Here is a 60,948-nt window from a genome sequence, read left to right on the forward strand (position 1 = left end):
AGGTCTTCTCTTTCATCCCTATGGTTCCAGCTCTGAGAATCTGTAGGGAGTTCCCTCATTCTCTGACAGGCAGGCTTCTTTTGTTTCCTTTTCACTAGACTATTTCTCATATGTATGTGTTCATGTGTGGCCCATGTGTCCCTCATAACTAAAGGGATGTGTTTTGATTCCTAGATTACTAAAATCATTTATTAGAAATGGCATTGAATGGGGATAAGGTGACAGTTTAGGGGTTGAAGTGTATGCTGCACAAGCATGAAGACCTGAGTTTAGATCCCCAACACGGAAAAAGCCATCCACAGCCGCTCATACATTTCTTTAGTTTATATGTATGAATGTTTTACATGCATATATGTATGTGTGCCATGTGTGTATCTGGTGCCCAGAAGGGTCAGAAGAGAATGTTGGATCCCCTGGAACTGGAGTTACAGAAGGTTGTAATCTGCCATGTAGGTTCTGGGAACTAAAATTCTTCTGAAAGAATGAATGCTCTTAACTGCTTAGCCATCTCTCCAGCCCCTCTGACACATTCATAATCCCAGGAGTGGATGAGCAGACACAGGATTTCTGGGGCTCACAGGCCAACCAGTTTATCCAAAATATGGTGAGCTCAGAGTTCAATGAGAGACCTTGCCTGAAGGGAATAGAGCAGAGCACAGCAGAGCCGGACAACCAAGCCCTCCTTTGACTTCACATGCATGCATGGAGTGCGCACATCCACAATCATGAGCAAACACATGTGTGTACACGTAACACACATACATACCCACATACATAAAGGCAGGATCATAGAAGCTGATCAAATTGTTTTGTTCTGTTGTTATTTTAAGACAAGATCTCACTGGGTAGGTCTGAATGGATGAAACTCACTATGTACATCAGGTTGGCCTCAAACTCACAGAGATCTGTCTCCAAAGTTATAGGATTAAAGGCATACGCCATCAAACCTGGTGATTATTTTTAAATCCTCAGCAAAATGATCACGTAAGACTGAATTTCATAGGTAGGAATTTCACCATTGTTTTGCTATCCTAAATAAGCAATAAATATCTTGATGATCTCATGAATAGAATTAGTGGGTTGCCAGGTTTTTTTATTTACTTTTCTTTTGTAGTGCTTAGACTCAAACCTAGGGCTCTGTGAAAGCGAGGCAAGGGCTCTACCACTGAACTTCCTCCTTAGCCCTTGATTTTTAGAGATAGGGTCTATATACTCTAAGGCTGGCCTGAAACTCAGTTACCATCTCCCCCACCCCACCCCCACTCCCGCCTCAGCTTCCTGGATGCTGGGACTGCGGGTGAGTATTAGCTCTTTATCCTGGTGCAGTAATAAAATTCCTCACAAAAACAAGGTGAGGGAGGAAAAGTTTATTTTGGCTTGCACTTTGAGGAAAGAGTCCATCACGAAGAGGGAGGCTTGGTAGCAGGAGAGCCAACAGTTGGTTACTCAGAGTCACAGTCCCCGGAAGCAGGAAGCAGAGAGATGAAAGCTGGTGCTCCGCCCACTTTCTCCTTTTTCATTCGGTTCAGGGCCTCAGCCCTTGGAGTGCTGCCACCCACATTATAACGTAGAAACGCCTCTTAGACATGCACGGAGGTTTGTTTCCACGGTGACTCTAAATTCCATTAAGGGACAATCAAGGTTAACCTTACACAGGTGTGCAGCACCACCCCAACTTAAAAAAGGAAGGGTTTTTACCCTTCTAGACAGATGGAGTTTGTCATGCTGGAGAAGCATGGGGCAAGCAAATGTGCCGGCTGGAGCAGAAAGGACAGAGCTCACATCCTGAACTGCAAGCAGGAAACAGAGCAAACTGGGGACCGCAGAAAGCTCTAAAATCTCAAAGTCCTTCCCCCAGTGACATACTTCCTCTTGTAAGGCCACACCTCCTGAAGCCACTCAAGCAGCACCTCCACATGGGGTCCAAGTGTTCAAATACTCATACGAGCCTATAGGGACCTATTTGAACCACACCTGGCCACTGCCATTTTATTTTAGACCCCTTTATTTTCCATTAGTCCTGAGTGAAGCACACTTTTAGTGATGCTGGTATCAACATTAGCAGGTTTCCTTTCCAGGCAGGCTAGAGGAATCTGGTTCACACTTCCCAGAGTCGAGGGAGGTGTGGCTAAAATTGCTTCAATAGCCGGGTCTGAGACCTTTCACAGTGTTTTACTGGAAACCACAGAAAATTCTCCCAAACGGCAAGGCTCTACAGGGCAACTTCCTTCTGCCTAGGCTCCTGGGATCTGACTGGTTGGTGCAGGAAACAATGACTTGTGAACAGGAAAAGGCAGCCGCCCCTCGTCTGTCTTCTCATGGCTTGGCTGGCTTGGCTGGCATGGCTGGGAGTGTAGTGAGGATCTTTGACTCAAGCAATGCAGTCTTAGTGCCCCCCCCCCCTTTCTAGGAGGACTTGCTGATTGGATTGCCACCAACATCCAAGTAAGGCCTGTGTGGGAAAGAAAGCCCTGAGTGGTGGGGAGACTCCAGAAGATGTAAACCAACACACGGGAGCCCTCCATTAAACTGGTGACCAGCAAATGAATACAGCATTCCCATCCTGCCCTGGAAGACCGAACAGATGGGCAGGAACATGAGGCGTAGGTACCAATGAGGGTATCTTAAGTAGATGGAAGGGTCAGGATTTCAGTAAAGGAACAGAGTAACAGCAAAGCATAGTAATTCACAAAGCATTCGACTGTGAATGAAAGAAAAATATCCCAACAATGTCTTTTTAAAAAGAAGAGATTTTTCACATCGTCTTGACAGGAAGTTCGAGACACCTCCAGAGACACACCTCCTTCTCTTTCTTTTCCATCCATAATGTGTTGGCTTTTCTCTCTATGTTATAAAAGGGCCACTGGGCTTCCAGTAATTGTGCACATATTCATAGAAGGAAAAATGGGGAGGCCAAGGAGCAAGCCAGCCAGGTCTGGCCATTTTCTGTAGAATGCCTAAGCTTCCCCAGAGTATGCTTTTGGTTTCTTCCTTTGACAAGACTTGTGTCCTGAGGTCATCTCTGGATCAATTCCATAGCAAAGTCTTGGGAGTTTGTGGTTATTTTATCCAGGCACTTTAACCATCCTCTGTGCCTCTCCTTGTCATTAGAGGTCCCCAAGGGTAACTGGAGAGACTGGGGTTCTGTTGAGAAGGGACAGACATGGGGTAGTATTAGTTAACAAAAATTGTGTGTCAGAAAGACTCCAATAGCATCGACCACATTGTTGGCAAACTGAGAATGCAGAATCCTGTGTTCAAAACTTCAGAGTCTCAGACTCTCAGTGGTTAACTAAGTGTTGGACCCCTCTGAGTTCGTGGACCTGTGTGACTTGGAAGCATGGAGAGAATGAGGGGGCCCAGAGAGAGGACCCCAGTGCTTCATAGAGAAAATAGCTAGAGGAAAGCTGACAAATGGGGACATAGAAGATAGTGAGTAACTGCTAGACGCTGCTGCACTTTCTGTCTCTCTGCCTTGAGCAGGTCAGGTTTGGAGCTTGGGGGCGATGTTCACACAGGCAGATGTGAAAGGGGCTGCAGATGGGTGCTGCATTCACCCAGGGCCCCACCCTTACCTCCTGGGGTGGGGGGGAGTGGGACATAGTCCTTCAGAGGGAGGAGCCAGTTGGCTGCAGCCCCACTCTGCCAGACACTCACTGGACCCAGCCTCAAGGTGCCTTATGCAGTTCACCTGCAGTGCAAGCTAACAACACATGTCCCAGGGGGTCATCTGAGGAGAGCTCGCTCTGAGGAGAGACCTCATTGTTCTCTTCTGCGTGGCTACCACCCACTCCAGCCTAGTGCCTTCACAGCCACCACCACTGTCCCCAGGCCCACAATGCTATTTTGGAGGGTGTCAGTTTTCTGAGATTGAGTGTGAATGGTGGATGGCAGGGTGCAGGAAGAGGAGGGAAGGGAGAGGTCTTCAGAGCAGGATTTGTTTATGCAAACCCATCCTGGCCCTTCCACCTTAGCCGTCCCCCCAGCAGCTGTGCCCTACAGTGATGAGCACAGGGCTCTGGTGACGTCACTCCTTCTGCTGCCAGGAGACATAAATTCCATTTCCCAGAAGATGCGGCAGACTGTAGCTTCTGGGCAAACATAATGCTAGCAGTAAACATTGGCAGAGAGACTTTCAAATGGAAGAGCTGTGTAGACCTGGAACCGGCAGGCTGAAAATCCCCTGATGGGGAAGGGTCTCATGTTTAAGATGAGAAGATAGAATTCACAGCGGCCAGAACAGTAATTTGAAGCCCCGCCCAAACATATCAGCTCCTAAGCCTAACCGTTAAACAAAAAACACGTTTAACTGAGGGAGGAAACTATAGAATCCAGGCAGGAACCCCCTCCAGGAAAAACAAACAAACAAACAAACAAAAAAACAACCACCAAGTCACCATTCATTCATGACAGAAAAGATGTCACTGAGGGGGAGCAGTGAAAGAAAGAGGGAGGGAGAAGAGGAAGGACCGAGGAGGGAGGGAGGGAGGGAGAGAGAGAGAGAGAGAGAGAGAGAGAGAGAGAGAGAGAGAGAGAGAGAGAGAGAGAGAGGGAGAGTCATTGCCCTGGGGGTATGTAGGAGGTCACAATTTTAGTCACCCTGAAGAAACTCACTGGACAGTCCACACACTGAAATTTAGACAACCAGGGTTCACCTGGAAAACACAGACCAGCAGGAGGCAGGGGCAAACTTCAGCTGTCTTCTAGATATAACTGTGGACTTGTGGGGAAAGGCCACCGGGGTGTTTTTAAACAATTGAAATCAAATCAAGTTCCGGTGATGTCCCTCTGAAGAGCCAGTCACTTCCAACCCACCGGAGGAGGGAGGCAGAGGCTGCCTTCATCTTACACACGGTCAGGGCACTTAACATTTCACAGAATGTCTTTACCAAACGAGAGGCCACGTCTGGGGACAGACTCCAGCCGTGCCAGGCCTATAACACTGAAAGCCTCAGGTTGAGGGCAATCCCACCTAGGGAGCACCTAACATAGCAGCATTTATACAGCTTCCGGTGCCATTTATACAGCTTCCGGTGCCATTTATACAGCTTCCCGTGCCATTCGCTCTGTCTCAAATGCCGGTGCAGTGAGTTTGAAACCTCCTGGGATTCCCTGACACTAAATCCTCTTCTAAATTCTGTCTTTTCTTTTATCAGCTGAGAATGTATCGCCGTTGGCAGAGTACTTGCCTAGCATTCATGGGCAGGAACATGAGGCGTAGGCACCAATGAGGGTATCTTAAGTAGAGGGCTTGATTTCCAATGTTTCATAAATGTGGGGCATGGTACTCACTTATAATCCTAGCACTTAGAAGGTAGAAGCAAGAGGGCCAGAAATTTAGGGCTATCCTTAACTACCTGGAGAATTGGACAGCTTAGGCTTACAAGAATTCTTGTTTGAAAAAGAAAATGATTAAAAAAAAAAAAGTACATGAGACTTTCTCAAAAATAAAAGACCAAGGAAAGAATGAGAAGTCACCAGAAACTGGAGGTGTGGGGGTACTGCATCAACAGGGAGATGTGGATCAGAGGATTGAGTTAGACAAGAGGGAAAAAATCTGGAAAGCTACTGTTCAGCAGGAATATCATTAATTATGCGTCGTTAAAAGATACATAAATGTCCTCATTCAGCCAGTCGCGATGGTAAAGGCGCGATCGATGCCTGAGAAGCTGAGACGGGAGGCCACCAGGTACTCGGTCACAGCCTGGGCTGTACAGTGAGTTCCAGGCCTGGTTGATTCATAGCAAGATCCTACCTCAGATAAGTAAATCCAAGTGAAATATAAATAGGAATTGAAAGAGAGAGAGAGAGAGGGAGATCGCCCCTGCCAGACTGAGGGAGTTTGCCCTGTATTGGGGAGTTGGTCTTTCCCCAGCCTCAAGCTGGGTCAGAGCTGCTGGGGGTGAGAAGGACTTGGTCCAAGGCCTTTGCTTCCACAGGGTGTTTGATCCATCCAGAAACCTAAGCCTTTGGTACAGAGCGTTCCTGGGAGAGACAAGGCAAGAGCAGATGGGGAACCAGGCAGTGGTTGTTGCACCTGGGGGATGCAACTGTTTCTCCTCCATCTTTATGTCATGGAGGCCAACATTTACTATACTCAAAACTGCTTACTGACTAAACGAGCAAATCCATTCAAGATAAACAAACAAACAAACAAAAAACCTTGATCTGATCTTGACTCTGAAACTCAAACAAACCCCCAAAGCGCTCTCAACTCTCAACAAGGGGATGACCCTGTGGCATTGTTGAAAGTCAGAGAACTGAAACCCAAAAGAAGCTGATCAACTAAAATGTTCTAGAGGGGCTGGAGAGGTGGCTCAGCAGTTAAGGGCTTTTGTTGATCTGGCAGGAGACCAAGATTCAATTCCCAGTACCCAAATGGCAGCTCACGGCCATCTGTAACTCCCACTCCTTCCACTCCAGGAAATCCAATGCCCTCTTCGAGTCCCTGAGGGCACACACGCACACATCACTCATAAGCATGCACGCACACACACACACACACACACACATACACACACACACTCACACACGCATACATACACACACACACACACGGTGCACTTACATTCAGGCAACATACACATTTGTAAATATAAAAATAAACAGATCATTTTTTAAAGTGTGCTAGAGATGTAAACGTTTAAGAGGAGTGAGGCTGAGGTTGGATGTGCTTTCCTTGCTGTTTGTCTGACCGTAGACATGCCATGCTAGTTTGCTGTTTCCACCCTGGTCTAATAAACATTGAAGAGATAGCAGCTGAAGGCTGGCAAGAAAACCCGGAATCATGTTGCTGACAATCTCCTTTCTCCTAGGAGCAGCAGTGTCCCTAAAAGAGCATCTGCAGTTACCATGGCAACCTAGACCCTTCCCATTTCACATCCTCCTGTCCAGAACAATAACCCATCTTTGCCCTCTGTGTTTGTGTCTATGAGTGTGCCTTGTGGGAGTGAAAGTGATCTAATATTAGGACACTGTGCACTCAGTGCTCATTAAGAGACCAGGAAGTGCCCACAGGGACGGTTTTATTTACCTTCTCTAATAGGGCACAGGAAATGGGCCATCTTTGATACTTTAGACCAGGGTGAAGTACACTGCTGCCTCTAGACTCCTGTGTGGTTTTGCACAGCTTATGAGCTCAGAATGGTTTTCATATTTTTAAGTGTTTGAAAACTCAGAATAGGGTTTGTGACAGTGAAGACAGTGTGTGACCAAGTGTCTCTGCGCATAGCAGTGTTCTCTCAGCCTACATAGTCCCCCTTTCTTTATGAGTTGTTCAAGGCTTCTTTTATAATTAGGACAGAGCTGTGAGTGAGGCTATCTGGCTCACCAAGCCCTACATATCTATTTGGGTCTCAGTATTCAACCCAAGAAACTTTCGCTGGGAGTGAACTCACGGAAGGCTCTGCCCAGCCTAAGGTCACTGAAGACCAAGTCTTGCGTCCAAGAGGTCATGGCCAGGATCTGAATGCTAACACAGTATGCTTCTGGGAAATCCAGGTCTTTGCAAAGAGCCCTGCGTGCTGGATTATACAAAGGAATTATTAAAGGAGGTGATGTGACCTTGCCAAGGTCTAGACCGTTCTGCTTCCTCAAGTTCTCAGTTCTGTAGCAGAGCCCTCTGGTCTGTTGGCACAACTCTAGTGGGTATCAGTCTCTATAGCTACCTGTATATGGGTGGTTCTCACATGCAGGTGCTTCCCTGTGCCAACCTGTTCTAACTGGCATTTTGCAAATAAGTGCAAGTATACCCAACCTTGACACGCTGAAGGTCCTTGGGCCGCAACTTCAATAGTCCATTGGTCACCTGCCCTCTGTGCATAGCTGTGTCCCTGTTCCTCTAGTGGATTGCTTTATGGCTTCCCTGCCACCCTTTTATTACGCTTACTGCCTGCAATCAGCTCTCTCCCTCCTATTCTCAGCCTGCCTCTCACAGACTTATGTCGCCTTCCCTGGTGTCCTCACTGAGCCTTTCCTGCTGTCACCTTTAGGAATGCTTCTCATGGGAAAGGCAGGTCAAATTCAAGCACATTCAATACCAATAAACTATTAAAGTAATGTTCAGACCTGGCCAAGTATAGCTCAAGGTCTCACAGGCCCCGGGACACTGGGCCCTGCTTCTGTCCAGGCTTGGTGAACGTGCAGTTCTTATACAGCGGCACTTGTGAGCTGCTCTACAACAATGGGGAGTCTGAGTGGGCTTCGGAAATTACTAACTGGGAGTTGGGTTGGCTGTTGACTAGGTTGGCTGTTGATAGGATAAAGGCTGTACCCAGGCCTCACACAAGGTCGTGGTGGGTGACACATTCATCGCTTTTCCCGTTGCACCGACAAAATGCCTGAAACAGCAATGTGAAGAGGGAAGGGTTTATTCTGGCTCCTGGTTCAATGGTACCATCTATCACGTGAGGAAGGCAGGATGGCAGGAGTGCACAGCGGCTCATCACACCACTGTGTGCTCAGTCCAGGATCCCAAGCAATCAAAAAAATGTCCCCACAGACGTGTCATAGGCCAGTCTGTGAAGTCAATCCAGCAATCGAGGCTTTTCTCTTCCCAGGTGCCTCTAGTTTGTGTCAAGTTGACAAAAACTAACCAGCCTATTGGGGAAGGCCTGAAAGGGTTGTAAAATATCCACACAGGTTACAGACTCAGATTGAAGGCTGTGGTTGTCGTTCTGGATTGTGTGACCCACTCTTCTGTTCTCACATTCTCCTTGGCCTACCTGGGGTGCAGGCTTCTTTGGTTAACTGACCCAATGGGCCAGACTCCCTGGGTTCTCAGCAGTACCTCTCTGAGGACCCAGGGCGAGGTGGAAGGGTAACTGTGAAGGGTTTGCAAAGTGGCAGGTGACTTGATATGAGAACCTCCTATTAAAGTCCATCATTTCTATGCCCTCTGAACTTCCTGGTGTAAACTTAAGTTCTCAGAAAAAAAAAAAAACAATGTTATAGTCAACAGCCAAACCATCCCAGGCTACTTTTAGCCTAGAACGCCATTCACGACTCACCCCTGGGCCTCACCTAATGTCCTTGTGAGTGTCAAAACCCTTAAAACATATTCTTAGCAGAATCTTCCTGCTTCCATCAACCCAAAAGCTAAAAACATTGTGAATGGCATCTGAGATCTATAGCAAAGTCATCCTCGCCTTGCTTTAACCACCTACCCAAGTATTTGATAAATGCTTTGATTTACAACTTTCTTTGTTCTGCTAATAAAAATCTCACAAAACCCCTTCCATGGTGGAACTTGTCTTTGGAAACATCCTGAATTCATGTTCCTGGACTTTGACACAGGAATAAACTTATTCCTTAATTCCTTTGAGGTGAAAGCGCTCTCTCTCTCTCTCTCTCTCTCTCTCTCTCTCTCTCTCTCTCTCTGTGTGCATGTGTGTGTGTGTGTGTGTGTGTGTGTGTGTGTGCGCGCGCGCGCGCACTGTGGAAAGGTGTGTATGAAGAAAATGTATGTGTTTTGAATAAAATGTCCGTATAGTGTTGAAATTACGCCTGTGTGGAGCTCTATGTTATAAGCTACTTTCAAGGCGGAGTTCAGACACTGATGGGAAGCAGCTGTTTATCAGCATTAATGAATAAGATGCTGCGGCTGAGACATTTGAGAAGTGGTCCAGGGCTGCCTCCTTCCATGGTGACGTAGATGCATGGTGCTAGACTGCCTTGAGGGGAACGAAATGGATCTTCTTTACTTGTTAGTTAGCTAGCTAGTTAGTTCATTAGTTGGTTTGTTAGTTTGCTAACTACTTAGTTTTTGATAGCATCTAACTCTGTAGCTCAGGCTAACCCCAAACTCCATCCCTCCACCTCAGCCTTTTGAATGCTAGAAACCCAGGCATCTCCCACCAGACCCAGAGTGCTAGGCTCACTTAAAAGACAGAAAAACTCGCCTGCAGACTCCTCTCCTGGCTGCATTAGGTTAAAGGGCCTGGTACCCTTTCTTGGCTTGGACACCGGTTGAGCAGATGAAGATGGCTTGGATGGAGGCCATGACTGGAGACTGCAGATTTATCGTCACTGATGCCAGCAAATCTCTTCTTATCACTTTGCTGTTATATCTTGCTATACCCTGTTTCTTAGACCAATGACTTTCATGTGTAAGTGTGTATCACACTCACCTAGATGATGTATTGAGGCCCAGATTGCTAGACTTAGCTGCAGAATTTCAGACTTTTGAGGTTGGAAGAGAGGCCTGGGATTCTTCACTGTCAACCCATCCTCAGGAGAAGTGGATGCCAAGAGTGCTTGAATTTAAATTAGGGAACCAACCCTTGGGGACATGACTGTCCAAGACAACCGACATTTCTTCAGGCTAATACCTCCCCACAGCTAGCTCCTCCATCTTGCCTGCTTCACTAGGAACAGAGAAACTTGACTTCAATCTCCCTTTGCCCTGTGCTGTGATTTACTTTGCTGCTGTGGATGGTCTAATGCTCCCACTAACAATCTCTCCCTCGGCCATTGGATTTCACCCCCTTCATCTGCCCAAGGACCTCACTCCTAGACATGACCCTGTCTATGGGTCATTATCACAGCAAACAGAATCAGTACACAACCAGACAACCAAACTATGATCTTCAGTCTCAGCTTTCTCTGCATCAAAACTCTGTGGTGGGGGTGGGGTGTCTCTTCTCATCCTCCACACATCCTTTCTTGCCATTCTCTCGTGGGTCCAGTCCAGTTAGACCTCTGTTCTCACTTCTGCACTGATGTTCTCGTTGAAGTTATTATTGTTATTGTATTGTTTCTGTAGCAAGATGTCTGAGACTGGGTAATGGTCAGTTCTGACACTGGGGCAGGAAACAGATGACTTTCTAGGGGGCTAAAAATAACCTAAGATAATTTGGTTGTGGTCCACAGCATTTAAACTCCCCCTGGCTGTGAGGTTCAGTCATCTCCTCTCATAAAAATGTTAACTCCCATCTACCTACACTTTCTCTTTAGGTAGCTTTATCTAGTGTCTCAATTAGAAATGTCACCACTCTATGCTGACTCCCATTTTATATCTTCAGCCCAGACTTTTCTACTGAATTCCCAATGCTCGTATCTTCTATTAACCTTCAAGGTGGGCTTGACACAATTAACATTTCCAGGCTAACTTCCTAACTCCTCCCCAGCAATATGGTAGGCACAGTGACACAGACAGACAGACAGACAGACAGACAGACAGACACACACACACACACACACACACACACACACACACACACACACACACACACAGAGTTTCTTCCCTCCTACTTTGAGCTGAGCAGTGGCAATGCCATTCCTCAGTTCCTTGAGGTCGTCTTTGTCTCTTCTCTCTCACTTCCCACACCCAAACACAAGCACAAATGTCTGGACTCACTTTCAGAATGTTTCTAGGACCTCACCCTTTCTTGGAACCATTTATATTTTCTCCTGCTTCTTTCCCTACCTATGGCCTCATTTCAAACAAACTCAGTTCAAGTCTGCGTTTAAATGTCATTCCTGCCCTAGAACCCCACACCACGGAATCCCACCCACAGAGAAAAAGTCTGAAGGCTTCTGAAGGGACTGCAAGGAATTGACACTGCTCCTCCCTGACTTTGCCATGAGAACCTCCTGGCTAATTCCTGTGCACATCAAGTATATCTTATCTTTCACTGCTTCTGACACTGCTGGTAATAGACACCATCTCAAATAGAAAACCAGAGACTGCATTAGCTTTTCAATCAAACACTTTAAATTAATTGATGGAAATGGGAGTTCCTACATAAATCAAGAAATTGATGATAAAATCATACCTAGGGCATGAGTTAGATCAGGTATAGTCAATTCTATAGAGTCCCACCAGCTATGTCCAGACCCATAAATATACCATGTATCTAGTCACTCCTATAGTTGCTGTCATACTGATGGCTGGCCAGCCAGCTTTCCTTGAGTTGTTTTTTTTTTCTTTTTGGTGGAGGGACTCTGGATATTGAACTGGGGTCCATAAGCTCTGAGCCATCACCTCAGCCCAGCAATTCTGCTGCACTACAAGAATGTCTCCTTGATTGATCTAGTTTGCCAACACTTTTCCCCCAACAAAGCTGGTCACTTGTGTTTGTACTGGAAAACATCCCAGCCGGCACAAGTCCTCTCTCTCCTGTGCTCCCACAAGAGGATATACCTAATTAAAGCATTCCAGTCAGGCAGGAAGAGTCATTCTGATGGTTGTGTCTAGTCACAGTACAGCCACCTGTACCTCAACAAGGAAATGGATTACTCTAACAGGACAAATCATTCTTCCACTGACATTGATGTGACTTTCTCCTTTTATAAAAGCCAAAATCTTTTCTTATCTCCTAGGCAATGTTCTTTGTTAAAAATAGAAAAACACAGCACCCTGTGAAAATGGCAGACATCTCCATTAGGAACTGACTTGCTAGGAGCCCAGCCAACCGGGCACTGAGTAGAGTCCTACAGTGCTGGAAACCTGATGGGGCATCTTCACGTGGACCCCTGTGCCTTCTCTTCAAGCGAGATGGTGAGGTTGGTGAAGGGGCCCAAGCAGACCCTCCACTGCAACCTACTTGGAAGACACTGGACTAAATGGCCAAACGGCTAAGGAGTCTCTTATGTTGAGTGAAGGAGACACTCCTTTGGGGCCAGTGGTCCTTGGCAGATTTCTTTGGCCTCCTCCTCTCTCTATCCTTCTACATGGCCATTTTCCCTTCATGATGCTTCATGATGCTTTGGTAACTAATAGAGGCTTCTCTCTACCCCAGCTTGTAAATTTGAAAGAGAAGCCCAGGGTTGGGGATTTAGCTCAGTGGTAGAGCGCTTGCCTAAGAAGCGCAAGGCCCTGGGTTCGGTCCCCAGCTCCAAAAAAAAGAACCCCCCCCCCCAAAAAAAAGAAAGAAAGAAAGAGAAGCCCGATCTAAGGTTAAAATGTTAAGTACAAAACAATCTTTTATCAGATTTCAGGACCCAGAGTATATGAGGACTTTTGCGTTGCCATTCCTCAGACTTTGGCCTAATACATAAAGGAATGCAAAGCATGTAATTGTTTGTAAAGTTGAAACCAGGAAAAAAAAAAAGGTCAAGGTAGCTTTTGATGTTCTGGCTATGGGAGTTGGGGGCAGGGGCATGCACTAGGCCACGATGCTATTCAACACAATACCTTGTCTGATTTTCTTCCTCTCCCCTGAAGCCCTTTGAATAAATGTTGATTCCTTCCTCCAGACTCTCCACTCTTGAATATGAGCTTTTGGGCAGTGACAGTCTACATGTATGGTCAGAACCAGGTGGGCTGAGAAGACTCTCACTATCTTAACATATTTGATCACAACGCTGTCACTTATACAGGAGGTTTAGTTAGTTTAAAGCAAGCCACGGGTTCCAAATGTGGCAGGGAAAATATCAGTGGAATTAGCTATTAGTTTTCTATACTGACAAGTAGAAGAAAGCTCTTCGTGGCGGGGCACTGAGAGGTAGGTGAGGGCGTTTAGGAACTGTGAGGGGTAGGTGGGGGCGTTTAGGAACTGTGAGGGGTAGGTGGGGGCGTTTAGGAACTGTGAGGGGTAGGTGGGGGCGTTTAGGAACTGTGAGAGGTAGGTGAGGGCGTTTAGGAACTGTGAGGGGTAGGTGGGGGCGTTTAGGAACTGTGAGGGGTAGGTAGAGGCTTTAGAACTGAGCAGTATGAAGAGGACAATAAGAACCTGAATTTAAAACAACAGCTTCACCCCATCTGGAACTGGACCAGTGGAGGAACCTCTCCCCATCCTCGTTGGAATTTGACTGGCTTGATCTTGTACAGGTGCCATGCAGGTAACTGCAGCTGCAATGTGTCAATACCTCAGCCCCACCATGCCCAGAAAATATCATTTTACAACTATTCTCGCCATCTACCTTATTCTTTCTGCCCCATCTTCCACAACGTTCCCTGTGCCTTAGATGGAGGCAGGGGTGGTGTAGGTGAGACTTTCACAATTGAGCGCTCACAGTTACTTATGCTCAGTGTTTTGACCACTTCTGAATCTGTACATTAACGACTACTCATTTCAAAATGAAAGCTTCCCTGACTAAAGTTGAGAACAGCTCAAATCTGTGGAGATAAATATTTGTTTGGAAGACAGCGTGACATCGTGAACAACAGTAGTGGGTTGTTCCCCTGGAATCCAGGATCTACCAAGTCATGTGTTTTGTGTTTTGTTTTGTTTTGTTTTACCACGTTTTTCAGTACCAGGCATGCCTTCTGGGGGTTGGGGGTGGGCCTAATATACAATCAGAAAGCTGTTGGTTATCCCATAATGATCATGCTTCTATTGCACTAGTAGACACACACAATCTTGCCATAGCCTGGAATTCTTCATGTGTAAAAGCTCCCACTTGGTACCACTAGTGCTGATCCAATGCGATGTCCAATTTTAGTTATCATCTTCACTGGATTAATAAATGCCTGGCACATAAATAAGGAGCACCTTTGGGCATGACTATGAATGCTTTTCTAGAGAGAATTAATTAAAGGAGCAGATCTAACTTGGAGGTGGGAAGCACCATCCCATGAGTGGGAAGAGGGCTATGCTCGCCTGAATGAAAATTAGGAAGAGGAGATAGCCAGCTAAGTACCAGAATTCTCCTCTTTTGGCTTATTGATCCACTCAGATGCAAGAAGGCACTATCCTTTTACTAGGGGCTAACGTAAACCTTTCCTCCTCTAAGTTACTTGACATCAGGGAGGGGAATGAGGACAGACTTCTGTGTGGTCCAATGTACTGGCTAGTTCTATGTCATCTTGACATAAGTTGGAGTCATTAAAGATGAGGAAGCCTCAAATGAGAAAATGTTTCCTTAAGATTCAGCCATGGAGCATTTTCTAGTGATTGATGGGAGAGGGCCCAGCCTTTTGTGGGTGGGGCTATCCTTGGACTGATGCTTCTGGGCTCTATAAAAAAAAATTGGCTTAGCAAGCCATGGGGGAGTAAGCCAGCAAGCAGCAACCCCCAGCCCCATGGCCTCTGTATTAGTTTCTGCCTCCAGATCCAGTCCCGTTGGAGTTCCTGTCCTGGCGTCCTCCAATGACGGACTACAATGTGGGAGTATAAACCAAATAAACTCTTTCCTCCCCAGCTTGCTTTTGATTGTGGTGTTTCATCTCATCAATAGAAATTCTAAGTCCATTCTCTGTGACCCCGTTACCCAGAGGCCTGGGGTCCATGTTGTTCTGTTTGTCTTTCTAATTCACTGAAAGCTCATGGACTAACTGTCTGGGGTCAGCTTTCTGATGTACCATCTGCTTCTCAACACTGACTGCATATCAGTGTTGCCATGATTGCCTTGGACATGTCCTGCCAGGACATCACAACGGCCATGGGTTCTCTAAGTGGAATTCAGTTGCTGATTTGATTGTTATAACTAATTTTAGTCCACTGGGACAAGTGTTTTCAAATTGTACATCAGAATCTTCCCCTGGAGGCCTTATCAAAACTCAGCTTGCTGGGTCCTGGAGTAAGAGTTCTGGAATTTGGGTTTCTTTAAACAACACAGAAATATTATAAGAATATGTTTCCATTTTAATCCCAGGTGTGGGACATGGGCTGCTTCAGATTTTCCACAGTTGGTGATTATGATTTGTCTTGTGCTCTAGCAGGGGCATAATTTTGCCAGCTGTGGATGGATTCTAGGTACACTTCAGAGGGCGTTTAAGAGTGGGGAGCCTGAGAAGTGGGGTGGGTTGTTATTTGTTGGTTGTTATTTGTTGGTTGTTATTTGTTGGTTGTTATTTGTTGGTTGTTATTTGTTGGTTGTTATTTGTTGGTTGTTATTTGCTGGTTGGTATTTGCTGGTTGGTATTTGTTGGTTGGTATTTGTTGGTTGTTATTTGTTGGTTGTTATTTGTTGGTTGTTATTTGCTGGTTGTTATTTGCTGGTTGGTATTTGTTGGTTGGTATTTGTTGGTTGTTATTTGTTGGTTGTTATTTGCTGGTTGGTATTTGTTGGTTGGTATTTGTTGGTTGTTATTTGTTGGTTGTTATTTGTTGGTTGTTATTTGTTGGTTGTTATTTGCTGGTTGGTATTTGTTGGTTGTTATTTGTTGGTTGTTATTTGCTGGTTGGTATTTGTTGGTTGGTATTTGTTGGTTGTTATTTGTTGGTTGTTATTTGCTGGTTGGTATTTGTTGGTTGGTATTTGTTGGTTGGTTGGTTGCAGTTTGTTAAGTAGTCATGGGCAAAGAAGAAACAACAAGAGGAAAAAAATTAGATATTCTGACAGCAAAGATCAAACTTGCCCCAGGGAACTCTATATTCTTAATCAGCAGGAAGTTGTCTAAGGATAACATCGCTCCCTTTCCTACTCCTGACTTTATCCAGGGATCCCTGGCTTTTCCTTGATATCCTTGTTCTCTTTTATCTAGTGTTGGGGGTTGAAAGGATGGAAGAAAAGAGGCAGGCGAAGGGTGGAGGAACCCACCAAGTGGCCAAAGACCAGTAACAGGGTCCTGGCTCTAGAATTTCTGGGACCCCAAAATTAAGATTTCTAAATTCTCAGGCAATGCCCATGCCACATAGATCTTGGCAACACTTTCATAACCAGCATGTCACATGAACCAGGCTATGAACAAACCCATTGCACAAGAGAGGACCACATAAACAGGTTTGCCACATTGGGATTCACAAAAACGTTCTTTACTAGAGATCAGTGATATGGGCGTTGTGTGCCCAGTCCTGGATCCCTGAACTTTCAGACATGAACTCTGACCTCCTTGCCAGAGTGACTGCATGGGGAGGCCCAGGGGCTATACGTAGAAAGAGGACTTTCTGGAGTCCAGTCTCATAGGCTTCCTGGCCAAGGTATTAGTCATGTGATTAAGATTGTTTTGGGAGGGGCTGGGGATTTAGCTCAGTGGTAGAGCGCTTACCTAGGAAGCGCAAGGCCCTGGGTTCGGTCCCCAGCTCCGAAAAAAAAGAACCAAAAAAAAAAAAAAAAAGATTGTTTTGGGTCCTCTAGACCAACTTCAGCACTGAATATCATCAGATAACTCCGGTCAAAGCCACCCTTGGGCAGGAGAATCACGCAGCTGAGCCCTGCCCTAACTCCTGACAAAATCACGTTGCATAATACAGGGGTTGCTATTCAAGCCAGTGAATTGGGGGTGCTTTGTTCTGTTGTGATAGGCAACCAGGACCATGTGCCAATAACTATTACCCTTACACATGTGGAATTCATGCAGTAGACTACACAGCCATTTGACTGATGTCAGAAGATCAGAGTCAAACACACATGATGACAGTACGAGCTTGTGAAGGTCTGTGACATTTTGTACTATTCCAACTAACTTTGAGTCCTGCAGCCGGTTGGGTTAAATGTCCCATAGATACACCTCTGCAGTAAAATATGAAACCGTCGCAAACAAGGCCTCCTTGTGAATTGTGCAGAGGCTTATGAGTTAGCAGTAAGTTCAAAGTCGGGACTTGTCAAGAGGACGTAGGAAGAGGTGGTTCATTGTGAGGAAGGCTAGACAACGTGGAGCCCCCTACACAAGGAAGGCTCTGTCTGCTCCCCGACCACAACAGGCCTGTTTCTCAAGGTGGAGTTTTGAGTTTGGGGGCAATTCTCATTCTGAAGAAGGGGGTTTTTATTTCCTCCTCTCTCCAACTCACTTAAGCCTCCCTCAGCCCAAGGGAAATTTTTAGAACTGTATAATAAGGACACTTTCGGAATCACAGCCTCTTTTTCTGAATGTGTTTCTTATGTAAATGCTATGTCAGAGAAACCTCCCTCGGCTTTACACTTCAATCCTGCTTTGAAAACCTGCAGAATTGAAACAGAAAAAGACACCTTGAAAATGCATTGGGTTTCATCTGCTTTCCATTCTTACCTAAGGCTCCTACCCGCCCCCGCCTTAATTCTTCAAGTTAAGGTTAATTTTAAAGCATCTCCTGTTGAATTGGAAGAGTAAAGGAAAAAGGATGGCTCCTGTGTACTTGTTCCACCCAAATACATTGAGGTGCGGCCCTTCATAACAATCTACCAACCCTTGGAAAGCTGAGGTGACATGGGGTACCCCACAGCAGGGCTCAGTCCAAGACTCGCCATCAGATGATTGGGTCTCCCCTCCAGGACATGGACCTGTGGAGGAAGGGAAGCAGCCTTGATTCACAGTTGGCCTTCAAGGTTTCCTTCTTAACCTCCCTTGGGGAGATGGCCCAATCAGACAAGTGGAGTGCGAGCATGAGGAGGATTTACGATCGATCTCCGGTACCCACCCCGGAAACAGATAATGGAAACACGCCTTCTAATTTCAGTGCTGCGGTGGTGAAGAATGGCGGAGGGAAGACAGGAGTTGGGAGAGGCACACACTGGTCAGCTGCCTAGTCAAATCAGTAAGTTCGAGGTTCAAGGAGAGACCCTGTCTCCAAAAATAAGATACCTCTGGCTTCCACGTGCACCAGGGCTGAAGCACACGGGTGAACTCATACACATTCATATCCCCTTCTGAGCAGGCACACAAAAAGTCTTTAGGGACTGTAGGTAGAGGGGCTGTGTGACACAGAAGCTAACAATGCAAAGCTGGTGTGAGGCAGTGTCAATGTGACCCACATTCGGTGGCAGGCTGAGCCTTTACCTATGGTCCATGTAGGCTGTGCTTATCGCTTTCTTTCCCTCAAAGCAGTGTTCTTTGCCTGGAGTTAGCTGCGGCCCCGGGGACAACCATCTGAATTAATTATGAGAGATTGCATTATTTTTTCCATCCTCAGATTCCTAACCAGAAGCAGAGCGGAAAGTACAATAATAATTCACTGTGGCTGCAGGAAGGAAACAGTGAAATCAGTCCATTCAAGGGAAAGCCGGGAGAAAACTGAGGGGAGCTGGTTGCTCCTCAGACCGACAGGGGGCGCCCCTGAGTCAGACCGCCACTCCTGGGTGCCATACTGCATTACTAATCTCTCATCACTCTGGCTGGGATGTTTCTGGCCTTGATATTTGCCATCCCACCCAGCCCAGCCCTGCCCTTCAGATGACGTTACCCGTTGCTGTGGTGCCCCATGCAGAAGAGCCCTAGTGAGGAAACAGGGAAACAGAGTAGAGGACGCTGGGTAGGATACCCTCCTTGGTTCTCCTTCACACACACACACACACACACACACACACACACACACACACACACTCACACCTCATTCCCACCTCTTTCCAGGCCCTTTCTCTTCCTCCCACTGTCCCTCCTCTATAAGAAAGGACCCAAGACCGCAGTGCTACAGACAAGTTCAGGGCTCTTTGACAATATCATCTCGCAGGGAGAAGGAGCAGGAAGGATATTTGGATATCTGAGCTCCTAGCCTCCTTTGAGTGCTGCCAGGAACCCCTGTACCACCCTGTCTGGCCCCTGCATCCCTAGACAGGCTCAATGCTCACTATCCTTACCCAAAGCTACATTCTAAAGAGTGAAAGTAGACAACAGGCAACTCTGGCCACCTGTCTCCTCCCTGCTGGGCTGTGGCCAGACAGTAGAGCAGGGCTCTGTCGTGCCTTGGGTGTGGTGGACTGCAGGGGCCACCCAGGGTGTGGCTGAGGGCCCCTGCACTGAGGCAGCAGATCCTTGAAGCCAGGCTAGTACCCAAGATGACCTTCTCCCAAGGGTTCACTCCTACATTCTGAAGCTGCTGACATTTCCTGCTCTGTGGCTCCCTAGAGGTCACGCTGCTCCAGGAGAGAAGAGAATAGTGATCCAAATTGTTGCCGAGAAAGTGTTTACTTAAAATCCTATTGAGGTCTAATTTTAGGTCTATGTCTGTCAGCCTTATCAAGAAACAAATTTTAGAGAGGCTCTCTGTGCTCCGATGGCCTTTAAGAAAAGATTTTAGAGTAGGCGGGCTATGGGCTAGGTACACTGTCTAAGGAGGGGGCATCTGTGACTGCTTGTGTCCTCTCATGCCTTGACAGAGAGGCAGTCCCAGGGGAACTTCACCATGACAGTGGGTGCTTCCCAGGGGTAACAGAACCTTCCTCTCTTCCCATCTCAGACACAGCAAAAGATAACTGTCCTTTCTTCCCTCCAATAGACCCAGAGAAAATTCAAAATGGCAGGCAGAGACTATCTCCTAACAATAGACATTAATGCCTCCCACCTGCCAGATATTATTCGGATTACTTAGCACAGAGCAGTTGATTTAATTCTCACTCTTCCCCATTTAACAGGCAGACAAAACAAGTCGCCTAGGCCTTGGCAATATATCCACAGTTGTAAAGCTTCTTGGTGCTTTCCACGCCAGACACTGCACATGGAGGCACACTGCCCAGCAGTTTTCCAAGAGAAGTCTGAGCGTGACCCTGCCCAGATAGGAATGACATGGAACTACAGAAGGAAGCTCCTCTGGATGGGTGACAAGAGCTTCCCTCCCAGACCAGGCTTCAGAGCATCTGTCTCACAGGGTCAGTAGCCCAATCCCCAGCTCTCCCAACTGTACAGGGCAGAATGGACTGGAATCTTTAAACTGGAAGTGGACTGGAAGCCACTGGCAATATCTAATGAAGAGCACACCCCTCCCCCACAACCACCCAAATGCCGGGTGATAAGAACACAGAGAGAGGAGGGGGCCTTCTCATAACAGAGAAGAGGAGGGCCTTCCCCTAGGTTGCTCCTGCTCTGGAAGGAGGGAGACTCAGGTCGAGGGAGAAGGGGATGGTAGGATACGGAAATCTGTGGCCATACCCTCCAGGCTCCAGGAATCCTGAGTACTAGCCCTTTTATCTGTGCAAGAATGAGTGCTCTCCAACAAACAGCATGGTATCCACCTTCATTCTGCTGCAGCTTGGGGGACGCCAGGAGAGCCTGGGTGGGGAAGTGGGGAGAGCAAGAAACCAGGGTGAGGACAGGGAGAGCTGGGAGGCTGTGTCTTCCAGGAACATAGCAGCAGAACGCTGCTGGGGGCTGAGAGGAGAGGCAAAGGGGACACTGTCTGTACCATCACTGAAACTTCCAGGAGAACAGACCCCAATCCACAGGGACACACAACCTTAAACCCAACCTCCTTACACATGCAGACACATAAATTCATAGCCTACCCTGGCCCCTTACACACACGCACATGCATACTCACACTCATAGACACTTTGGCACACTTAATGTAGGAAAGCCCAGCCCACTGGGGATAGCATCTTTTCCTAGGCTGGTGGTCCTGTGGTATAAGCATGTGCCTGTCAGTGAGCCTGCTAGCAAGCAGTACCCTGTGGTTCCTGCAGCACTTCCTGGCTGTGGGTGAAATTCCTGGCTAGAGGTAACGCTGTGCAGAAGAGCAAGCTTGTCTGCCTTCGGTTCCTGTTCTGACTTCCCTAGAGATGGAAAGTGACTTGGAAGTGCCATCTGAATAAGCCCTGTCCTCTCCTCTGGTGCTTTTGGTCAATGTTCTAGCAAAGCACCAGATTGACACTGGAATGGCCTCCTTGGCTAATGGCCATGCTCAGGGAGCTGGTTGAGAGCCTTCGAGCAGCCGCTGGGTGCTCCTAGCTCAGCTCCTCTACACAAGGATACTTCTGGGGGCCCTGGCAACCCTGGCAACTTCTTGGGAATTTTGTTTATCTCATAAATTAAATTCATGAAATTCAAAAGGAAAGCAAAACAAATACAAAGTCTATCCAAAGATACAGAAACCTATACATGAAAAGCAGGAAATGCTTAGACACATTTTATTGGTTTCATCATCCATGAGATTTTGCTTCAGCCAGAACAGACATAATAAAGGACTCAAAGCTGCCCACCACCTACCACCAGCACCAGAACAGCTACACTCTGCAAATGCAGTGCAAAATAGACTTCAGCTCTCTCCTGTTTCTGTATATGTGGAAACACTATTTTATCAAACTGATATTCAGAATGGCATTCATACTGTGGAACAAAATTCGGTGACACAAATAATAATTTGTTCAGATCCTTAAAAACAATCTTTCCTCATCCAATCCCACCCCACCCCCTTCTCAATGGCTATCAGTTTTGTCAGCTCTAGAGACTCAAGCTTAAAGTTAGTGCATTCTCCAAGTTACTCTGAACTCATATTTGGAGGGGAGGGGGTGTCCTTCTCCAGTAGGTCTTTCAATGGATGTATGCAAGAAGCTGATAACATTTCTCAGTGTTGGGATGACATTAGACTGTGGAGTGGGGTGGCCTTCCTTCTAGAACTACACATGATAGAAATAGGTCAAAAAGGAGATGGCTGAGGTCCAAGGCTCTCGGTCCACTCTGTGGGACCCAGAGCTTGCCTGGGGTGGGGGGCTCCTCTCCTACACAGCAGGGGTGCTCATCAATAGTACTTCTTGGCTCCACAGGACCCCATGCTCAGGATGCCAGCACTGTGATGACTACAATTTGTTCTGTGTCTAGACCCACACAGGAGCCCTTGACTGTGGAGCTGCGGAGCATGGGGTCAGATTACCGGTTTATGGAGCCCCAGTTGCCTGGATTTCCATCCCCTGGTGTGCCACTGACCAAATGACTTTAACCACTCCGGACCTGGCTTTTCCTTGTGTGTAAAATCAAAGCAAACTTTGCCTAACCTCTGGCTGTGTCACAGCAACTGAACAAGGAAATTCGAGTCCAGTGTTTGCACAGTCGCTGTACACCGCGAACTCGCGGGAGCGGAGAGAAGACAAGTGGGAAGGCACCTGGCATCAGCAGCCCAGGCCAGAGCAGGTTGAAGGAGGACCAGATAGGTGCCCTGGAAATGACCGTAGGCCTGAGTCCCGGCTGTCAACTTTGATATCCTGGAGGGAAGATACATAAAAGCATAATTCCTGTAACCATATTTCCTTGCAGAGTACACTGTGCTCTGCCAGAAAGCGCTGCCATAGGAACATTTTCTCATTACTATATAATAACATCAGCGCTAATGTCCTCTTTCTCAAAGGAGTCCAGAGCACTTAGAGATTGCATGCTCAGTGCCCAACGCGCCGGCCTTGGGCTGGTGGCCGAGGCTGCCAAATACCCATCAGGTTTCCACTGCAGTACAGAGAGCAGAAGCAAAGGGTCACCGCGCACAGAGTCACTGCGCACAGTCTCCGTACTCAGCATCTTTAGTGCCCTAGCGATCCACTCAGAAAGGTCTTTTGCCTTGAAGACACCACCGAAGCTAGTTTAAGGGGACTCCAATGAGCAGCCTTCTCTGCCCATCTCATTCAATAGGAAAAACGGGGGGGGGGATGGGACCCTCGAACTGGGAGGACTTTGCAAGCCTGACTGCTCCAAGGGGGTACTTGCTCCCAGCCTCCTTTGCGGGCTGAGTCAGAGAAGGTCACATGTGACTGAGTAGATCTGCCAGAAGGCCGGAGCACAGAAAGGGGATGTGTGAACCTTCACTTGCATGGTGGATTTAGTTTCCAGAGGAGCTTCTGTCCTGGGATTGAAACTTACATGACAGGAATAAAAGATTTCACCAGATCAAATGCGACTAAGAAGACCCATTGCTATATTTTACTGTGTTCGGTTTTTACTTTCAGACAAAAAAGGAAGTGTTTCTCACTGTATCATTCCTGAGCTCCTGACTTGCTGGACTCGGGGGTCATATGCCTGCACTAGAGGCCTAAGTACCAGACACCTTCACTGTCCCCTGGGACTCACAGCTCTAGCATGAGGAAAGTCCATGATCACACATTTTATCTGTGTTTCCTTAGGGTGTAGGTCACACTCAAATGCTGCCGGGCAAGGAAAACCACAGTGCCTGAGGGCTTCATGCACAGAGCAGTGGGTAGAAGGTGCTTAGACTTTTGTGACTTCCTGTTGTCGATGACCCGGGGGCATGCCCCGAGGGTGGGGGGTGGGGGGCACTGTCTGAAGTAGCGGTGGCCTCCTGGGCTGAGGTGAACTATAGGCTCGAACAGTCCTCATATTTCACCCACAAGAGCTCTCAGTGTTGCCAGAGCAGCTCTGAGTCAGGGTCTCGTAACCAAATGTTAAGATGAGGAAAGTAATAAGGAGTCTGAAACACAGGAAGGCTGGGCTAGCAATTTTCCTTGAAGCCCCACAGCTGCATACTGGGGTCATCATCTGTTCCTAGCCAAGACCAAGAATCTGCTGTGAGAAGCCTGTGGCTCTGACCTCATTGGCACCTGGTACCCCATTAACAGTCTTTATACATCAATCTTCCTCTACCCTCCGCCTCCTATCCCCTCCCTCCCCCAGCTGTATGATATCCATTCTCTAGCTGTTCATGCTTCTAGCATCATTCTCCTGTCACCGCCCCAGAGGGATCCCTTGACTCCCCGCTCCACTATCATTCAGTTAAAACAAACAAACCCAAAACAACTTGTAAACACCAACAAAAGAATTCCAACTAATTTATTCTGGGGGTGGTGGATTGGGAGGGAGGGGTAGGGGCTAGGGGATATGGGGTGGGGGATGAGAGCTACCCAGGAACTTTGTACAATGAGGGGACAGCCATAGATACATGTTTTCTGACTATCACAGTGCAAAGCTGGGTGGGTGGGGTCCACCACTTACAGTTGGGGTATTGGATGGTCAGCAATGCACACGGTAGCAGCAAAACTGCCTTGGACTCTGTGAAAGAAACGATGTTAGGGGACCACTTTCCTCTCAAGTCCAATGGGGGCGTTTGCTCAGCCCACTTTCTCTTTCTCGTACAGTTCAGGATCCAGACCTATGGTGTTATCCTCTTTCAGACTGATCTTCCTCCCACATCGAAAACAATGTAGTCAAGACAATCCGCTACAGGTGTGCCCATAGGTGAGGCTACTGAGACTGCACCTCTTTAAGACTCATCTCTCCAGTGATTCCAGATTGTCAAGCTGACAATTAAAATGGACAATTACCACGTGTACTAACACGGCCTTTTCCCATGCTCTTGCTTGCAGATGCCACCAGCTGCTTCAAGCTCCTGTGGTCCTGACTGCCCCACAGTGGCAGACTGTAACCTGGAATTGTGAGTCAGTTAAACTTACTCTCCCTTAACAGAGTCAGTCAGAGAGCATCTTATCACAGTAACAGGATATGAAACTCACACACACTAATGTGTCCAGGCCATTGCCAAAAGAGCTTCTCACCTGGCTCCGTGCTTCTTCCAAGGTGGAGATGGATGTGAAATCCTCTGTCACTCAGAAAGTGAACTCAAGAGCAATGGTATCAAAGGTCAGAAAGGCCATCCCTTGCTTTCAGAGAGTAAGCACACCCATGGGGTCCTACTTGACACACATGGGATCCTGCTTGACACCCATGGGGTCCTGCCTGAAGTAGTTGGGAGAGGCAGATGAAGAGGTGAAAGGTCAGGCTAGGAATGACAGACGTACTGAAACACTATTGCATTTCCCTCCTCTCCTTTCAAGTCAATTAACATTCATCAAATGCTAACATTTGTCAGAGACATAGATGTCAACCTTGAGGAGTCATGGCAGGAGACTGACTTAATTTTTAAAAGACTCAAAATGCCATAGGGTCATTTACCAAAGCCCTGGAAACTTGGCTCAACCAAGGGCTGAGACTGCTTCGTGGTGGTCCCCAGCATGGCCCTGATGCTGAAGAAATGACATCTTGTTGGAGTGACACAGTGCTTCGAGAGATGTTGTACCAACTGTCTCATCCTGGGGCTCAGCTGTCCCTGTCATTCTGACCCCAGCATGAAGTCAGCAGGGTTCTCAGGAAGAATGGAAGCTGTAAACTTGAGACTGCTCCGGTGCTAGGAGAGGAGAGAAGCTTGCCAGGTATTTGTGACCTGTGCCCGGAGAGCGGCAGTTTGGGGTTTTAGCCCACCAGTCGCATGCTACCACCTGCGGCCATATTGTCTCCTAGTTTCTAGATTACAAAGCAGAGGGCTGCCTTCCAGCCAGGGCGATCCTGAGGCTTCCATGTGTGGAGAAACAAGCCCTACAGACTAAAAGACGCAGAACCCTGGGAGACATGCGATTCGGGAGGGTTAAGGAAGAAACCCTCGCCTCTCAGGCAGCTTAGGGGTATCCTGGGAATATCTGAGTTCTTCTTACATCATAATCTCGAAGGGTAGATTTAGAGGTAAGATTTTAGAGATCCCTCTGTCCCTGAGTTTCTGCACTGGGGTGAGTAGCTTACTCCATTGGTCCCAAAGCAAAGTCTGTTCAGGGTGCTAGGGTCATTCAGTTTCATGGTAGAGCAGGAGGGAGACACTTCCTCTCCAGTTAGCATAGCGCGAGTTCCACGTCAGTAAGGCAGGCTTTATGAGAACCATTTTCAGGGCCAGCAAAATGACTCAGCTGGCAAAGGAACTTGCTGCCAAACCTGGTGAGCTGAGTTTAATCCCTAAGACCCATGGGCCAGAAGGAGAGACGACCCCTAAAAGTTGTCCTTTGGCATACACTATATATATATATATATATATATATATATATATATATATATATATATGGCATCACATTACATATATATACATACATACATATATATACATATATGTTCTATGGTCCTTATTTATAAAATGATGCCTTAGAAAGCAAGGTTAAGGGATTTGTTTAATTATATGACACACAGGCTAAGTTGCTTTTCTCTCTGCTGTGTTTAAACGCCCAACAGGAAGTAACTTCAAGGAAGATGGGTTTACTTGGGGCCTGTGGTTTGGAGGTATTGTCTATCATGGCCCCGGAAGGGTTGGCGGAGGAGGAGTCTTCATATCTGAGTGGATCAGGAAGCAGAGACAGGGGCCTGAGGGTTCTTGTGTGGTTTTCTGGTTTGTTTTTTCCCCTTGGGCCCGTGGCAAAGCATCACCTACATTCAAGGTCCTCCCTGGATTAAACCTTTCTGGAAGCTTCCTCACTGGCATGCTCATAGGTAATTCCAACCTCTGTCCACTTGACAATTAGAAATATTCATCACAGAGACACAGACGTGATGAAACTGGGTACCAGGGAAGTCTTTAAGATCAGTGGGACTCAGATGCCTTCCTAGAGAGTCCTAAAGGAGAACTTCGTGACACACAAGTATGGCTCAAGTAGACCTGGTACAAGCTACATAAGGGCTCCTCCCACTGCCCACCTGCAGCCTACAGGCTTTTGTTTATTTACCTGTTTAGTTCTGTCACCTAGCAACAGCAAGCTCTCCAAGGGCAGACAGAACACAAGCTCTCTCATTTGCCTTTGACTTTCCGGTGCCTGGAAGAGGGTCTGGCATGATGTCCATGCACAACACCTATTTTTGGCTAAATAAACATAGGAGAATGGGATCCTTAGTGAATTTGGTTTTGTTGGTCTCAGGTAGTGAACCCAGAACCCTGCACGAGCCTCTGAAAAGCGTTGAGAAAAGGGTGCCTTCACGAGAAGGCTGGAGATTTGACAGGCTGGTAGAAGATTCACTCGTGTTCCAGACTAAATATGGAGGAGACAGCAGAAAGCAGGGCTGTGTGTATGCACCAAGGAGTCTGACTGCAGTGTGAATAGAAGTGTCCATTGCAGTTCCTGCCCCAAAGGAGAGGCTGGCCAGACCCATGGATCAGTGGGTGGCTCTGATGGGGAATGAAAGATGTCAGGATGCTGGGGTTGGGGGTGGGGTGTTGGCAGCAGGAGCCCACACTAACAGGTGACAAGGGTGTCCAGGCAGAGGTGCTGGTACTATTAATAGGAACATATGTCACAGATAATGCGTGTGTGTGTCAGGAACATGGCCGCTGAAGGATTGTGAGACTTCAAAGGTGACATTGAAGTTCTGAGGTCAGGTGCTAGGAAGACAGAACAGAACTGGGAGGGTCCGGTGGCCAAAGCCATATGGCATGTTTACCCTGTGCATCACAGGGTGAGCATCTCATGGGAACTGCCTTGTGAAAATCTCCAGCTGGTGGCCAAAATGTGAGATACAGATGTGGTCCAGCCTGTCCTTCTGGACCCCGAGCCATAGTCAGGACACGATTGGGCAACTAAGGCGGGAAGGGGTTCATTTTGTCATGGATAGGGTCTCATTATGTAGACTAGGCTGGCCATGAATCCATAGAGGCCTGGCTGCCTGCCTCCGGAGATTAATGGTGTGCACCTCTGCTCCCAGCTAGGGTACTGTTTTAGGCGTCCTGAAGAATTCCAATCTGCAGAATGCTGGCCTAGCAAGGGACTTGGAGACTCCTTCCTTCACTAAGGACAAAGGGCATTAGAACCCTCTAAGGGAAGGAGGGTGTTAAGGGTGTGTCAAGGAGGTAGGGAGTCGGGTAGAGAAACACACAGGAGTCCTACAACTTGCTGGATCAGGTAGACATTTTGTCTCCTGTGGTTCTTAGAAGAGGCCTTTGAATTTCCAGTGATATGAATTTCAATGCTTTTGTCAGACCTGTTTTAACAGAAAGCTCCCCAATACACGCACCTCTCCATGTGCACAACTGGTAAACAAGTTGTGCCCCGAAAATATGATCTTCCTCTTCTGTACCTGATGGTGATAGATCGGACTTTATTGTTGCTGGTTTTGGTTTGTTTTTGTTTCCCTGGATCTCCATGAGACACTACAGAAGATCAATTGCCTCCCCGCTTCCTCCCAGTCTCAATGTTATACACTGTTATGGAGGAAATATGGTTCTGGAGGTGAAGGGCTGGAAGAAAACCAAGTCTTTCTGGACCCTCAAATTCCTTTCTTCCCGGCTGAAAGGGCATTGTGCGGATCATAAATTACAGGCCTTTTAAGAAAAGCAAACAAACGCTAACTCCGTTGCAAAGGTCACCAGGCCCGTGGAGAGAGTGCGTGAATGATTAGCTTCTGCAACAGAAGGCTTTGAGGACTTTACAGGGTTCAAAGGTGCGACCTGAAAATTTCAGTCCGGGGCAAATCCTAAGAAGTCTTCCTCCCCTGTCACTTCAAGATCTCTGCCCATCTGCCTTCTGTGAGGACCTGCTGCTGCTGACAGGGCGGGTCAAGCAAGGACAGGCACCTGCCCCACTCCCTACCCTCAGACCAGACCAGGAACGGGGAGGTTTCCACTTGGAAAGCCATCCTGGTCGGCTTCTCCACGTGCCTCTCCGTCACCTGCACAGTGAATGACTAGTAATGACATATACGCATGCGCAGCCTGTGACCTTGGATTATTTTTGTCTGTGATTTTTTTTTCAAATGTTTATGAGTAAATTGATAATGCCTACCCTAGTTCAAAGGATGGTTGAAGGAATCAAACGAGATAAAGCACAGAGCACAAAGAACCGGAAATTTACAGAACACGTATCCGTCAATCTTAGGGGCCCGACCGTTCTTTTCTGGAACATTCTCACCCTCTACCCATCTGTTCTTCGCATGCGGAGTGGGGTGAGGGACTCTTGTACTTTCCACTGTGTATCCAGGGTGGACTGTACTGTAACTGTCCCCATGCAATCAACACTCCCCTTTGTCAGCCTTATGGAGAGCCTGTGGGTCAGGAGAGCCTGTTTGCGTGGGTGAGGTCCACATTGTGGTGAGCTGCTCTATACTTCTACCACCTACCACTGCTGGTGTCAACAGACAACCAGAGAGGAGCCGCGAGCGCCCCCTGACGCTTCCACGGCGCAGCACAGGCAGGGCTGCCACAGCCAAACAGCAGGTCTCGATCAGCCAGCAGTAATCGCTAAGCCTGCCCTGCGCATCTTCTGCTGGAGATCCTTACTCTGTTTGGAACACGTGTCCTGGTCACATCCCCGTTTGGAACACGTGTCCTGATCACAAAGGACAGGCTTCACATATATGGATTCTACACAGAGAGAGCCAAGGTCAGACTACCGTCACCACGGGAACAAAAGAAGAATATTTCTAGAAGGAGGTAAAAGAGGAAAGAGTAAAATAAGAGAAGACTATGGGCTTGGGTACAAAAGAAAGGAGCCCAGAACCCTTTGGTCCCATGATTCACTAATCGAGTTCCCCGTCCGTGGTTGCCTCTTGGGCCCGAAACCACAGGTTAGGTTTTGTTGGGCGCACTAATATTGACTGCCCCGCAGAATATTCCCATCCCCCTCCAATGGGGAGGAAAAGGCTTCAGTCTACACTCGGAGCAACATTGGATTGTCTTTGAGAGAGGAGATTTTCTCAATTACAGCACAGTTTCCTGACACTTCAGCAGCAATCTCTGATTCCTTTGTATCGAAGCACCGTGGGCTGGGTCCTGACAGGAGAGTCGTGATCTACAATCTGAGACTTAAAATCTAAAGCTGGCAAAGGAAAGTGATTCCCTCTCAGGCAAAGCTGTTGAATGAGAGGAAATGAATGGTCTAGACTCTGAAACAAAGCAATGGGGAGGGAGGGCTTCTGACAAGACCACTACTATTTGTTCCCAGACTTGGCAGGAAGGGAGAAAGCCTGAAAGCTTATCTGACATGCATTGTATACAAGCAGAGAGTGCGTGTTTTGCCCACAAAGCCCTCGAAGTGCACCTTGGATCCCAGTTAGGATAGCAGACACCAGCTGTAGGGAGCTGCGGTGCAGGACCATCAACCTGCAATCTCGGGTCTGCTGTATCTGATTGCACTCTGCAGAGAGAGGAGGCAGGCGCTTCTGGAGCCTTTTTCTTTCTCATCGTGATTTTTCAACATCTCAAAATTACTTTACGAAGAGCCTTTCCTGAGCATCGGGAAACTTGAGATCGAGCACAGCTCCCCTGCCCCGATGCAGCAGATGCATGCCGCTTGCAAAACCCATCTTCCATCCACCCATCCAAGTCTGCATTTAGCAAGCATCCATGAGGCATCTGCTCTGCACAAGGCATAGTTCTGGGTGCAGAATACAGTAGCGAACAACTGAAACAAGCCCCAGCTGAGTGGAATTATTTTCCAATAGGAAAACAAGCTAACCAGATGGGGATGGGAACAGGGTGGTGGGAGCTCACGGAGAGTTAAGCTGGTCTGGGAAGACGGAGCCATGTCAGCATATGGCGTGGAAGGCTTGTGAGCCAAGGGACAAATAGGTGCAAGGTGTGCAGGAGTGGACTTGGTATATTCAAAACAAAGCAAGAGAGCTAGTGTGGGGAAATAGCTTGCAGGAGACTGGTGGCAGGCGCCAGACCATGCTGGCCTGGCAGGCCGTGGTAGAGAAATTTAAAGGAGCTGATGAAAGGCTACTGGAAGGAGTAGAGCCCTGAAAGAACATGATTCAGTATGCAAGTATTTAAAAAAAATTCTAGCTCATGGGGTGAGCTGGGGGGTGGGAGGAGACTGGTGGGATGGGAGACAAGACCAGATTTGCAGCAGCCTAGAGCAGCAAGGTGATGGTTTGGCCTAGATATGTGAAGAATTTTAACTTGGGACCGTAGTCAGAAAGTGGGGTGTGTGTGTGTGTGTGTGTGTGTGTGTGTGTGTGTGTGTGTGTGTGTGGTGTGGGGGTCCATCTGACTTGGATTAGGCTATCACAGACTGCAGTTCATTAGGATAGCTCCCAGTGCTGCACCTTCTCACAGGACTTCTGATAGGGCTAAGATGCTGGGTTCAATGTAAAACCTTTCTAAATGCATTCTTGATGTAGAAATAGGATTCCTCCAGCTCTCAAGATGAAGCAAGTCCAAGAACCGACCTTGGCAGACAGGTAGGCGGCAGCGTTGGTCCTTGGGGCCTGGTGTGGAGTCCTGGAGGTCTGCAGCCTTTCATCAAGGGCTGGCTTCCTCCAAGGATGGAGAAGAAAGCCTGTGGCTTGCTTGAGAGGGAAATCTAGCAGTTCCTGGAGTCTCCTGATTAACTTGGGTTGAAAGGCAACATTTCCAGAATGGGTTGGATGAGAGTGTGCCCTGAAGGAGACTCGGACACCTAGACATTATCACTGAGTGGTGGGAAATCATGTAGACCCTCCCCCCCCAAGGATCTGTGACCACAAGGTGACCTTGAATGCTTTTTCTCTGGTCTGGTCTATTTGTTGGCTTGAAAACCCACGAGCATGAAATGTAATTTAAATGATCTTGGCTGTGCTGTGGGATAACTGGCAGATTTAAAAGCAAATCTTTTTTTGTAGTTCAGCTTCAGTCTAGACCTCAAGCGATCCCCACAGATGATATTTAAAGGGAGAATAAACAGTGCACATGAAAAATTAACAAAGCACGCAGACACTATCATTGATTGTTTAAAAAAAACACCAGAGATGACTCTGGTGATTTCAGATATTAGAATGGTCTTACATGGAATAAAATCATTTATTATATTTAAAGATGTACAAGAGGCACTTAGAACACGAGCACGAACCGGAGACTCTGAAGCTGTGGTTCTCAACTGTAAGTCACGACCATTTGGGGGTTGCATATCACATATCCTGCACATTAGATATTTATGCTACAATTCATCATAGCAGCAAAACTATAGCTATGAAGTAGCAAAGAATTTTATGGTTGGGGTCAGCACGACATGAGGCAGGGTTGTAGCACTAGGAGACTGAGAACCACTACCCTAAAGCATAAACACACAAATTTGAGACCAAACAGACTCTTAAAGTAAGAACCAAAATAGTAGAGTTATGTTCAGTGGACACAACCAATACCAGATTAGATGCAGCTTAAGAGAGAATTAGTCAACTGAAAGATGGGTGCAACTGTGTATCCATCCAGAATGCAGTTCAGAGAGATAAAACCATGTGAACTGTCAAAGCTGAAACTCACAAATCTTGAGTTAACTTCAGAACCACATTAGATTTCCCATAGGACGAATGAGTAGAGACAGTTTTAGAGTTAAATGCTAATGATTCTTTAAATTGTTGGAAATTGTGTTTTAAAATTAGAAAATCTAATTTAAAAAAAAGAGAAACATACCACACACAAACTCATATACATACTCACACACACTCACACAAACACACACACTCATACACACTCACACACACATCATACACACACATATACCACACACCCTCACACTCACAAAACACACCCACACAGACACACAATCACATACTCACACTCTCACTCACACTCACAGACACTCAAACACACACAAAATGGGGAGAGAATATTAAAAACAAAGAAGAGGAAGATACCTTGTAGACAAATGGTCAACCGGATGACTTACTAATAGTCATAATGGAAGCCAGAAGGTAACAGAAGACATATTTTAATGTGCTGAGGACAACTGTGTAACCAAGAGTAGACCTTTCTCTGAAGAATGAAAATGCTCATTCTCAGCCTTCTGCCCCTGCCGTGTGAGAACTCTCAACACAGAACATTCGGCATTCATATTTGGGACTGAGAAGGAGTGACATAAAATCTGAAATGCCAGAGAGTAAAGGTAGTGTTAAATGTGTGGACCAAATAAAATAGAGCTTTATGAAGTAATGGATAAAAATAATCTCCATTTTTGTTCGTGTATTTATGTGTATGGAGTATCAGATGGGCTAAAACCAACATCCCAATTGACAGAAGCAGCAGAGAAGGAGTGATGGAAACCCGAGCCTGCTAATATCCTTGTCAGATTAGAGTGGAGATGCTGGCCAACCCTGGATTTCAGTTCATAGCCCAGGTAACTGTTAAGAGAACCTAGACAAAGCAAGAAAGTCCTAGTTAAGTGATGCAAGGAAAGGAGAGGGGAGGGGGAGGGGAGGAGAAGGGAAGGGGATGGGGGAAGGGGAATATATATATATCATATAGATAGATAGATAGATAGATAGATAGATAGATAGATGAGTGAGAGAGAGAGAGAGAGAGAGAGAGAGAGAGAGAGAGAGAGAGAGAGAGAGAGAATATGACCATATGACCTTAATTTCAACAGGGTCAAGAAAGTAGGTCAAGAGACAGAGACACAGAGTGGGTCAGCTGGAATCCAAGAGGAGAGCAACCAAGCACATGTGTGTTTAATCATGAAATATAAACACACAGCCCCCCAAAACACAAGCCAATGAGCTCAGTTTCCACCATTAAGGTTCAAAAGCAAAAGAATGCTGATCAGAAGGTAGAGGTAAGCTGAGAGGCGCTAACCAAAATAAGATGGAGCCTTTCCAACAAAATGTAAGCAAAGCATTACATGGTTAGCAAAGGCCTCTGTTGTCTGGACAGATACTAACACTACTGAACCTACATGTCCCTAACAACATAGTCTCAACACGAAGGGAAAGCTCAATGGAAAACATAAGAAACTGAAGACTTGTGACATCATGGGAGATTTAAAACAACTCATTCAGTAAATGTTGGGAAAATGCAGGGAAATCCTAAACACAGAAGGGTTAAGCAGCATGTGACCAGGTGACCTGACATTTATTGAACTTTTATATTCACATATCTTCTTGGCATGTATAGAATTAAGGAGAAAATGCTGCCTTAAAAGTTGTCTGCATGGAATGTGAAGGGAGTGGGGTTTCTCAGACCATCTCTGTGGTTAAGACTGTGACTACAACTAAGCAACCTTCCTTGGTTACTTTTCAATGGCCATGACAAATCACCATGACCAAGACAACTTGTAAAAGAAAATAGTTACTTCGAGGCTTATGAGGACATGAGTCCAGGACCTGCTGTCATGGTGGGGAGACATGGCAGGCAGACATGGTGCTGGAGGGGTAGCTGAGAGTTTACCTCCTTACCTGTAAGTAGGAGGCAGAGAAAGACTAACTGGGAATGGGTGGACTGCTGGAACCTTAAAGCTGCCCCCCGGGACACACTTCCTCCGGCTAAGTCACATCTCTTAATCCTTCCCAAACTGTTCTACCAACTAGGGATCAAGTATTCAAAGGGAGCCCAAAGTATCCCAAGGGAGCCATATGCATTCAAACCACCACACACTCAGTGTGTTTATCAGTGGTCACCTTTTTTAAACCACCACACACTCAGTGTGTTTGTCAGTGGTCACCTTTTTTAAACCACCACACACTCAGTGTGTTTGTCAGTGATCACCTTTGCCCATGGGGTCCTACTGAACATCCGCTGTCAACCTCAGGTCTGTTTCTGAAATTGCTTCTGGATACAACCAACATTTTCTTAAGTTCTGTGAATTGCCCATTCTGGCGGAAACCACAAGGGTCCTGCGGCAAAGGCCTTTTTCTATAGTAGTTTAGATTATTTATACTCTTTTTCTCTTACAGACCTACCTATATTCTTTAAAAAAACAAACACTCCAGAATTTAATATAAAAAATAAGTTAAAACCTCAAAGCAGCTCACCTGTGCTCTGCCCCTGAGCTACATCCCCTGTCCTCCCAGGGCTGCTTATTGTTTTGAAGAGTGTGTTTGGGGTGGTGTGGCTGTAAGGGGTGGTGCATAAGGAAGAAGACAGATGTAACAAGTATTTCCACAGAAGTCATCCTGTATCAAGGACTAGGTTTCCATATCTATTTGTCCCCTTTATTGATTTCAATGTGCTTCGGAGAATTTTTTTAAAGACGTTTTGTCAAGGGTCTGGAGGTCACAAGTTCAAGGTCAAGGTATGGGCAGGGCTAAATTCTGTGGTCTCTGTAACCAGTCCTTTCTGTCCTCTGGCATACAGTGGCTTCTCTCTCTCTCTCTCTCTCTCTCTCTCTCTCTCTCTCTCTCTCTCTGGCACATCTCTAGTGCCACCTTTGTGAACTCTAGTGCCTTTTGGAGGCCACCATCCGTTCGGGATTAAGGATCTCCCAACAGGCAACAACACTTTAACTTAATTCTCTCTTTAATAGTTGTCTTGTGGGATGCGGGGGATTAGGGCTTCAGTCGGTGAACTCGGGGAGGATATGACTTATGCACCAGCAGCTGTTTGGGGAGACAGGGAAGTTGAAGACTCAGAGAGGACAAGCAACTGGTGAAGGCCATATGCTCACCCAGCATCACAGGTAAGAGGCACGCAGCCAGGTTCATCCGAATGGCTGAATGCCACCGTTCCCTGAGCAAGCATAGCCCCACTACTGGATGTGAGTGGGAGATGGAAAAGGTCCTTTGGAGAATTTTTAGGATGAAGAAAGGAAGGGAGAAAACCAGAGAGGTGGGCCCGCATCTAAGAGTCCTTGCTGCTCTGACAGAGGATCTAAGGTCAGTTCCCAGTACCCATGTCAGGGGGAATCCAATTCCTCTTTCTGGAATCCTCAGGCACGTGCACACACATGGCATGTATACATAGAGACACACGAACATATCTTTGTTATTGTAAAAATGAAGACAGAAACTGACCAAAGCCAAGGAACGCTGTGATCAGACGTTGCTGCACGGCCCCGTGCAATCCAGCCTCAGAAACCCTGGAGCTGAACATCTGCAGTGTCCAGGCTGGGCTATTCTGTAGGCTCCCCTTTCAGAGCTCAGTTTTGAGCATAGACTGGAGCTTTAGCTAAGGTACTATAAAAGGCTAGAAATTTAGCAACAGTAGAAAACCACCTGTTAGCAGGAAGCTGGGCTTGGCTTTTAGACCAACAGTCCTGAAAATGAAAGACTTGTAGGACCTGGCTCTTTTCATTTGTGAGTGTCTGCTGCCCTCTGCTGGCCAGATGTAGGAACAGCCAGGAATTGACCTAACATTCTACAACTTCCACAGTGCACAGCTCTAATGGGAAAACACTTAGTCTCACAGGCCTCTGGGCCCACGCTTTCTAAAGTCCACACAGTTTTTAAGTAACAACACATCCAGCTTTCTTTTTTGCTACTGTTATTGTGTATATATTTTAATGCTTTCAATGACTAGAAGTCCTGGTGATTCAACATTTGCTTTCTTCATGCTTCCAAGAAAAAAAAAGTCACACAGTTAAGTAAGACATGTTTTCAACCTTTTAAAACTATGATTTACTGAGTGATTATCTGGGGTTCTCACTATTTTGTTGTAGCACTTTTGAAAAAAAAAAGAAAACAATATTGATTTTTCACTAAAACATAATCAGAAGTGGTGGTACAGGACTATCATTCCAGCGACTTGGGAAGCTGAGGCAGGAGGATCGCAAGTTCAAAGCTTACAGGGTAAGTTCAAAGCCAGCTTGGGAAATGTCATGGGATGGAGAAAGGACAGCTGATGGATGGGGTGGAGTGTTGTGGACTGCTGTCTTCAGCTACAATGTAGTCATGATACTATTCAACACTCAGATGCCATGTTCACTCATACAAGATTGGACTGCCACCATTCTGTCACAAGTTCCCATTCCTTCCTGATGATTTATAAGCGGTTAATGGCAGTTCCTTCAGTGGTGTAGCCACTAGAAGGTGCCCATTCTCTGTAACTTGTCTCTGACCCATGTTTCTGGATAAAACCCTTAGTAAAGTCATTGGCTTACATACATGCGCACACACACATACACAAAATTTATACATGCACGAAAATAACACATGAAACAAATCATTAAGTGTAATTAATATATTCTAATAAAAAACACTAATAAAAAATAGAGCCATCCTGGGCAACTTAGTGAGATCCAGCCTCTAAATAAAAGGTCAATGCAGCTCATTGGCAGGGCACATGCTCAGCACGTCAAAGGTTTAGGGCTCAGCCTTCCACATGCAGGTTTCTTCAAAGCCTCCAAAGCAGTGTTTGTGCCTTTAAGAATATTACTTTGTTAAGCAAATTTAGGGAGAATGTTCAAAATTCACAAAGGATCCCCTGGAATTGAGAAGCATTAGTGTAGAACTAAAGGAAAATTCCACAAGCTACACCCCTCCCCTAAGAAAAATTCCCCTGCCGGGAATTCCACCAGTTAACCCATTTGTGGTTTTATGACCTAGTTATACCCTGTCCTCGTGGTCCTATGACCAGCAGGTGGTAGTCTCATGACAAGCAGGACTGTCAGGGACTTTCTACCACCCAAAACCACAGCATTGCTCCAGTCACCAAAGACAATGTGACCATGATGTGAACCAATGAAGTTAAAGGGCAAATGGTTCCAACCAATCCTTGTGTGCCTCGATGTACCCATCCCCATTCCTGTGGTTTTTTTTGTGGCTTTTGTGCTTAAAAGTAGCCTGTATCTGTAGGACAGGGTTCTTCTCCTTCTCCTGCTTGAAGGCTGAGGAACCCTGGTGCGCCGGAATCAATAAACCTCTTGCTGATTGCATCGAATCTCGGCTCTGGTTGTCTTTGGGGACGAGCAGATCTTTGGTGGTCGTCCTTCGGATCCAACATTAGGAAAATGTCAAAGGAAGCCATTTGCTCTAAGAGCACAATCCCCAGACTGTACAGATGTGTGATGCTGTGGGGCTTGAAATTCTCTGAAGAGTAAGGACCTCCGCACCTCCTGACACAGTCACCAGAGCCACCATCTGAAATGTGTTTCAGACCACGAAGTCTTTCTTCTTGTTGTAAGTAAATATTGCACCTTTGATCCCAGGACCCAACAGTACTGGTTCAGCCCTAGCTTCACACAGCCAGAGATGCCTGCCCACCCACCCCAGCCTGCCTGAGGTCACCATTCTGGCCTCTCTTAGCAGTCCACACTCTCTCCCTCACTCCTTCTGTGTTTGGTGACCGACTTTATCAATCTGCTGTTCGCTTTCTGTCTTCTCCAGTGAGTCTTCTTCATTTCTGTATTCTCAGTGCTTAGTGTGTATTTATGTGTCAGTGAGTGACTGAACAGGTTGAGCTAACATCCAGATGTGAAGGACATGGAGGGGATCCATGCAGGGCTACAGCACAGAGCTCATTCCTGAAATGGAAGCAAGTTTTAGGCCTGACCGTGGCAGAGTGACAGGTAGAGAGAATTCCAGCTGCATCCTTCTCTAGGATTTTCCCTAAGCCTCACGATGACTCCCCACACTTGAGAGAGGGGCAGCAGAACAGCTCAGGAGCCTGGACCACTGGCCTCTGCTTGGAGCTGAAGCACAGAGTCATGAAGGACAGCAGTCACCGATGAGCTGTCTGTCATTGTATGGGTTCTGGTCCAGCCAGCTGGAGAATTCACGAGCAGCAGGCTAAAGCCTGGCCTGCCCTGAGTCTACCTCCTGAGCAAGGAAAATCAGTCACTAGGGAAGCTGGGTGAGAGCTGTCCCCAGGAGAGGTAGGGAAGCTGAAATGCTTGTGTGGCCAGGGGCAGGAGCAGTTTTGTCTCTCGTGAGCTGGGCTGACTCATTCTGTCATTGGCGGTCTCTCTCTAGCATCAGATCCCGGCAGCTGTCAAAGGAACCACCCTGAGAACCAAGTCAAGCAGGAAGAAATGAAGCAAGGCTTCCCGGGACCATCTCAGGGCAGCTCGAGCTGTGGATTCTTTAGGAAGAAGGCCACTTTCTGGGCCACAGCATCCAGCTCACTTGGGTTAGCTGACTGAAAGAGGTTGCTCTTTGGAACAAAGTAGTGCTTCAGGAAGTGCTGGCTCACGCATCTGTGCAGCTTCCGGACGAGGCGCAGGAACGCTTGGTGGAAGACCTGCCAGTCCTTGAGGTGGGGGTATTTCTCACAAGTCCAGAAGAGCACGGTCTGTGGAAGAGAGACATTGGGAACAAGTTGAGTTTACATGGGAGGAGGAACGAGGCATCCTGGGAAAACTGGATTCACCAGGAACTAAAGACCCATTGCTTCACCTGGGCCTGGGGCTCACCTAACTGGCTCGTACCTCCAAGTTATTCTCTCTTGCTTTCCTCTGACATCCCAACCATCAACACTCTCCTGGTGAGTCATACCACCATCCAAGCAGAGGCCCCCTGCCTCCTAGCAGGGATACATGGAAGCCCTCATCTCCCAGACCAGAGAGTTCTGCCAATATGGCGGTCTCTTCTCTGTATCCACCACTCTCTCACAGGCTTCTGCCTCTCAGGAACCCTACAGGAGCGACTCACCTCTTAGAAGTGGCCACCTTCTCGGCCTGGTCAGAGCTATTTGCTCTCCCATGGCCAGCTTCTCCCCTGCAGGCCTTGCTTAATTCCTCTCTTCCCACTCACTCTGTCCCTTCACCCACTCCAGTGGGGAGCCTTCTGCCACTAATCCTGAATGCTACCCTCTTAGCCCAAGATCTCCAAGCATCAAACCATAGGCCCTTTCAGCCTCACCCCTGCTTGTCTGCCAGTGGGTCAGAAAGTTAGTGGCCCTCACCCTCCCTCTCTAACCAACTCTTCTTTTGGCCTCTGAGACAATGGTCTTCCAAGCCTTCTCCTCTCAACCCAGCTACTCCTCTGCACTGCACGCATCTGTGCTTTGGGGATTCCTGAGGGTCCCTCCCTGTTCTTGCCTCTCCCCCACCTAGTGCTCAGAGCAGAGCCACCTTCTGAGTAAGATGGAGGACTCACATGGTACCTTCTCCAGCCCAGACTCTGCCTCTGACCTGCTTAGTCTTGGGTATTGGCAAGTTACCTCAGTTTCAACATGCCCAGGCTGAGCTCATGGCCTTTGCCACAAACCTGCTCCGCCTTTATACCGGCGTATCCAGCCAGCTGTGCCAGATACAACCTGGGGCAGTGTCACTCACAACTCAACCTCCCATCTTCCTGCTCATTGGCCTCTCAGACCTGCCACTCAGCTTCACCTCCCTCCCACCGTCCTCCCCACCACACTTTGGTGGCAGTCTAACCTGTCTGTGCCTTCCAATTACCAGCCAATCTGAAGTTCTTTGTAAAATACAAATTTTCATTGTCTTTTTATCAAAATAACAGTTCCTCTCACTGGTGGCTAAGAATACAAGACAGGGTCTCACTATGTAGCCCTGGCTGGCCTGAAGCTGTGTAGGCTAGGCTAGCCCATTCATATTCCCAGACATCCTTCTGCTCTTGCTGGTCACGTGGGCACCTGGCTAAGGATGCGCTCCTTACCACGCTCTGCGAGGCTCGGTCCCTGCCTTGCTTGCCATCCTTTCGACTGACACTGGTGTCAAGAACAGTACGGAATCAGGCCAAGTGTCACCAACAGCGACAGACAGGGAAAACAGGGCACTAAGACACATGGAGGACTGTTCATCCAGAAAGAATGAAACCCTGTCCTCTACAGCCATATGGAAGGACATGTGTTAGGTAGAATGAACCAGACTTGGAAAGATGGACACTGCGTGTTCCTTCCCACATGTGGAAACTAAAAGATAAAGTCGATCTGAATACGGTAGGAGGAGGGCTGGGAATCTGGAGAGGGGTGGGGTGAAGGGGGGTTGGGTAGGGATGGGGTGAAGGGGGTGGGGTGAGGAGGGTTGGGGTGAGGGGGTGGGCAAGGGGGTTGGGGTGGGGTAAGGGATTGGGGAGGGACGGGGTGGGGGGAAGGGGGCAGTGCAAAGGGAGGTTGGATGTGGGTGATGTACCTTGTCCACATATGCAAAGGTGTCACACCAAACCCAATTATATATGCAATTAAACATGGCAACCAAAAGTAATCAGTTTTAAGAGTGTATATTTGAAGTCCTGGATGGATGAACACTTGATGCTCATCCGCTCACCCAGAGGACCTGAGCTCAGTCCCCAGGACTCCTCAGGCAGCTCACAATGGCCTATAAACCAGCTCCAGGATCTGACGCCCTCTCCTGGCCTCCTAGTGCACCTGCACACACATAGCGTATACTTACACAGACACATATACAGAAGTAAAGAAATTAGAATATTAAAGAGATCCTACACTCTGTGGTTACTGCGGTATTATTCACACTAGCCCAGAAAAAATGACTAACCTAAGTGTCCATCCACAAAAGAATAAAGAAAACGTGGTACGTCTACACAGTGGAATACTGCTCATCCACGGACATCCTGTCACACGCGGCAGCGTGGAGGAGGTGGGGAGCCCAGGAGATAAGGAAGCAGACGGCAGATGAACACTGCACACTCTGTCACATGAGCACTGATACAGTGGGGTCCACAAAAGAAGACAGCGGTTGTGAGAAGGTAGGAAGGAAGGGAGAAGGGACAAAGGAAGGTTGGACGGTTCCACCAAAATCCATGGCGGGAACACATTTACACGCTCTCCAGCATGGCAGCAGGCCTGCAGTTTACAGCCATTCAGTTTTTTGAAATAACTAGGGGAGTTCAAAGACACACAGATGGGATAAACATTCCAGAGGGGAACGCTCATCACCTGGCTTTACATGGTGGATGTTTGGTGTGTCTCAACTCTACACCTCACAAATGTGATGGGATACAATGTGCTAATTTGTTCAATAAATCCTAGTGTTACGAAAGGAGGAGGGAACGGGGCTGAGAAGCAGAGGTCAGGAAGGCAGGAAAGAAAACCTAGTTGCTATGATGCACAGCTGGGGTTGGTGTCTCCATGAGCAGAGACGCATGTGGTGTGGAGATCTGGGAATTGAAAGCAGTTCCCATGACTCTATCCTGATCCCATCACACATACACTGGGACCTACCTAGAGACAGCTGCCCCAACAGCCCTCCCCCACTCCCTGCCACACCCGTGCTCACCTGCAGGTGGTGGGTGGTGATGACCGGCCTCCTCCCTGGACACCACACATCCTCCTTCAGCTGCCTCAGGACCTGAAAACACCGCCTGCGGCAGCCTCCATCTTCATCCAGCTGCTCACACAGCACCCGCTCTGCCTGGGAGAAGCTCAGCTGCCAGTGATAGGTGGACTGGGCCACCAAGTTAAACCCAAATGACTGAAAACAAAGAAGGATAGGAAGTGAGACACAGGAAGCTGGCTCACGTGGAGAACAGCTCAGACAGCTGGAGGGACCCATTGCCCACATCTTGTGGTATGTCTATACGATGGAATATTATTCAGCCAATAAAAAGAATCAAATTCAGTCATTCACAGGGGCAAGGATGGGATTGGAGTATAATATGCATAATGTAATAAGCTAGAAAAAGACAAACACACACTGACTATTCTCACTCAAATGTGGATGCCAAAACACTGAGGCCTAAAGGCATCATGGGAGAATGCAAAGCATCTTGGTACACTCAGGGAGCAGGGGTGGCTCAGACCCCTTGATGGCAGTTGTTTCTACCAATGTCAGAGCCCTAGAGGACTTACCAGCTTTCGCCTATGGGTTTCTGATAAGAAACCTGCATTTCTGACAAGCTCAGTCAGTGCTGCCATGGTGGGAGGGGGACATGTGAATTAGAACAGCAACTCTAAGGAACCCCCTGCTTCCCTAGGACACTACATGCTCAGTAATGTGCTCAATGTTATTGGCAAAGCTCATGGCACTCTACCAAATGAACCCCATCTGCTCACCCATACCTTGATGCACTCCACTCTCTCTGGGGAAGGCCACCGCTTCAGACACCGAGGCCACTGGGCTTTCTCAGGCCAGGTGGTGGGGATCTCCACAGTGGGGGCCAGCTCCAGTTCTACCTGGCCTGTGGACGTTTCCACAGCAACCCAAACAGTAGTGCGTTTTTCTAGCACAGTGACTTTGCCTGATGGGAGAGAACCAGAGGGACACTTGAGAAGAGAAAGCCTTGCTCTGCACAAGCAGCAGGGCCGGAAGCAGTGAGCAAATGCTCTGGGAGCTGTCAGTGCGACTGTCAGTGTCAGTTCTGTAGACACCAGACAGTCTGCCCCATCACAGTGTCACAAGGAAGGCTCATGCGGGTGGGTCTTTGCCTTTTCTCCCCACAACTCCAAAGCTTTGAAGCACATATTATTTTGGGGTGTGTGCGTGTGCACACGCACGTGTTTTGTGTTATGCTGGAGATCATGTATGCATGCATATGTGAGTGTCGGGGGAGACTGAACCTAGGGCCTCAACGCTGATCACAATACCTCTGGGTTATAACCCAGCAGGTTTCCATTCAAATTGATAGATAGGTTCTTTTCAGAAAGTTCAATGAAGGAAGGTCAGAGAATAAGATGGAAAAGAAGCGTACTGGTTATTGTGAGATGGAATCTAACATTTCTGTCTCAGTGCTGGTTTAGCAGGGATCCCTGTGCAGGTGAGGGTAAGGACTTCGATCTCATGTCAGGAAGGTTGGCACTGACCCCACCCTTCCCTGGGTGCCTTCCAGGGGAGTCCTACTAACCTGCTTTTCATTTGAATCAGTCTCTTGGTCACAGCTGGAAGGGTCAGGTGAGTGGGAGGGGTCACAGCTGGAAGGAGCCAGGTGAGTGGGAGGGGTCACAGCTGGAAGGGGCCAGGTGAGTGGGAGGGGTCACAGCTGGAAGGGGCCAGGTGAGTGGGAGGGGTCACAGCTGGAAGGGGCCAGGTGGGTGGGAGGGGTCACAGCTGGAAGGGGCCAGGTGAGTGGGAGGGGTCACAGCTGGAAGGGGCCAGGTGAGTGGGAGGGGTCACAGCTGGAAGGGGCCAGGTGGGTGGGAGGGGTCACAGCTGGAAGGGGCCAGGTGGGTGGGAGGGGTCACAGCTGGAAGGGGCCAGGTGAGTGGGAGGGGTCACAGCTGGAAGGGGCCAGGTGGGTAGGAGGGGTCACAGCTGGAAGGGGCCAGGTGGGTGGGAGGGGGTCACAGCTGGAAGGGGCCAGGTGGGTGGGAGGGGTCACAGCTGGAAGGGGCCAGGTGAATGGAAGGGAGTTTCCGTTATTTCATTTTCCAAGCAGGCACAGAAGAAGAAATGTGTGGTGAGTTTTCCAGCTCATGAGCCAGCCTGACCTCATTGCCAGGGGTTCTCTTTTCAAAACAATGGATTTTTATTTTATTTTAATCTATGTGTATTTGTGCGCCTGCACAAGTTTCTGTGCACTACATACATGTAGCAGCCTGCAGAGGCCTGAAGAAAGTATCAGATCCCTTGGAACTAGAGATAACAGACTGGATCCTGGGGACTGATCCCAGGTCCTCTACAAGAGCAGCAAGTGCTTCTAACCACTGAGCATCTCTCCAGCCCCAACACATGGGTGATTTGGACTTTTTCTTTTTTGGCTTTGTTACAGATAAGGGTGGGTATCTTGAACTAAGGTCTGTCATTTCAGTCTTTCCTTCTTAGGGGAAAGGAAGCTGTAAACTGTGTTTGACTGTTCTGGGGAAAGCAAGCTGTCCTGAGCTAGGTGTGATAAATGGCCCATGGTCTACATCTCACCAGAGAGGCCCCAACAAGGCATGGATAAGGAGTGTGGCTTCAGCTTTAGTCACTGAAAGTGCCACACTGGCCTGGCCCTGCTTGCCACTCCCATCCCAACTTTCACTAGTGGAGCATCTCTGAAGGTTAGCATTGAACCTGGAGCTGGGCTGCCTGGACTACTCTCTGCTTCTGCAGATGTGTGTGGCTCTAGTGCATGACCCTCAGGCAGCTTCAGAAAAGAACTCTTTCTCTTCTCTCCCTTCCTTCTTTCCTTCCTCCCTCCCTTCCTTCTTTCCTTCCTCCTTCTCCTCCTCTTTTTTTTTTTGTTTTTTGTTTTTTTTTTTTAATTTTAACAAGGTCTCCAGTATCCCAGGCTGGCCTTGAATTTTCTATGCAGCAAACAGATGGCTTTGAATTTCTGACCCTCCCTCTCTCCACCTCCCAGAGTGCAGTGATCAGAGGTGCACCAACGTGACAGATGTACGCAGTGCCGGTGATCGAATCCCAGGTGTTGTCCATGCCAGGCAAATATTCCACCAGCTAAGCTGCATGTTATCCCAGTCTCAGGTTGCCACAGAATTAAATATCCACACAAGCGCCTTCTATAGCACCCATGAGATATGACCAGGATGGGGGACTTTCAGAGCTATTCTGTTCAGACAAACATTTACAAATGTATCATCTGACACCGAGTTCTGTAGCTTGTGTAATTTTTCATAAGATGTGCGTGCTCGCGTGTGTCTTGCTTGGCAGGGGCTGCATGCAGTCTGCCAGGCACAGGTGCCATCATGGACTGGACCAGTTTTCTTGGATAGTTAGATTTCTTTTTTCCTAGTTGGTTACCGTTTTCAAACCTAGAGCAGAGGATCTCCTTGGTCACAGTTCTTTGTGTGTTTGCAAAAGCTTATTTGTTGAATGGCCAGGTAAGCACTTCATAAAGATAAATAATGGACAAGTTGTCCTTTAAAAGTGAAATGCTCCCAAGAACAGGAGAAAGCCCATCTCACCCGACCCACCCAACCCCACAGGGCCACCCTGCTCAGACTTCTGATAGCTGTTAATCTGCTCGGAATTTTAATGCTCCTATTGTTGTTGGGATTCTTTGTCATTGTTGTTTTCCTTCAGATTTATTTGTAATTATATGATGTGTGTATTACGTACACACGCATGCAGGTACCCATGGAGGCCAGCAGAGGGCATCAGATCCTCTGGAGCTGGAGTTAAAGTGGACGTGAGTCACCTGAGGTGGGTGCTGGGAACTGAACTCGGGTCTTCTGCAAGTGCGGCCCCTGCTCTTAACTGTGCATCTCTCTGGCCCCAAATATTTAATTTTATAAGATAGGTTCTCACTATGTAACCCTGGATGGCTTCAAACTTGTAGTAATTCTCCTGCCTCAGCCTTCCCAGTGCTGGGATTACAGGCACGCACCAGCCACACTGTGCCTGGCATCTGCTGGAATTTTTAACATTTATATTACATATTAACTATTTATATTCTTCCCCCAAGATCCCTGTGCTTGTGTGGTTGGTCTTTCCTTCCTTTCTGGTTTCTGTTTGTGTGCCATTATTTCTGTTCATCAGCTCACCTTCCTCACCGGTTTATAACTACTTTCATAATTAAGGAACTTAGTCAGTTTTTCCACGTGCGCATGTGTGTTTATGTGTGTGCATCTGTGTGTGCATAAGTCACCCTGTGCTTATTGTGGCTTCAGTGTTTGCAGTTGTGAAGGTCAGTGTGTCCTCAGGCTTCTGCTGTGGTAGCTTGGTGCTTTCCAGGCATCCAGTCTCCACACCCTGCGTGCAGTCAGTCAGATGCTTGGTATTGCACAGAAATGTGCTGATAACCATGGTCTGGGGTGTGAGTAATCTGCTGCTTTAGATAAGTGCAATGAGTCTGGGGATGAGGAGCAAACCCACAGCCTGAGGTGTGTTTGTCAGGACGGTAATTTCTAAGTCATAGACGTTCAGGAGAATGAATCCCTGCCCTGGGGGTTTCATTAACAGACTAGTGCCCCCTCCCCCACCATCGCCAGAGAGCAAAAGGTGACTGGCTATAGCTCCCCTCTCCCTTCCCCTTGACCAGCTCACCTGAGAGGTGACAGGTTCTCACGGCATTTTCCACCAGCATCTGGAATATCTGGAGGACTTTGGCTGGCACAATGTCCCCCTCAATGTTCACGTCCACCTTGTGCCATTGCCAGAGGGTCTTCATGAACGTCTCAGTCTCCAGCCATTGTTGCAGGCCCTCGGGGTCCCGCAGAGGGCAGGAGAGCTTGGTGCCTTGCAAGCTGTAGTATCTCCAGCGTGGTGTCCGGACCCCCTTGTACCCTGCGAGGCCTCTCAGTGGGACAGTGACGTGGAAGAGGCTGGGGGCCAAAACCTGAGGTCAGAAGCAGAGAGAAGGAACTGAGCTCACACCCTGGGGGAGGCGATTGGCAGAGGGGTGCAGACCTGTCCAGTCAGGCAGCTCAAGTGACCGTGCAACCCTCAGCAATGTGATGAGGTGTGCAGAACACGCCTGGGGATCGCTGAGAAGTACGTTTTTTTGTTTTGTTTTGCCACTGACCCACGTGGGGCTGTGGCAGACAGCGTGACTTGACTCAAGGAGCTCTGGGGTTTGTGAGGCCACAAGTTAAGCATGAAGAAAACCCAGAACTCTGGAGGGAACCCGAAGTTCAGGAGAAGAAAGGAAAGCAGAAATAAATCCATTGAGCCTCACACACAACCCAAATCTCTGGCTGTGCCCATCCCTTCCCTGAAGTCACACCAACAGGTAACTCGGATGCCACTTCCCCATTGAGGGACCTAAAGCTCAGAGGGGCTCCAGACCACCTGGGGAGACTGACAGGGAATGGAAGAGGAGAAACTTTGAGTTCTTGTGGCAGTTTGTTCAATGGTTCTAGCCTTGGGGTAGCTGAGCATTCTGGTATTAAGGAGAATGTGACAGGGCTTTAAAGTGTCATGCTTTCTTCTTGTCTGTCACCATGACCCAGGGTCAGTGTGAATGACTAACCCTTACAGAATCCAAGGTGAGAAGAAAGTCTGTCTGTCTGGACAATGTGAGCCATTGAGATGATTCTGCGTTCGGTGGGAAAATGGATGTAAATCCACCCACTCCTGCTTTCCAGAAACCAGTTAAGCAGTCCAGGAAGAGAGCAGGCAGGCATACAAGGCAAAGGACACAGTAAACTGGGTAACAGTGTGGCTATTCCCGAGGGACCCTGAACTCTGTCTGTGCCCAGGCAGCCGCCTGCCTGCCTCTTTGTTCATCCAGCTACATCTTCTTTGAAGAAAGTTATAGAAAATCCAACAATAGCAAACTTTGGTCCCTGGTCTGGCAGTGACCAACTCAACGGCAACTGACCCCACCTCGCTTTCAGAGAACATTCGAAGCTTTAGATGATGATACCATATGACTTCTGGTGTTCAGAGGTTGGATTAAACAGGGAGGTCAGACACCTAAACTACAAATGCAAAGCGTTCACGTGATTTGAGTCCACTTGCACGTGAGTTTCGGGGCTGGACAGGCGGGTCTGCCAACACAGTGCTTGTCATATGAGCGCCAACCGCCAGCACCTCCCAAGAGTCAGGTGTGAAGCTGCACTGGGGAGGCAGAAACAGGGGGGTCCCTAGGGCTTGTTGACTATATCCACTATCAGTGAATCAGGGAGCCCCAGGTTCAGTGGGAGACATTGTCTCAAAATGTAAATCCAGGGCCACCAAGAAGACAGCCCAGGCTGCCTTCTACAGCTTCCACAGGTACAGCCACACACACGGAGCACACTCCTGAACAGATATATCCACCCACACCCACATTCCCCCAACAACAACACGAGATAAAACTACTGCATTTCCAGTCACACAAACGCTGAGCAGAAAAGACTTGTCCAATTTAGTCCAAGGTAAAATTAAAGACGTTTTATGTGTCTTTTGTTTTGTTTGGCTTTTTTAAACAGGGTTTCCCATATCTCAGGCTGGTGTCAAATTTGATCTGGATGTTCCCTCAGAGCTCAGGTCCCCAGGTGAGGGCACTATTTGGAGAGGTAGCTGGAGGAAGTATGAGTATGAGTATGTGGGGGTGGGGGTGAACTCTGAGAGTTCAGAACCTGCCTCTACTTCCAGTTCACTCTACTTCATGCTTGTGGTTGAAGACCCACTGTGTGCTCCCACTGCCTCACCTACTGTGTGCTTAGCCACCAAAATAAGCTCAAAAGAATTATTCCTTCCATAGGTGTCTTTGGCCACAGTATTTTATCAGAGCAACAGTAGAGTAAAACAGCACACTAAAACAGATGTCAAAGGTGACCAAGCACCCTATCCTCCAACCTTTGATTCCATGTGTCGAGGTCACAGGTATGCTGGGGATCGAACCCAGGGCTTTGAGCATGCCAGGCAAGCATTTACCAACTAAGCTATATCTGCAATCCCATTTCAAAGCTTAATATACAGGACATAATGTTAGTTTAACATGGGATATATTTTGAGCTATCAATCTAACTAGGCCCATATAAGGGAACGCTTGTGGCTCAGGTCTGGGGAGAGTGATGCAGTGTTGCTCTCTCTAGTCCTGAGCTGTATTTGCCTGATTGAGACTGACCTGGGAAGGAAGACGTGGACAAGCGTTCTAAAACGACAGGATCAATGCTAGTCTTACAATCTTCACCCTAGAATCAGTTTCCCAAAATCTGATTCTGCCTCAAAATCCACAAGTCTTAGAACCTTGTGAGTGGACCTTGTATCCACCAGCCTGAGGTGCATGGGGCCAGTCACACTTCTTGGTGCCAGGTTCTTTCTTCATAGGCTGAATGTGCATACACTAGGCCTTAAAATCAAGGATCTTACAGACTGGTGGGAAAACATGAAAAACTAATGCTAGGTGAAAGAGGTTTGTATGCAGAAAAACGGAGATCAAGAGTAGTGAGGATTCAGAGGGACACAGAGCCTCCCTTCCTGTTTCTCAGGGGAGAAGAGCATGTCCTGCTGACAGGCTGAGTGGGTTAGGGTCTGAGAGAGATCCCTGCTGACTGCCATGCACTGGTCTGGGTGGTTAGCCTCAGTGGGATCCCTCAGCAGGGAGGGGCTACAATGCACTCCTACAGTTAGTTCCTCAGAGCTGCCTCAGAGCCCTAGTCTATCACCTTCAAAGGCTTCCCCACTGGTTCCCTCACCTTCCCCTGCCTAGCTTCTCATCTATTCAGTTGTGTTTAACAAATGAGCAGATGCTTAACTGAGCTTGGGCCCCAGGCAGCATGCTTCACCATCAGTCTTTGGAGTGAGATCTGGCCTTAGGGCCAAACAGGAATCAGTCAAGCCCTTTGGCTTCCTCAACCGTAGCTTCTGTGGTCTAGGAGTGTGTGGACTCTCACAAGAGAAACTTCATGTTTCATGTGTGTAAACTGTGCCTGGAGCAGCTGTGGAAACCTGGGGCAGAACTATGTTTTCAGTAGCCTAAGTACCTCTCACACATAGAGTCCCTCCTGTACAAGGGTTTGGGTGCTTCCTGGAGCTCCTCAGAGAGGGAGAGCCTTGCTTACCTTAATGCTGTCATTGTATGTGTCAGAGGCAGGTACTGCTTCGAATCGACTGTCGTGGTGGCTGATTTCTGTAGTCAGAAGGTGGACGATTTTCTGTACCTCTTCCACTGTCTGAGAAATCTGCTGTTGCCTCAGGTCCATCTGGGTGTGAGGAGATCAGGAAAACAGTTACAGAGCCCGGGAAGGCACCAGCACACAGGTGACAAAGCAAAGACATAGCAGAGTGACGCCTGACCCAAGTTCAGGGCAAAAATCTTGCCCCAGGGCTCAGGACTCCAATGGAGTCGAGCTGCTTTGGCCGGACAGTGACCAACATGACATTGCTTTCTCCTGAAACAGATACTGTTGCTCAATAGTTATCCAGGACTTACTCCTGGGCAGAGTCTGGAAAGGTAACAGCAATTAAAGCAACAGCAAAGGCAGGAGATAAGTGTGGGGCAGTGGGAGGGAGGCACATTGTAGCACACACCTGTAATCCCAGTACATGGGAGATAGAGGCTGGAAGATCAGAAGTTCAGGACCAACCTTGGCTCTGCAGCGAGTTCAAGGCCAGTGTGGGTCACATGAGATGGCCACAGAGCCATCCTTTAGAGAGGCAGAATGCAAGGCTGAGACCACACCCATTTGCACAGGATCCACGGCCCCTAGACTTAGTCCGTGGATAAATATTCATATAGCATTGGCTGTCTGCAAGGTACAGCTTCATGCAGTGTCACAGCAGAGCAGACATGACTATACACTTCCAGCACTGGGGAAGCTACATAAGAGGACAGAAGTGTGAGAGCTCCGTCATGGGGAAGTGTGGGGTGCTGACAGATACAACAGAGAGGGGACCCCCAACCTGCATGCTGAGATCTCTTTGATATGTACAAAGTCCTGTCTTTGGAGAGTAAACTCGTCCGGGCCGGATGGCCAACACTACACTGAGTAGCAAGAGACAAAAATGAGGTCCCTGGCTCTACAGGCTAGAGAATCTCATGGGAAACACCAAATCCACAAAGTTGTCTTTTTAAGGTTTATGCATCTTGCTTGATCTTGAATACGGCAGTTGTATCTGCAGTGTAACAGCTTCTTTTTGGCACTAGTAGCCACTCCCCCATTTCTATTCCTGCCGTGCCCACCCTGAGATAGTCAGTGTGAGTAACAGGGTTGAGGGACACTCTTTGAATGGCTGTGCCCTCTGGGGGTTCTGCACCTTGGTGCACACACAAGGGCAGGATGTCAGAGATAAAGGAGGGTGCTTTGGGGAACCTTTAGTTAAAGGGTCTCACAGATAGAGCTTCCCCTGTGTGCCTAATTCAAGTCCGTTTGGGCAGTTTTCACCGAATGCCCACTTTTTGCCAGAACTATTGACTCCATGGTAAGAGATTTACAGAGTGACAAGTAAGATGAACTAAAATGGTCAGAGTCAGGTGCTGAGGAAAGGCATTCATGGGATGCTGGGGAACAGCAAGAGAACAGCTGTCTAATCTGGAGGCCAAGGGTCCTTCCTGGAGGCAGAAAGTAAGACAGCATTAGCCAGGGGCCAGGGATCTGTATCGGTTGGCAGAGTGAGCCCTGTCCTAACATACACACAGCCCTGGGTTCCACCTCAGCCCTACAGACACTGATTGTGGTGTGCACGGCTGTAGTCCTGGTGCATCAGGAGTAGAAGCAGGAAGATCATTCTTGGCTTCTCAACAAGTCCTGGGATACATGGGACCTTGTCTCTATGTGTGGTGTGTAAGGTGGCAGGGCTGGAAAATAGAGGAGGAGGTCAGGGTCCCACAAGTGTCTGCAGAGTTTCCCAACCAGAGCAGGATGGGGAACTCATGAGGACCAAGGATCACCACTCCTCAAGAAGCTGGACCACGGAGGCAAACAGGTAAAACCCACAAGGCCAGAGGCTTTGTTTCAAACTGACACACCGACTTGGGCATGTTTAAACGGAGAGGGAAGTGCCAGTTGGAGAGGAAGAGGCTGCACACCACGGAGGAGGGATTTCCCAGGAGGAAGGCTCATGCAAATCTCCAGGTACTCACCACATCACTTCAGAGGGAAAGAAGAGGGGGGAGACAGAGGAATGAGAAGGGATGCTGGGAACCGGAGAGATTTCCTGCTTCACAGGGTAGGAGAAAGGCAATATGGAAACAGGAAGCTGGAGAGGTGGCATCTCCCAGGGAATGAGGGATGGCTTGGGTACATGTGCAAAGATGGCCAGGTTGTGGGGGGTCTGGGTGGTCTAGTTGTGAGAGACAGTGGATCGTGTTCGGCTGGGGTTGTTGAGTTTGGGGTGCGTTAGGTAAGAATAGGAAGGGTGGAAGCTAGGTGGGGTTTTAGTCATTGAAATTTTCCAGCCTGAGGTGGGAATGCATATTTTCAGGCTGCTAGATTACAGGGCACTGAACAGGGTCTAATCTGCTAAATGAGTGTGGTGGGGGGAAATTACATAGGTTCATTACAAGTAACATAATAAAAAGCCATGTGAGGTGTTCTGACGAGGTAGAACACTGCAGTCAGAATGGCTGGCATGGGAGGTCAAGGCTAATAACCTCAAACTCCTCGAATCTTTAAGTTCATGGATCTCGAATGGATCTATCCCATAGAACTCGAATGTGAGAAATCCAATGCACACAAGCACACACGCACATTAAGAAGCTAAGCGTCCTAGGTTGCTTTCCATTTCTATGGAAAAACGTGTGTGATTTGGCTTACACATTCCAATCATATTCTAACTGCAGGGAAGGCGAAGTAGGGACTCAAGCAGAAGCCACGGAAGAGACCAGGACGTGATGTCAGGCCTGTGCTCTCCAGGGCTTACTCAGCTATCTTTCCTGTACAACCCTGGACCACCTCCCCAGAGGTGGTACTGCTCACGGTGGGCGGCACCCTCCCACACTAATCATCAATCAAGAAAATGCCACCCCAGCCAATGTGATGGAGGCATTTCCTCAACCAACGTTCCCTCTTCAAAATGACCCTAGCTATGTGCTAGGTGCAAATATGCATGGTGGCATATTTCAGCACTTGGGAGGCAGAAGCAGGAGGAATCTCTGATTTGAGTCCAGCTTGGTCTACAGAGTGAGTTCTAGAACAGCCAGGGATACATGGAAAAACCCTGTCTCAAGAAACAAACCAAAACAACAACAGCAACAAAGACAAAAAAGACTTGAACTTTTGTCAAGTAGGAAAAAATAACCAGCACAAAGAGAAGATCCATTATAGTGCTGATATTACCAAGAAGGGACGGGGCAAAGTGCCCAGGGGATCAGCCCATCTGGGGAGAAAAGCTCTTCATTATGAACTTGACCACAGACTGGGCAGTGACTAGGCAGGACAAGATTGAACACACACTGGAAGGTGCCTATAACCTCTCTCATTATCTGGGTGCTTAGCTCATCGTCCTGATGCGCTCTGATCTGCAGACATGAAAGTCAGCACAGAGGACTCAGCTGTCTAGAAGGTAAGACGACAGATTTTTCTCTGTCACTTCTTACACTTAGGTGCCTTAAACTTAGAACCTCAGAATTATGTCCACGTCAGAATTCATCTTATCTGATATCACCGAGCAGAGCACCAAAGTAGCAGGTGGCTCTCCTATGTCACCCTGGCAATTAGAAGTAGAACTAGACCAAAGGTGCGGGGTTTCCAATGCCATTTCCAGCACTCCCTGCCTGCCACACCCTCCATGACAGTGCTGTGGGCACAGTGGGCCTCGGATCTTCTTCCTGACTAGAGAAGGCCTCAGCCTGCAGTCAGGCCTCATGAAACAAGCCTAGAGCTGCTGTTTTACCGGTGCTACTGACTCTTCTTGTGTGCTACAAGCATACAAAGGTAACCCGGCAGGGGCCAGGCAGTGATGTGGGCATAGACCAGAGTCCCAGACTTGGCTGCTGAAGCAGGGTGCAGTCTCATTAGGTGATGCTTGGTCCGGTTCTCCCACACCACTGGCCATTCCAGCAGTGTCAGGTCCTCACCAGTGCAGAGTATCACCAAGCCATCTATGGACCTCAAATGATGTGCGCTGGGGTTCCCAGGCCCGTGGCAGGTTGTAACCCCAGCCTGGACCCTGGTACTCCCCTGGACTATGACCTTCACTTGTCTTGACTGAACCCGGAGAGATAGAACAAGAGGATTCAGATTCAACTTCTAGGTGAGGAAAAGCAGCGATGGGGCCTGAGAGTGACAGCAGGGAGTGATTTTTGGTGAAAGACGGATGTTTTACCACAGTGCAGGTCCCTCCAAGACCAATTCAGAATCCTTTTTTTTTAATAGTCCCTCAGGTGTCAATGAGCTAGCAATACAGACTCCTCACCAAATGTATTTCCAGCAAAGAAAAGCTTGAAAATAAGTATAAGCGGGAAATGAAGAAAACGGATGTGAAACATAATTCAATCAAGCTTGATCTTGGGGGCCTAGTCAGGTTTCACCTACCTTGCTGATAAAGTCTACCGACCAAAAGGGGTCCTTTCTTTCTTTTCAAAGGCTACATTTGTGGTGTGGCAGAGCCTAGTCAAAAACCAAGCCATACTGAATCAACCAGGCACAGAAGGCTGGATGCTCCAAGGTCACACAGAGCAGCAGATGACGCCTTCCCACCACAGTTTTGCCTAGGGCCTCCTCTCCAGGTGTGTCTACGTGCCTGACATCACGTCCTGGTCTCATCCCTGGCTCCCTCCCTCCCTCCCTCTTCCCTCCCTCCCTCCCTCCCTCCCAGCCTCTGGCTTATTGTTGACCCACAAGTCATTTGCTACTATTAATAGTTCAGGTTTGTGAATAATTTACTGTTTCAAATATAAAGTATTGGGAATTCAAGACTGTTCCCTGTAACAGCACTGTGCTGACTCACGGTGTCGCAACCCCCTTCCTTGAATTCCGTGGAAGGGCACTTAAGCAGCATGCTGGGAAAAGCTGTTTGGGGCCTGGCTGCATCCAGAGCAGGTGGTCCATGTGCATGAGCCTCAGCCGGGTAGGGGGCAAGGAGGAAAATGGCTGAGAACCTCCTCCCAGACAACAGAAAGCTAGGCTGTTAATCTTGGGATTGCTTGGGTCCAATAATCGGTTACACAGAGTAAACAGGCTCCTTTCCTGTCCTTGAGAGCTTGCCAGTTTAAAGAGAGAAAGACATACATTTAGTGACAGAGGTAGAGGAGACACTGGGCCTTCCTCTCTGCTAAGGCTAATTCTGTGAGGATTGCCTCAACCACCTGGTGTCTGTCCTCCGCATACAGCAGGAGCGGCAGCAGCACTGTGGAGCTGGGGTTTCTCAGTCTTTCCAGGAGCGCCTGGGCCTCCTATGCTGTAGCATATGCTGATGGTTCTTACTTTATAGATGGGGAAAAGGAGGCTCAGGAAATAACTTGCACCAGAGTTAGCAGATGACAGACAGATCATATTTGCTACCTCAGATTCTGCTCCCTAAAAGAAAGCATAGCTGAGCGCAAAACCCCTATGCAATGGGGGTGGGTGGGTAAATGGGTTTCATCACTTGAAACCTAACACATCCTCTAAGCCCTCATCTCCATCCCTTTTCCTTCTCTCATCAAAGCCAAGGCCCCCTTCCTTCACTCTTCAGAGTTCACCATGGCAGCCTGGGGTCTGCTGCACACTGCAGTTAACACCCTGACTGTACACGAAACAGCCCCTTCCTCCTCCGGGTTAAGAACAGACTCTGTAGCGATGGCAGGCCATCCTTTAGGCACACATAGCATTTCTTTCCCTTTTAGCAGAACATCTCTCTGGTTTTGAGCTCCTCCAAACCACAAAGCAGGATTTGATATAAAGCAGGGGTTCCATGTGCGTCTGTGAGATGGAGAACTTCAGCAGAGGGGATTTGATCTCTGGGCCCAGTGAAACCCCAGCGCCTTCACCACATGGCCACAGGACTCCAGCCAAGTCCTTTCATCTCCATGAGCCTCTTTCTTCCTCTATAAAAATGAAGGTTGGTTGATGGCTACCTTAAATAAATGTTATGGGCACCTCAGCCTGTCAACACCTTTTGGTGTGTGTGTGTGTTTGTTTTAATCTCCAAGGGACTCAGAAGATATTTCAGACCACATATTTGCAAGATACTCTGGGAATCCGGAAGGAAAGGAATATCCTCTGAAAAGGTAGAAGGAAACTCCAAGGTTTAAGTCAGCAGCCAAGGCAGGGCTAGGAAAAGTCGGTGCTTAACAAGTGAACAGTATCAGCCCCACAGTCCCCAGGATGACAGAAGTGCTCTGTGCCTGGGTGGTAGAGAACCTTTTAGGCCAACTCTGAGCTGCGTGAGAGAGGATTAAAATGAACCAAAAAGAATTGAAAGAAAGAAAGAAAGAAAGAAAGAAAGAAAGAAAGAAAGAAAGAAAGAAAGAAAGGGAAAGAGAGAGAGAAAGAAAGAAAGAGAGAAGCTGGGCCTAAGGTCTGTTTAGGACATAGCTCTTGGGGGCCGAAGAGGCTGACCCACATTTGGAGGCAAGAGATGAACCAGGACCGTGCTGTCAGAACAAGGGGTTGCATCGCTGTCACACACGCTAACAAACACTCAGCCCATGACTTCCAGGCCAGACTTCCAGGCCAGACATAGGGCCTATGGTTGCCAGGTACCCTGATTCTTTTTATCCCCACAGGAGACAGAAGCCTAGATTCCTATGCAGATATATCTCCGTATTTTGAAATGTCTCTGAGAGAAAGCTTTAGAATGTGCTCTAGAGACCAAACAGACCAGGTTGGTCTGGACCAGAATCCAGGTTGGATTCCAAGCCTGGAAAACCATTCACGACTTCCGGTGGTGAGAGTGCCCAGAGACGTCAGAGGACTGGGCAGGGGAAAACGCTTGAATGCCGAGCTAAGAATATTGGAATGTTGTGGTTTTCCAGAAAACATGGGGCTCCAGGAAGATGTTCGCCAACACTGCCTCTGTGTGGAGGAGCACTGGGGAACCACTTCGCTGGAGATTGTTTTTGGTACCGGTAGATTTTCCTTATTCTCCCTTGATGTCTGAAAAGTGCACCCACGTCTCATTGTGATAATAATCTTTGCTTTGTTTATATGTAAAGACACGAAAGCCAGTCCCCCACCTCTCAGTTTGAACCTCTTTGTTTAAACATTAACGATATGCCTTGGAGGCTTCGTGTGTGTGTGTGTGTGTGTGTGTGTGTGTGTGTGTGTGTGTGTGTGTGTAAGTGGAACAATGGCAAAGGTTAAATTAAATAGTATTTAAGGTCCCTACAAAGTCTAACATCAAATGAGCCAAAAACTGAAATTAGCCCCTTTCTTTCTCCCCTCTCCCATTTTCTGTCTGTCTGCCTGCCTATCTGTCTGTCTTCTTTTTTCTTGAGACAAGGTCTCACTATATAGTCCAGGCTAGTCAGGAACCCACTCGATAGACCAGGCTGGCCTTTGAACTCACAGAGATCTGCCTGTCTCTGCCTTCTGAGTGCTGGGACTAAAGGTGGGTACCACCGTGCCCAGCTTGCAAATGAAATAATATTTTTTAAAGATTTTTTAAAAATTTACATGTATAAGTGTTTTTCTTGAATGCATGTCTATGCACCACAAGTGTGCCTGGCGCACGTGGAGACAGAAAACGGCATTAGATCCCCTAGAACTGGAATTACAGATGGTTGTGAGACACCAAATGGATGCTGGGAATCAAACTTGGGTCCTCTAAGAGCAGTTAATTAATGCTCTTAACTGCTGAGCTGTCTCTCCAGCCCCTAAACAATATTTTAAAATCATCGGTTTTGTAGTTAAAATAAAAAAAAAAAACTTTGTCTTAAGTTCTTTGTTTTGTTTTTGTTTTCTTTCTTTTTGTTTTGTTTTGTTTTTTTGCAGGGAGGGGGGGTTGTTTGTATGTTTTTCTTTTTGAGGCAAGGACTCATGTACTCCCAGCTTGTCATTGTGCCTGTGCCTGGCTAGCCATTTCCCAGTGATCCCATTCAGACTTTCATTTTATGGAAAGAAGTCTGAGGCTCAGATAATTAGCTGGCCACATGAACCTCAGAGATAAGACCCAACGGAGTTAACCTCCTCAGTGTGCTGAGGGTAGCTGTCCTATGCTCCTGAGAACTGTCTATGGTCTCCAGAAGCAGGGGATTCCTTCTGATCAGTGTCCGTGGGGTGGAGGATTAGGGGGTGTGCCTAAGAGAGGCCAGCCCTGACTCACCTTACTCAGTAGACAATGGTCTAAGTCTCCCTCTGGAAGACACTTCATGGCTTCTTGGTCATTCCCTGGGAGAGCAGCAACCTTCTGTTTCCTTTCTGGATGGAGGACAAATCTAGTGGGGAGCTTCCTCAGCAATGATACTCTCTGGATGAAACGTCTCTGGAACTGCGAGCATGGACCAGAGACGTGGCTTCTTCTCACCTGCTCACTGCAGGTCTCCTTCCCAACACGGGAGAGTTCATCTGCCATCTTTCAGGGAACTACAGAAAGATTAAAAAGGAGACGTGATGAAAACAAATTGGAGCTTATCCTGTTTTTGTTTTTTTCTTTATCCTGTTGTCCTGACACCAGGTGAACCTTGGTGCCCAGTGTCTTTATATCTCCTTGTCCTTATCTTGTTGACAGTAAATATCCCTCGCCCTCCACTCCTGAAAAGTCTGCAATTGATTTACTTCCTTACCCTAAACAAATAAGAAATTGCAAACAAGCAGCCTGATTTCTCATCATGCCCAGCACAAGCCTTGTCAATCAGATGAGGGCCAGGGCTAGCATTTAGAAAAGCACGAACTCACAGAGACACTTGTGTATACTGAGGCAAGCTCGCACACGCGCGCGCACACACACACACACACACACACACACACACACACACACACACACGAGAGAGAGAGAGAGAGAGAGAGAGAGAGAGAGAGAGAGAGAGAGAGAGATTGATTAAGATTTACAAACAGGTAGACTCACGTAGAGAAAAGTAGGGCAGAGTCCTGCCTCTCACCTGCTGATCTTAGAATGTGATTTCCTTTTCCCACTTGAACGCTGGCATTCAAAATATACTCAGTATAAACAGTCCCCTTAAGAGTCTAGGACACATCTAGTTTTACCAGTAAAACCCATCCTAGAAAACAGACAGTAAGTTCCCAGTCTGACTGGCTGGGGCTAGTTTTAATACAGGGGGGCAAAATATCCCAGCAGCCTTTATCTTCCTGAAACTCTTGATCCGAAAGACTGACAGCAAAGCAGGCAATCCAGCTCACTTCTAAGCAGGGCTTCCAGGCAGGCAGCTCCCAAACCAACCTCCTCAAAACTCAACCACAGCCAATCCAGCCCTTCCACTCTCTCCCTCGGCCCTGCATTTGCATATCCTCCCAGACAGCTCCAAGTGAGAGCCACATCAGACCCCACCCACCTCCTTCCTCCAGGCGTTGGGGCTGCCTTCTCCCGGCTCCATCTGCCCATCCAAGGTCTTATGTGAGTCCTGAAAAGCTGAAGTTCCGCAAAGGTTCCCCAGAATCCCCCTCCCCAGTGCCTTGATTTTCCACCTGGTTTTCTGTGTTCTGGAAATCCCCTTCTTTTTACGGCACATGCTCTGAAATGGTCTGGGAATCTCCGTCCCTTGACTTCTGTTACCATGGTCATCATTCTGAATCTACCATGTCTGTTTTTCACCAATGAAACAAGAAGCTCTCCCGTCCAAACCTGCCTTTTGGAATTCTCTCTCCATGTCACTTTCAACTCTGCTGACGTACCCCCACCCCCACCCCCACTCACTCCCCTCCCCACACACATACTCTTGGTTTTACTCTTACTTCTGCTTTTGTTTTTACTTCTGGAATCATTACTGCACGGTCCCTGTCCTTTGTAGGGCCTTTCCCGACCACAATAAAGTTGCCCCAGGTTTCTGGAATCAAATGACCACACCTTCACCATTCTTGCTCTGATGCCGACCCATCTCAGTCACCCGGTACTACAGATTCAAATGTTGCATCTGGAAACTTCTCTTGCTCCAAGGCAGAAAGATAGTTGCCAGGTATGGAGAAGGAAAGGTACTGGGGAACTCAGGGCAGCTGCCAGCACTTGCATTCCCAGGAGGGGCACATCCGAAAATTGGTGCATTGTTTGAACACAGCTTAGAGTCAGCATGGCCCGGTTCCTAGTGGGTAAGGTTCTGCAGCGCAGGGCTACGACACAGACAAGGACTCTGGCAGCTCCTATCAGACAGGCTGAGGAAAACAGGCTTTACCGGCAGATACAGATCTCTAGTTAATTGGACGGACAATAGGTCAGCAAAAGTCTGTTGAGTAAGGGTGTGCCTGAAGCATTGTGTGAAGCCATCAAGAGGGACCTAGTTAATTCAGGTGTACCCCCGTCCTCAGAAAAAAAGAAATCCTCCTTCTTCATAACTTGCCAGTTTGAAATTGGAAGCCAGCTTTAGCTCAATTCAGACAGTAGGGACTGGGCAGACGAGATGGCTTAGCAAATAGAAGCGTCTGCCACCAAGCCAGAGGACCTGGGTTCAATCCCGCCCCACCTCCCAGGACCCACATGGTAGATGGAAAGAGTCAGCTGCCTCAGGTGCGCCCCCACACACATACACAAATAACAGATAAATAAACGTAATAGATTTCAAGGACCAATAACATGTTTAATGCCTGCTTACCAAAGTATTCGTGACATTTTATTGATTTCTAGTTTTGTACTGGAGTCAGGTAGCAAAGTGTGCACACAGAGGTCAGAGGACAAGCTTCGGTGTCAGTCCTTCTACCTCTGCCCTGAGACAGGGTCTTTGGTTATTGGGAACTCTGCCATTCGCTTCCAGGCCTTCTGGGCTCTACCTTCCATTTCTCTGTTGCTGGATCCCAGGCACGTGCCTCTGCACTCAGCTTTTCA

At 47.8% G+C, this 60,948-nt stretch overlaps 1 protein-coding gene across 1 annotated transcript; it reads right to left on the minus strand.

Annotated features, from left to right (window-relative positions):
* Positions 1–36,531: 36,531 nt before the first annotated feature.
* Positions 36,532–59,285, minus strand: Mab21l3 (mab-21 like 3). Its single transcript, NM_001106456.1, has 7 exons — positions 59,057–59,285; positions 58,282–58,541; positions 50,157–50,297; positions 46,711–47,002; positions 42,849–43,027; positions 42,067–42,261; positions 36,532–39,161 (listed from the first exon to the last, which is right to left on the minus strand). The coding sequence occupies exons 2-7, from the start codon at positions 58,528–58,530 to the stop codon at positions 38,928–38,930; spliced, it is 1,290 nt and encodes a 429-aa protein (NP_001099926.1). The 5' UTR covers positions 58,531–58,541; positions 59,057–59,285; the 3' UTR covers positions 36,532–38,927.
* Positions 59,286–60,948: the final 1,663 nt, after the last annotated feature.

Source organism: Rattus norvegicus, chromosome 2 (assembly GCF_036323735.1).
Source record: "Rattus norvegicus strain BN/NHsdMcwi chromosome 2, GRCr8, whole genome shotgun sequence".
Taxonomy (NCBI): domain Eukaryota; kingdom Metazoa; phylum Chordata; class Mammalia; order Rodentia; family Muridae; genus Rattus; species Rattus norvegicus.

Excerpts from the sequence above, each read along its gene's own strand:
- Mab21l3 (NM_001106456.1), bottom strand. The coding sequence starts at position 58,530 with ATGGCAGATGAACTCTCCCGTGTTGGGAAGGAGACCTGCAGTGAGCAG. Across the intron at positions 43,028-46,710 it reads GAGAACCTGTCACCTCTCAG|GCAAAGTCACTGTGCTAGAA; the intron begins GTGAGCTGGTCA and ends CTCTCCCATCAG. Across the intron at positions 39,162-42,066 it reads TCACCACCCACCACCTGCAG|ACCGTGCTCTTCTGGACTTG; the intron begins GTGAGCACGGGT and ends TCTCTTCCACAG.